At 41.8% G+C, this 72089-nt stretch overlaps 3 protein-coding genes and 1 long non-coding RNA gene across 6 annotated transcripts in view; 1 reads left to right on the forward strand and 3 right to left on the reverse strand.

The window, feature by feature from the left end:
- Positions 1-6385: 6385 nt before the first annotated feature.
- LOC106602384 (F-box only protein 8) lies at positions 6386-21490 on the reverse strand. 3 transcript variants are annotated; one of them, XM_045716614.1, is made up of 7 exons: positions 21203-21490; positions 20868-21031; positions 16977-17389; positions 16376-16502; positions 15630-15748; positions 15343-15539; positions 6386-9113 (listed from the first exon to the last, which is right to left on the reverse strand). In XM_045716614.1, exons 3-7 carry the CDS (start codon positions 17378-17380, stop codon positions 8926-8928), a joined length of 1035 nt encoding a protein of 344 aa, XP_045572570.1. In that variant the 5' UTR covers positions 17381-17389; positions 20868-21031; positions 21203-21490; the 3' UTR covers positions 6386-8925. The 3 variants fall into 3 exon arrangements, with proteins under 3 accessions (XP_045572570.1, XP_014050458.1, XP_014050460.1); XM_014194983.2 differs by lacking the exon at positions 20868-21031 and having other exon boundaries at positions 21203-21489; XM_014194985.2 differs by lacking the exon at positions 20868-21031 and having other exon boundaries at positions 16977-17424; positions 21203-21489.
- Positions 21491-21881: 391 nt separating this feature from the next.
- Positions 21882-35875, forward strand: LOC106602383 (centrosomal protein of 44 kDa). Its single transcript, XM_014194982.2, has 11 exons — positions 21882-22024; positions 22261-22359; positions 27378-27525; positions 33518-33664; positions 33856-33951; positions 34151-34291; positions 34411-34623; positions 34910-34976; positions 35116-35234; positions 35532-35569; positions 35697-35875. The coding sequence occupies exons 2-11, from the start codon at positions 22268-22270 to the stop codon at positions 35803-35805; spliced, it is 1170 nt and encodes a 389-aa protein (XP_014050457.2). The 5' UTR covers positions 21882-22024; positions 22261-22267; the 3' UTR covers positions 35806-35875.
- Positions 35876-57718: 21843 nt separating this feature from the next.
- Positions 57719-60177, reverse strand: LOC123742423 (uncharacterized). Its single transcript, XR_006769562.1, has 2 exons — positions 59594-60177; positions 57719-59337 (listed from the first exon to the last, which is right to left on the reverse strand). It is a non-coding gene; the product is annotated as an uncharacterized lncRNA (long non-coding RNA).
- A 3203-nt stretch (positions 60178-63380) lies between these two features.
- The window catches only part of LOC106602382 (15-hydroxyprostaglandin dehydrogenase [NAD(+)]), a 23548-nt gene continuing 14839 nt past the window's right edge, over positions 63381-72089 (reverse strand). Inside the window, exons 5-7 of the mRNA XM_014194981.2 lie at positions 68091-68167; positions 65210-65373; positions 63381-64061 (exon numbers count right to left, since the gene is read on the reverse strand). Coding sequence (XP_014050456.1) covers positions 63938-64061; positions 65210-65373; positions 68091-68167 — 365 coding nt within the window. The 3' untranslated portion in view covers positions 63381-63937. The remainder of the gene's footprint in view (positions 64062-65209; positions 65374-68090; positions 68168-72089) is intronic.

Below are 72089 nucleotides of genomic sequence, written 5' to 3' on the forward strand. Positions count from 1 at the left end.
TCCTGATACGTTTCTCTCAGCAATACTACCCTCAGAGATCAAACAGCTTGACATTGGCGAAATGTGCGCTGTTTAGAAGCCTATAGAAGCCCTGCCCTGATTGGTTGGCTGGCAGCGGCTGGGGTAATGTTATGACCAGGTAATTGCAGGCCTTGGACAGATGCATTAACCAGGCTCAGTGACTGGAGCCACTGGATATTGTTTTAGCCAGAGGGCCAAAGGAACCTGGAAGAACTGGGCCCTTAGAGAGGCTGAGGGCTGGACCTTCGAGGCCCCAGGAGGGCCCGGTACCCTGGCTCTGGTGCCCTTCATACCCACAGAGGGCTGCTCCCAACCGAGGTCTCGTTGGATCTCTGGGTCCTCCCTCCTGGTGCTTTGAAGCAGGGGGGCATTGGAGTTGATGAGCTCTTGTGGAGAGTGGGGACATTGGCACGCACCCTATTATAACTAACGCCATTCATAACAACTCTCACAACATGTGGTTGACCACTCTGTTGGTCTGTGTTTGTCTGTGCCACCCCATCTGTGTATTTGATGTACACACCTTACAGTAGCTTTCCCACCCTTGCTTTAATATGCCAGGGTACTCTGTCTTTATACTGCATACTTTGGACGATTCACTGAGTGATATCCCCCCTTTCCCCCCCAACCTATTGCCTCTTCATTCAGTACAGAAACTAGCCCCTCGCAAGGCCAGAAAACAGCTTTAACCGAAGATTGTGTTTCAGTGGTTTCCATCACATTTCCTGTCGGATCTTTTAGGAACCCCGAGCTGGAAACCAGCCCAGCAGATCCTGTTTAGATTGGACGCTTGATACAATGTAACTCTTATGGAATTCACTGGTGTGCGTCCCAAATGTCACCCTATTCCCTACACAGTGTGCTACTTTTATCCAGAGCCCTATGGGTAATGGTCCAAAGTAGTGCACTGTGTAGGAAATAGGATACGTTTTAAGACATAGACACTGAGGTGAGAAACAAGCGGGCTTTCTGTAAATGAAACCTTTATGGGTTATTATATAGATTACGCTCCTACGCCTTGTAGGCTTTTAATATTCAACAGCATAGCGAGTAAAGCCTGGGCCACACTTCCTGAGATGCACTCGGGATCTAAACAACACTGTCATAATGCTGCTGAATGGCCTGGTGTTGTACAGCAGTATGTCAGAAGAGAGCCTTTGAATAAGTTGACCCTCGCCATCCGGAAAGGAAATGCCTCCTTCCATAAAAGCTTATTGCCAAATTTACAGCACAGTTAATTTCCAAATGTTGGAAATGTACTCCAGTGTGTTATAATGTGTGGGCTATGTTTGACAAATGAGTGAATATTTTGGTGAATTATTTTCTATTCCATTCTATCCAATTCTATTCCATTTCATTCCATTCCAGCCCATTCTATTCTATTCTCCATCTCTCAGGGCCAATCTGGTAACAGTAGCAGCGCAGCGATTGCGATATGATGGGGATGTATAAGCAGATAGATTAAAGCAGTAGCTCCATCCAACAGCTCAACAGCCTATAGAGTGATCACTGATCTCCCCTCCTTGTAATCTGACAAGTGTCTGACACCCCAGCCTGTCACGTCGAGGCAGGGCGGCTCTCCCTAGTATATCTTTATGTAGCTTGGGGGAGGGGAGGCAGTAATGTAATGTAAGTTGTCAGAGAGATATGGTCTCATGAAAAAAACATCCCGTAAAACATATCCCCACCACTTACGTCACCTAACGGCTTATTCAGGACTCGCCTTAGAATCAGGAACTCACCTTTGAGTATTCGACTCAGAAAAGATTGTCATGGTGCTGAAAAGGATTGTCATGTCATATTCACAGCCATATTCCTTCCCAATCTGAATTCAAAATAAATCAAATACGAAATATTATAGCGTACCGTCGAGCGCCAGACCGAGGTTTTGAAAAGTACCCTTTTCCAATAGGATATGAAGTCTCCTTCCTTCCCTGTATAAAACAGAAGACAACTGTTCCCTAACTCCCCTTCATCAGAGCATAGTCATGACAGGACAGGTATAGAGAATCAGCCTATGGGCCGTGTCTGTGATGGGATGTCTATGATGGGTATAGAGACTTGGTCACTGATCGCTCCCCACAGCTGGACAACAGCTGGACAGAGCTGTTGGATGTCCAGAAGACTCTCTGTCCACTCCAGAAAATAAGGGACACTTTAGGCTGCAGGATAGGAGACTGTGACTGTGTGTGTGTGTGTGTGTGTGTGTGTGTGTGTGTGTGTGTGTGTGTGTGTGTGTGTGTGTGTGTGTGTGTGTGTGTGTGTGTGTGTGTGTGTGTGTGTGTGTGTGTGTGTGTGTGTGTGTGTGTGTGTGAGATATGGAGAGAATGACCCTGTTTGCAGATGGGGCTATGTTTAGGGTGTATATACTTATGGTATATACTGGACTTATATTATACAATTAGTTGCTTCACTGGCTTGGCTTCATAGCCAGTATAGTGTACAGAGGCTATACCTGGACATATTGTAATTCATTATGAGAACATACATTTACATTATCATTAGAAGATTTCAGATTTTTGCTAAGTTTTTATACCATTTTGTTTTTGGGATGGATTGTGACATTAGTATCAATTGCAACCAACTTGCTGCTGCTCTGTCAGGTCAGAAAAAAGGGTAGGATATTGTTTTAATCTTCCCCACCCAACAACAATATGTATCCATGAAACCCTATAGCAAATGTAGGATTCGTTCATTTATATAAATAAACATTCAGTGGGCTACAATACTCCTCCATCTTCCTTGAAAGGACTTCCCCATGAATGACATAACGGCCATAAAAATCAAGTCCTCTTGCGTCTTTCATTTGTTACCTTAAGTACAAAATAAGGCAGCCCATTTTCAATTAGAAGGCAATCTGGAGATTACAGTTCAATTAAAACTCTGACAGAACTAAAGTCCGTTATCTCTCGCACAGTTTCTTGATCAAATCAAGTGTGACATTTCAGCGGACTAACAAGCAATTATATCAGGTAATCATATTAGTATAACATTGTATCATGATTATGTATGATATGGCCAATAAGGCTACTTGATAAGTGTTAGGGGAAATATTGTTTGTGATAATGTTTCTGCTTTTAATTTATTTACGTGAGCTGACGTATTTCATAAGGATAATAGAATGTATTTCTGTAATATTTTCATCGTAGAAAATCATGTTGAAAGAATGATCATAAGGACATCTCGTTATATATAACGTAAATTGCTTTATTCCCTACAACCAATATACTTCGCTTAAGTATTGAGAACTTATTAGATACATCTTATAACGATGCTATTGCAAATAATTATATTATTATTAGGCCATGTAACTCCCTAAAATAATCCCAATTCGATGCTTTTTCGATAGGAAGTAGAGTTCTCAAGAACACTAAAGAAGACCTGGAGTCAGAGAGGGCAGCTACAAGCATCATTGCGGGACTGCCGATGGGTAATTCATTTCTTTCAAAGGACTAACCCTAGTTAACGTGTTTTCTTGAAATTATGTTAACCATCATTTTCAGTTTTATTAATACGTTTTTTAAAACCTTATTGACACATCCCCTTGTGCACAGGGGTGTTATGGGACCTAGTGGATCCAACCAAAACGTAGTCAGTGCACGTTTGCAATCAGAGTGAGTTATTGGCATGCTTTTGAAACAAACTGCAGACAATATAGGCCTATACTCACGGATCAAATCGGTAAACATAACAAACACTCAAAACTCCTGCCTTTCTATAACTGCTGTCTGCTGGCATCGACAATATTTCAATGTCACGTTGATTGAGATCTATTTTAGGACTTAAAAAAGAGCAGAACATCATTAAAAACACAATAATCCTAAACCATAAATTGTAAAATGACAGCAAAAAAATAATAAAGGCTATGGGAACCGAATTTCCAATTTCCAAGTGCGTTGGGTTTGGGCTTTGAATTGGGAGGTGCGGTTTCAGTTTGTTAAGAACATCCCCAACTTTGGCATCTGCTTGACATTTGGACCCGAGGAAGCCTTGCGTGAGAGTAACACCAATAAAGATGCCAAAGCACATTTAAAACCTTGGGCAGAAATCATTATTGGTGGTTCCATACCAAAATAATGAAAGGAGATGCATCCGGTGGCATTTCCCCCCTCTTGCCTCTTTTCAAACTGTGATGTCATGGATAGTATTGCAAAAATGCCGGTTGCTGTGTTTCGGATGAACATAATTAGCATGATCATGAATAACATGATCACGTTTCGAGTTTGATGGTCAGTTCGCCAAAGGATACGAGACCAGTGAAAGTAGGCCTATCATGCTGGCGTCAACTAGACGAAATAATAGATAAGAATATTTCGATCCTGGAAATAGGCCTATCTATCCATATTCTTCTTCTTTTCATTTTTTTTTTTTGGGGGGGCGCTATTTGACTATAATAATGACAATGATATTTGTATTACTTTTATTATACCTGTGCAGTATAGGCCTGGCTTCTTTCCGATTAGCATCTGTTTTTGATTTACATGACCAAAAGTCTGGTAAATGGAACTCAACATTCGCCGTAACCTATCCAGAAAGATATTATACGTTTGCTACAAAATTCGTAAACTTAGGTAGAGTTCATCTTGAACTCTCAAACTGTATTTTGTATATGGCCTATTTTGAGGGTTCATTTTAGCATAGGCCTACTGTTCCTCAATAATATACAATATGAATGTTGGTAAGTGTTATATTACAATTATTATTGTTGTTATTATTATTATTGTTATTATTAGTAAAAGTACAGCGTATAGTTTTATAGTTTTATAATATAGGCTAGGCTATGGGTTCGAAGCCTAGCCAAATTTCCCCTGCTTTCATCCAGAGACCGCGCGCCTCAGCAGCGACAGCGTGGCGTCCCGCTCCCTCAGCAGGTAGTTGTGTTGACAAACTGCAGAATATGGAGAACCGTAAGGACTTCATCAATCATTCCAAATTAAAGGCAACCTCGGTGTCAGCCACCCCGAAAAAAAAATGTTACCTGTATAAACAGCATCAACTGTCGGAAACCCTGATGAGTCTATGGGAACAGAGCAGAATCAAATATAGCCTATTCATTGGAAGGTAGAAAGAAAAAAAATCGAATTTCATCATACATTTCAGTTTCAGATGCACTTAGACTAAATTAAATGAACGGTATGGCCCAATAAATGAACATGTATGAGCTACGCTAATAAGTTATGTGTAATAAAAAAAAAAAGTGCTGAATAATAAACAATCACAATTTCCATTTAATACTGCAAATTAAAGAATAATACGCCCCCCCAAATGTAACTATATTAATGTTGCATGTACAATTTTATGGTCAGTGTGGTGAACTAACTGCAATCCTTATTTTGATGTGTTATGTCCCATCCTTCCTCCCTATGCGCACAAGTCGATTGTTTGGCACAACTCTTTATCGACTGATTTACAGGGTCAACTCGTGCGTAATCGCTTTACTCAAGTTAAGAATCTGCCTTATCAGAAAGTCATTTATGTCAGTCAATTAAACACGACGATTCCTATGAATTAATGTAACTTGCATGTAGGATTCTCTTAAATAGTATTGCTTTTATATAATAAGAGTAATGGAAGGCGCTTGGAGCTCCTTTTGGCACAGTTGTAGATATAAGTCCTCAATGTTGAATAACTCCATGGTTGTTGCAACAATGATAGGTAGGCTATTAATCATATCTTAATTAGTACGAACATGTGTTTGACTGAAAAAAGCTGGTAGTAAATGAATCATTAAGCCAATGGATCGTATCATCTCAAGTAGGTTACCAGCCATTCAATCATGCACCATTTCAGTTCTCCATCCAATTTAGCCTAGTATTTGGCATTGCTGTTTTTTTGTAGGCCCTGAAATGAGTCTTTGAGGAAGACAGATAAAGTTGAGTTATAGATTCTCCCTCCTTGACATGGTCCCTTGTGTCTCCCTGTGCTATGGAGAGCTAAAAAGGGTCAGGGCACACATTGCATCACCACTCTCTAAACTTTCTCAGATTGACCCCTCTCCCATGCAGCGCTAAGGGCCCTGTATCTCTCTGCTGACGGCCCCTGTGATGCTCGCTCTTTTCATTTACAGCACATAAAGCACACTCTGCTAAGAGGTCGAGGGTCATGTTGTGTCTGGAGTAGATTTACTCCTGTCCATCTATACACCGACAGGCTCAGAGGAAGTCTATGGTTAATGTATACACTATGGATCGGGGCTTTGAAATGGGGTTTGGTAGTTTTGAGAGCCGTGTTTGAGAGGTGTATATAGGGGACTTCATTCGTAAATATAGCGTTCATAGTCGAAGGGTGAATCAGTAATGGTCACGACCTTGAATATCAAAACATTATGATCACTGTAGAAATAGTCACAGCTCAACACAAGGGGAATATTTTCTCAGTTTTATTTGTATACAATCTAGACATGTTTCATTTCCAGTGTTGTCATTCAGCAACCTCTCTCAGATGTAAATGGTTTTGTTAGGCGGTTGAAACGGGAATTGTCTATAAAAATCTCAATCCGTAAATCCAGACCGGAAACTAAAATGTACATGGAATTGAAAAAAAATAAAAATAAAAAAAGTGTAATTAACATTTCATAAATATTACAATAATAATCTCAAATCACATAAATTGATCATGGTAGTGGAGAACATTAACTGTGCAAAGACTCAGTTTTCTGCATGCAGTCCAGTGCTCATACAAAATGTCAGTGCAAAAACAGGTCTACTTGTGAGGAAAAAGAATCTTTGTTAAAATACGTCAAAATAAAATGTTTCTTATATAAATCTCTATACTTAAATATATACATGTGCAAATAAAATAAAATCTGGGTTTTAATCAATTGTATGCAAACATTTACCACAGTTGTTATTCTGCTCATGTTCTCATGTCAGTTTGGTTGTCATTTTCAACATTTTGTTTATTGGCACTATAACTAATAATAAAGACTGCATGGCTAAGACAACAGAACACAAACAGTCCTTCAGATATGTGAGAACTAAATAGAGTGAGATATATATCTATATGAATCAGAAGACAGCAGTGTGGAGCGAAAACACCCCCTGGTTAAAGTGCTCACTAGTTAGTAATCATTTAAAGAAACAATCTTGTAGTCCTGGGACACGTGCAATCTACTGAACACTGCATATAGAAATGTCATGAATAGAGCGGACATGATACCTTATTCTACATGTCAGAGAGGTATGTCTGATCTAGATGACATTTCTGGACATTTGTAGCAAATACAATCAAGCCCTTTTAGAGTCACTGGGGAGAGAGAGTGAGGTTGCAGTCATAGAATAGATTAGAGATTGACAGGAGGATTTAAACATGATAGAAGTATCAGTCCAGAGTCACACACGTAAAACAAATCACAAGATAAATGTAGTCTGCAAAGGATGGTGGGAAAGATTAACTTTCATATCTGTGGTATCACTTAGGCTGTTTACACAGGCAGCCCAAATCTGATCTTTTTTTTCTTCACTAAATTGGTCTTTTGACCAATCAGATCTGGATGTGAAAAGATCGGATTTCATTGGTCAAAAGACCAATGAGTGGAAAAAAATATATAAATCAGAATTGGGCTGCCTGTGTAAACGCAGGCATCGGTGCTAGAGTCAGTGCCGGAATGTGTCCCAAATGCCACCCTATTCCCTATATAGTGCACTGCTTATGACCCGAGCCCTATGGGCCCTGTTCAACTGTAGTACAACACATAGGGAATAGGATGCCATTTGGGATACAGCCTGTTTTGACGGGGTAGAATGCTTGTCAACACAAAAGGATAAAGTAACATAGATACACGAACACATACCTTCATTTACCAACATTACCTATCCCAGCTTGGGCAGAGGTAAAAACTCACTGAACAATTGTCCTCAACTTTGACACTTATTTTTCCATCAACAATCAAGAGCTGTATTACCAGTGTTGTGTTCATTAGGCGCCAAATAGAAGAAAATAGATTGCAACATTACAACATTGAGAAACTAATTGGACTTGTCCAATAAGAAACATTTATTTTCATCTTCCTTAGGCGAAAAACGTTTTCAAATTTTGCACACTAATTAATACGACCCAGCTGAGATGCATGTAGATGAGAGTTCACATTACAAACTCAAAATTGGACACTCTGAGATTCCCATGGACATTCTAGTCATCCACACACATATCAATTCAGAGTATGACCCATGGCGATTACTTTACAACTCATAAAATACTTTGGAATGGACGCAAATAGTCCTTTGAAGTTCGCTGCTAAAATATAAAAGGATTTCATGTTGTAAATGTGGTTGGACTAATTATTGTTGTGCCTCTTGGAAATTCATATTAATTCCATCCAATTTAATCCAGCTCACAAAGTTAAGGACAAAAATGCAGTCATTCTTTTAAGTTCTTCTAATCGTAAAAAACATTCCAACAAAAACATTCATTTAAAAAAGAAAACCAGAATATTAAACTCAAAACTGAGTAATTCACAAAACAAAAACAGAGTATAATGTGAACCACAACTGCTAATTGTTGCTGTAATAATATTCAGTCCTTGTTCATAGCATATGTTTAACTTCGTTAACATACTGGAGCTACACTTCTGCGTGGTTAAGCTGGAAGTAGTTGGTTATATTGTCGTATGCTACTTGTGTGCCGGATATAAGTCTTGCCTGTCTGAGGCCTTGCACCTTAAAATGTCACTTCATGTGGGCGGGCCAAATCTCTAAGCTACTTGGTCTCCATTGGCTCTACAGCCATTTTTACAGCCGGAGAACAGATCGCCTCCCACCCAGTATGGAAACAAGCATCATTGCTAGCAGTACAGAACCCTATATTTAGAATGACCAGCAACAACTATTGTCCAAAGTAGTATCCTGCATCAGTGCAATAACTGGTTTGTGTATTCACCGACTTCCACTCCTCGTCACTTCCCGGTTAGGCCGCTACGTGGCCGATGAGATAGATGTTGTCGTAAAGATGGCCGACAAAGTCCTCGCTGATGTTCTGGGCAGCGTGGCGCGTGTTGCGGATAAACTCGCGTTTGGACATCTTGTTCTTGACGTGCGGGCTGGTCAAGTCTATAGAGAGCAGGATGAGCGAGTAGCAGAGCACATACACTGCATCTGGAGAGGAGAGATGGACAGAATGTGAGAGAGAGTGAGAGAGTGGTCAAACAAGTCCCAGCACCCAATGAAGATAAAGTTGTTAAGAGCGTTGGGCCAATAACCCAAAGGTTGCTGGTTCGAATCCTGGGCCGACAAGGTGAAACATCTGCCGATGTGACCTTGAGCAAGGCACCTCGTCGCCCTGGATAATAGCATCTGCTAAATTACTAATATATATATATAATAAAAGTGATGGTGTTTACCTAAAAAACTATTTTAGACTTAAGATCAATAAAGGAGATGGGGCACACACACCAAAAAAATACATATTTTATCTTGCTTAGTAATATACATGTATTCAATATATTAGCCAGCCCCAATGTTTAAGTTGATGTCTTTCTCAGTCCAGCAACACTTTCTCTGTTCATTGTGTGGTCATCACTTGGCTGAGAGGGTGTGTGGGAGTTTAAGAATAAACGACAGGGTGACAGAGTGAAGGGAAGACCAGAAAAGAGCATCAGAACAGAAGGGCAGATAAATAGTTTCATAATGACGCGTTTACAAATTAAAAAAAAAAAAAAAAAAAAATACACATTCTGAAGTGTGAATAATATTCCTTTAAGACAGGACACATAACAGGGAAGGAAAGAGACGTGTCTACTCATGTTCTCAGACCTTACAGTGTGGGTATCAGCCCTGGTTCTGGGCAGACTAAGAGGGGTTGAACAGGGGGTCTCTTTAGAGTGGGAGAGAGCGAGAGAAAGTGTGAGAGCGTACATCTCCGCTCCTCCTTTACTGCTCTGCCAATTCTATCGCCAGTAAGTTTATAATAAATCAGCCGACTTCTCCTCCAGGACGACGCAGAACGGCCGAGATACGGCCCAGATGTTATTACAACGCCGTCCTGTGATTGGCTGGAGCCCTGCCCTCACTCTCCAAACACTTTAAGCCCGTGGGATTATTGTGGCTTTAGGGACCAATGACAGTGTTAGTAGAAAGATTTCTCACACATTTGATTCATGCAACAAGGACAGGACACAACTTGGGTCAAGTGCAACATCAGAGCCCTTAGTAAATTACAGAGGCATTGTGGGGAGATCAACAGACGAGAGAAGACCTCAAGCCTGTGGGATTTGTTGAGCGTGGACCCCGAGTTAGGAGTTGTTCGACTGTGGCAGAAACTGGCAGGTGGTTGCAGGCGCTGTCAACAGAACAGAACAGAACAGGCCAGACAGACAGACGACGATGTCAGGTGTTTACAGTGACATCACCTATTCCTTTTAGCGCCTAGTGGAGTAAAGGGCCTTTTACAGTACTTGGGTCTTCTAGGGCTCGGTCCTCTTAAGCAGACCTACGTCTAGACTGGTTGAATCCATCTATTGCCAGTACTACAACATCCACTTACCATAGCCGCGGGAATTATCGGGTGGTGAAGCACCCCCTGAAAAATCTGAATTAATATATAGTACCAGTAAAAAGTTGACACCTTCTCATTCAAGGGTTTTTCTTTATTTTTTACTATTTTCTACATTGTAGAATGATAGTGAAGACATCAAAACTATGAAATAACACACATGGAATCATGTAGTAACCAAAAAAATTCTAAATATATTTTCGGTTCTTCAAAGTAGCCACCACTTGTCTTGATGACAACTTTGCATTCTCAAGCAGCTTCATGAGGTAGTCACCTGGAATGCTTTTCCAACAGTCTTGAAGGAGTTCCCACGTATGCTGAGCACTTGTTGGCTGCTTTTCCTTCACTCTGCGGTCCAACTCATCCCAAACCATCTCACTTGGGTTGAGGTCGGGTGATTGTGGAGGCCAGGTCATCTGATGCAGCACTCCATCCCTCTCCTTCTTGGTCAAATAGCCCTTACACAGCCTGGAGGTGTGTGTTGGGTCATTGTCCTGTTGAAAAACAAATGATAGTCCCACTAAGCCCAAACCAGATGGGATGGCGTATCGCTGCAGAATGCTGTGGTAGCCATGCTGGCTAAGTGTGCCTTGAATTGTAAATAAAAATCAGCAACAATGTCACCAGCAAAGCATGCCCACACCATCACACCACCTCCTCCATGCTTCACGGTGGGAACCACACATGCAGAGATCATCCGTTCACCTACTCTGCGTCTCACAAAGACACGGCGGTTGGAACCAAAATCTAAAATTTGGACTCAAATGTCCATTGCTCGTGTTTCTTGGCCCAAGCAAGATAATTCTTATTGGTGTCCTTTAGTAGTGGTTTGCAGCGATTCGACCATGAAGGCCTGATTGATGCAGTCTCCTCTGAACAGTTGATGTTGAGATGTGTCTGTTACTTGAACTCTGTGAAGCATTTATTTGGGCTACAATTTCTAAGGCTGGCAACTCTAATGCACTTATCCTCTGCAGCAGAGGTAATTCTGGGGCAGTCCTCATGAAAGCCAGTTTCATCATTGCGCTTGATGGTTTTTGCAACTGCACTTGAAGAAACTTTAAAAGTTCTTAACATTTTCTGGATTGACTGACCTTCAGGTCTTATAATTCTTGTCATAATATGGACTTGGTCTTTTACCAAATAGGGCAATCTTCTGTACACCACCCCTACCTTGTCACAACACAACTGATTGGCTCAAACGCATTAAGGAAAGAAATTCCACAAATTACCAAGGCACACATGTTCATTGAAATGCATTCCAGGTGACTACCTCATGAAGCTGGTTGAGAGAATGCCAAGCGTGTGCAAAGCTGTCATCAAGGCAAAGGGTGGCTACTTTGAAGAATTTCAAATACATTTTGATCTGTTTAACACTTTTTTGGTTACTACATGATTCCACATGCTATTTCATAGTTTTGATGTCTTCACTATTATTCTAATGTAGAAAATAGTAAAAAAAATATAAAAAAAAATATTAAAAAAAATCAAGATGTGCTTTAAGTGTAGATGTATCTTTAAATTTAACGGTTTTGTAAAAATTATTGTATGAACCATTTAGGAATTACAATCATTTTTATACATAATTGGACAAACAAACAATCAAATTAAAATAGTTAATACTTGGTTGCAAATCCTTTGCAGCCAATGACTGCCTGAAGTCTGGAACCCATAGACGTCAGATGTTGGGTTTCTTTCCTGGTGATGCTCTGCCAGGCCTTTACTGCAGCAGTCTTCAGTTCCTGCTTGTTCTTGGGGCATTTTGCCTTCAGCAAGCGAAATGCATTGCTCAAATTGGATTCAGGTCAGGTGATTGACTTGGTCATTGCAGAATATTCCACTTCTTTGCCTTAAAAAAGTATTGGGTTGCTTTCACAATATGCTTCGGGTCAATGTCCATCCACTGTGAAGCGCCGTCCAATGAGTTTTGAAGCATTTGGCTGAATCTGAGCAGATAATATAGCCCTAAACACTTCAGAATTCATCCTGCTGCTTTTGTCAGCAGTCACATCATCAATAAATACAAGGGAAGGAGCCATGCATGCCCACGCCATAACACGACCTCCACCATACTTCACAGATGAGACGGTTCTGACTTACAAATACCTAGGTGTCTGGTTAGACTGTAAACTCTCCTTCCAGACTCACATCAAACATCTCCAATCCAAAGTTAAATCTAGAATTGGCTTCCTATTTTGCAAAAAAGCATCTTTCACTCATGCTGCCAAACATACCCTCGTAAAACTGACCATCCTACCGATCCTCGACGATGTCATTTACAAAATAGCCTCCAATACCCTACTCAATAAATTGGATGCAGTCTATCACAGTGCCATCCGTTTTGTCACCAAAGCCCCATATACTACCCACCACTGCGACCTGTATGCTCTCGTTGGCTGGCCCTCGCTTCATACTCGTTGCCAATCCCACTGGCTCCAGGTCATCTACAAGACCCTGCTAGGTAAAGTTCCCCCTCATCTCAGCTCGCTGGTCACCATAGCAGCACCCACCTGTAGCACGCGCTCCAGCAGGTACATCTCTCTGGTCACCCCAAAGCCAATTCCTCCTTCGGCCGTCTCTCCTTCCAGTTCTCTGCTGCCAAGGACTGGAACGAACTACAAAAATCTCTGAAACTGGAAACACTTATCTCCCTCACTAGCTTTAAGCACCAGTTGTCAGAGCAGCTCACAGATCACTGCACCTGTACATAGCCCATTTATAATTTAGCCCAAACAACTACATCTTCCCCTACTGTATTTATTTATTTTGCTCCTTTGCACCCCATTATTTTTATTTCTACTTTGCACTTTCTTCCACTGCAAATCTACCATTCCAGTGTTTTACTTGCTATATTGTATTTGCTTCGCCACCATGGCCTTTTTTGCCTTTACCTCCCTTATCTCACCTCATTTGCTCACTTTGTATATAGACCTTTCTACTATATTATTGACTGTATGTTTGTTTTACTCCATGTGTAACTCTGTGTTGTTGTATGTGTCAAACTGCTTGCTTTATCTTGGCCAGGTCGCAATTGTAAATGAGAACTTGTTCTCAACTTGCCTACCTGGTTAAATAAAGGTGAAATAAATAAAAAATAAAATGAGGTGGTATACTTCTGATCATGAGCAGTTCCTTCCCTTCTCCATACGCTTCTAATCATTCTGGTAGAAGTTGATCTTTGTCTCATCTGTCCATAATGTACAGGCTTTTTTAGATGTTTTTTGGCAAACTCTAATATGGCAAACTCAAACTCTTCCTGTTTGAGGCTTACCTATGGTTTACATCTTGTGGTAAACCCTATGTATTTACTCTGGTAAAGTCTTCTCTTGATTGTTGACTTTGACACAGATACGCCTACCTCCTGGAGGGTGTTCTTGGTCTGGCCAACTGTTGTGAAGGGGTTTTCTTCACCAGGGAAAGAATTCTGTCATCCACCACAGCTGTTTTCAGTGATCTTCTTGGCCTTTTGGTGTTCCTGAGCTCACCAGTGCGTTCTTTCTTTTTAAGAATGTACCAAATAGTTGATTTGGCCACACCTAATGTTTCTCTCTGATGGGTTTGTTTTGATTTTTCAGCCTAATGAGGTCTTCCTTCACTGGCAGTGACAGCTCTTTGGACTTCATATTGAGGGTTAACGGTAACCGATTCCAAATGCCACACTTGAAATCAACTCTAGACCTTTTATCTGCTTACCTGTAAATGAACTAATGGGGGAACACACACCTTGCCATGGAACAGCTGAGCAGCCAATTGTCCAATTACTTTTGGTCCCTTAAAAATGGGGGGACCACATAAAAAGTGCTGTAATTCCTACACCGTTCACCCGATTTGGATGTAAATACCCTCAAATTAAAGCTCATATTCATTCTTTCATTTTAACTCCAATATGCTGTGGTAGACAGCTAAAATAATAATACCAACATGGTCAATGGCCAAATATTTATGGGCCTGACTGTATATATATCTTTTTGTATTTTACATCCTTTTTCTCCCCAATTACAATCTGGTATCGTCGCTGCAACTCCCCAATGGGCTCAGGGGGGGAGGTCGAGTCATGCGTCCTCCGAAACATGACCCACCTAACCGCACTTCTTAACACATGCCCCCTTAATAACCTGGAAGCCAGCCGCATCAATGTGTCAGAGGAAACACCGTTCAACTGACGACCGGGGTCAGCCTGCAGGCGCCTGGCCCACCACAAGGAGTAGCTAGAGTGCGATGAGCCAATTAAAGCCCCCCTCCCCAACCCTCCCCCGGCCAAACCCTCCCCTGGCCAAACCCTCCCCTGGCCAAACCCTCCCCTAACCCGGACGACACTAGGACAATTGTGTGACGCTCTATGGGACTCCCGATCACGGCCGGTTGTGATACAGCCCGGGATCGAACCCGCGTCTATAGTGACATCTCTAGCACTGCGATGCAGTGCCTTAGACCGCTGTGCCACTCAGGAGGCCCATATATTTTTATATAAAAATATACATTTCTCTTACAAAAGTAGTGCGCTGGGCCTTTACTAGTCCTGTATTAGCAGACCGATATAGCACTCTCTAGCTGTCTGCCCGCGCTACATCGGCAAAAAAAAGAAAAACAAACATTGCAACACCCACACACATCTTGCTTCTAACGCAACACCTGTCAGGACTACAATTCCCATGAATTAATTTATTACTACAATTCCCCCCAACTAAACTAAAAATCCTGTAGAACTACAACTCCCTCCGCTCACATAGGCTGAATTAACATAACGTTCACCAGAACTACAATCCCCTCCACTCATCCGACTTCTCTCAACACCCTGCAGATTAGAACTACAACTCCCTGCAGTGCACTGACCTGGGCTGAGTCCCACCTCCCGGACCAGGACGGGGTTGCAGGCGCAGAAGCGGTGGGAGAACTTGGTGATGAGCGTCTCCAGATATTCGCCCCTCTCCTCTGGGGCGTGGATGTGTCTGAAGAAGTCCCTCAGTGCGTTAGGCAGGAACTGGTTACTGAAGTTGTGCAGCGTGACCAGCTCGTCCAACACATCTCTCCTGCAATTAGAGACAAGCCAATAAGAATTTGAAAAAAGCCCAACGAGAATTAGAAAAAAGCCCAGTGAGAATTCAATGAAGAAAACCCACCTCTCATCTAGGTATACCCTCAGCATCTTCCAGTTGAGCATACGAGTGCAGAAGATGAACTTGGCCAGGTCCTTGGGGTGGTCCACCAGTATGCCTTTGGACATGAAGTAACTGATACCCTATTGGGGGGAGAGAGAGAGAGCGAGAGAGCGAGAGAGACAACATGAAACACACACAGAGAGAAAGAGGGATTAGAGGGGGAGAGTAGAGAGAAGAGACCCAGACAGCACCATCTCAGTCCATCACACAGCTATCACATGCCCTTTAAGTGGCGGGCCATAGTGAGCCTAATCCACTTAGCGATACAGACACACCAAATAACACCATTAGAATGTTCCACAGATTCTAGGGAACCAGGCTTTGACCTGCAGTGACCTCCAAGGTTGATGTCTTTCAGAATGTATGCATCAGCAGTAAACAAGTCATTTAGTTGGTAGTCATTTGTCTTCAGGGTGGGCTGAAGTGTGGTGGGTTTGATGTGTACTTACTATTTCTAAATCCTATTTCTTTTGTGGTTTTCATATAGCGAGGAAGGCTGATCTATGCAGAATCAATACCATATAGTGAAAAAAAGCTAATTGGCCTGTATACATCTAGCCAAATCTAATATATAAGGAATAATTTCCCGGAAACAGATTAAGCCGGCTTTATCTATGTCCGGGAAACCGGAGTGTTTCAGTAGGGAAGTGGTGCTTTAAAAAGGAGAACGAGGCATTGGGGATAAAGGTGAAAAAGAGATTACTTACCTCCTGATGGTTAGCGTTGAATGTCAGACTGCCTTCATCTAGCATCATGTAGAGTCTTCTATATGAGAAGCCATAGGGAAGCCTTCTATTGTAGATGGAACAGTGACCCCATGTGGACTTACATAAACTAGGGCACAGCAAGAGAGAGAGAGCGAGCAAGTCAGGGAACAAGCGAGCGACAGAGAAAAAGGGAGGACTGCAATTAGAAACATGATCACCCAATCAACTCTTTGAACCATTAAAAAAAAAAAGCACATTGTCACACAGAACCTGGTAAATGTTATACCAACTTGTGGCAAGCACCATTTGAATGATTTTTGGACAATTAAAAACATAGATGAATCTGTAATGGTATATCAGGTCCTGTCGTGCAGCACACTTCTCATTGGCTGCGTTCACACAGGGAGCCCAATTCTGATATTTTGTCCAATAATTGGTCTTTTGACCAATAACATAAGAACTTTTCAATTTTTTTTAAAGCTGATCTTATTTGGTCAAAATACCAATTAGTGATATTAGTTTTGAATAATTCATTCTGAACACCCTCTAACTTTACTCACTCCTGCCTCCCTTCCACAGACCCTGTCAGTCTACTACTCACCCCTGCCAGAGGTACTCATCGTGGCCCAGGTCCTGCCACACGCAGGATGCCAGACAGAGGTCTGTAGCGTTCAGGTAGGACAGGATGGTGATGCTGAGCTCTGGAGGAAGCATCTCCAGGTCTATGAAGCCTTGCTGCTCCTTCCCCCGGCGGGCACGCAGCAGCTGGTAGATGTCTGCCCCTTGGCAGTGCTGGGGGTGGCGCCGCGGGTGGGGGTGAGGTGGCAGGGGACCTCCACCCAGGTCACCCACCCCGGGGGAGGGGGGAGCCTGGCCTGGGTTAGCCCCCATCTCCATCCCCAAATCCTGGGGCTCTCCGTCAAGGCCAGGTCCAGCGTCCCAGTGCTCTCCGTACTCCTGCTGCAGCTGCTGGTTCCTGGCCACCCTCCACAGCCCCTGACCCATCTGCAGGATCTGGTGTATAGGCAAGACAACACAGGCAGCACAGCCTGCATGCATCACATAGGGAATAGGTTCCCTCAGGAGGAATATCAAACAGAAGTAGCTCAGTGGTCTAGTTACTGGGCATTAAATTGGGAATTTCCTGGCCATCCAATCTGGCCTTAAATAGCCATGTTCTGTTATAATCTCCACCCGGCACAGCCAGAAGACTGGCCACCCCACCCCTGATTCCTCTCTAGGTTTCTTCCTAGGTTCCTGCCTTTCTAGGGAGTTTTTCCTGTGCACCGTGCTTCTACATCTGCATTGCTTGCTGTTTGGGATTTGAGGCTGGGTTTCTGTATAGCCCTCTGTGACATCTGCTGATGTAAAAAGGGGTTTATAATTACATTTGATTGATCCAAAGTCCAATTTTAACAATCCAATATAAAAAACGGAGGCCATCGTGCTACCGTGTTTAAATGTTTGAGCAACTGGATTACTTCCTGGTTAATTTAGTCACTGGCATGGCAACAGCTGATGGTAGGCATATCTATCTTGGAGTTACCCTGCTATGCTGAGTCACTGAAGGGCTCAGCGGTTGTCATAAAATAGAGAATCATCCGTGACGGGTCAATTTAATCTGGATTCAGACCCTAGCTGTTTGTCCGCAGAAACATTTCAATGATTGCCTCTGCTTTCATGTGTCATCTCGCATACATTAGCCTAATCAAATCAAAGAAATTGCTTCCTGAAAGTGCACTCTGTAACAGTCTCTAAGGGTTCGAGGCACATTCTAATGTGATTTTGCACAACAAGCCATTTCAAAATATAGTGAACAAAAATATAAATGCAACATGCAACAATTAACGATTTTACTGAGTTACAGTTAATAATGAAATTAGTCAGATTTAAATAAATAAATAAATAAAGGCCCTAATCAATGGATTTCACATGATCGGGCAGTTGTGCAGCCATGGGTGGGCTTGGGAGGGCACAGGTCCACCCACTGGGGAGCCAGGCCAGGCGAATCAGAATATGTTTTTTCCCCACAAAAGGGCTTTATTACAGATAGAAATACTCTAAGTTTCGATCCCGCAGATGAAGAAGCCTGGATGTGGAGGTCCTGGGCTGGCGTGGTTACACGTGGTTTGAGGTTGTGAGGCCGGATGGACGTACTGCCAAATTCTCTAAAACGACATTGGAGGTGGCTTATGGTACAGAAATTAACATTAAATTCTCTGACAACAACTCTGGTGGATATTCCTGCAGTCAGCATGCCAGTTGCACGCTCCCTCAAAACTTGAGACATCTGTGTCATTGTGTTGTGACAAAAGTACACATTTTAGAATGGCCTTTTATTGTCCCAAGCACAAGGTGCACCTGTGTAATGATCATTCTGTTTAATCATCTTCTTGACATGCCACACCTGTCAGGTGGATGGATTATCTTGGCAAATGATAAATGCTCACTAACAGGGATATAAATTAATTTGTGAACAAAATTTAAGAGAAATAAGCTTTTTGTGCATATGGAAAATGTCTGGGATCTTTTATTTCAGCTCATGAAACATAGGACCAATATTTTACATGTTGCGTTTATATTTTGGTTTCGTGTAGTTACTATATGCATCAAGCCTGCCATCTCCATCTTTACCCTTATAATCCTTTGGCCAGGAACGACTATCTTACCCCTTCCATTTATAGCCATCTAAACCGTTACCCCATCAGACAGGAGACAGTGCAACTGAGGCAAGGCCTAAACCATTTAGCCTGCTATCATTTACCCTCTATCATGCTAGCTATGGCCCTGTTTATTCTCCATGAAAAAAAAAGCCATCCGCAACACAGATCGACGTGGTATTATATTATAAACCAGAAGTAGCCTCAGTTAACCCGCTAGGTGACATGCATTCAACTCTCTCCGACTCCCCTGTCAGTCAGTCTCAGTGAGTGGGTTTGTAGCTTAATTTCGAATTCTTGTGTTTTTGTCACACATTTGTTCCCCCCTTTTTTCTTATTTAACTTGCATTGTTTGGAAAGAGCTTGTGAGTAAGCATTTCACTGTAAGGTCTACACCTGTTGATGTTGGCACGTGACAAATAAAATGTCAGACAGTTTACACTACAGGCACTCTCTTCTCTCTTGTAATAGCATCTTAGAATGGTTCAGAGCTAAATCATAGCCTGGTCCCAGATTTGTTTGTGCCATCTTACCAACTCCTGTGGTTATTGTTAAGACAGCACAAACACATCTGGGATCAAGATAGAATCTTCCATCCCTGTCACTACAGTTGAATCTCAATTCCAGCCTATTTAGCCTACCCACTCCTCGGAATTCCTCACATGTTCTCAATTCTCTGTTTCCATGTGATGTGGGCATGCTCCTAGGCTGCTTGCCACTACATCGCTGCAATGCCATTGCACTTGTTATTCAGCATTCCCTGCTTTCTGCTGGAGCATTAAGACTGTAGGCTGCTCAAAAAACACACTGGGGAATGTCTTAAAGCGACAATATGTAACTTTTTGGGCAAGCTGACCAAATTCAAAGGAATGTGTGTTCTAGATATGTTAGTCTCATTGAAAGCAAGTCTAAAAAAATGGTAGTTATGTTCTTTCTAAGCTATGCCCATGATTCCCGCTATGTTTATTTTTTGCATCTTTTACTTTTGTACACAAGCTTCAAACGGCTGAAAATACACTATTTTTGGATATGGAAAACATATTCCACAGCGGTTTAGATGGTACAATGTTTCTCTACACTGACTGATTATTTTGTCAAACTATTAGAATTTTAGCAACCAGGAAAAGGCAGAGCTATTTCTGCATGTTGCATCTTTAAAGTTGACACGAGTCAACTGGTTATATGGTGAGAGGGTTACTGTAGGTCATAGATGTTTCTAGACATGTAGGCCTAGACTAGGTCTAGATACATAGCCTAAACTGTTTGGATTAGGTCAACTGACCTAAGGGTGTATTTGTTCAAATGTGGATTGATGTCTTACTGTCATACTTATGACGGCCTAGCTTGCTAGTAAATTATTTTAAGCATTTTCTCAACAAATAATTCAGTAGAAAAAGCTAACTTGCACTCATTTAAAAGGAGAGAAAGCACAGTGCATGGTGTGATCACATTGGCTGAACCGATGTATTGCGAATGCACAGGACAGGCATATGGTTGGTCTAAATTGGTAGTTGGTTCATGGGGTGGGGCATTCAAATTAGTTGGGTTTGGGGGTGTTTTAATTGAATCTGGTGGTTGCAAACATATAATTTGAGTTTAAAATGAGCAACAATCTACAGTGGGTTTTGACTTATTCGTGATGGAAAAACAGGTGGTAGCCTACCAGTACATGTGTGTACAGAGAATGTTGTACCCAATGGTTTGTGTACAGTCAATAAAGTGACGCAGCACACCGATTCTGAGAAATCATTCCGATCAGCTGCCTACTGAATGTACAATCTTTAACAAACTAATGCAAACGTTTTGCTAGTGAGAAGGACATTCATACATACCTGTAGTCATGTAATAAGAACTGTCTCTTGGTAAAAAGAGGGACCATACTCAAGCACTAGAGTTACGTGCCCCATCGTCTGTTGACGTTTGCCTAATTCAGTAATTGGATAAACTGTCATACAAAGTCAGACAGTAGTGGGCTGGAAACACATTCAGTGTCTTGCTGTAAACAACATCAAACATGAAGTTATGTTCAGCAACTGATAGATAATTTCACTATCAAGCTAGATTGACCTAAAGCCCTCGCCTTTCTTCAATTTAATTATACAAGCCAACCAGCCATTGGGGAGGCTCGTCTTGTCAATGACAGACCATCGTAACCAGCGCCACCTACCTGAATTGTATGGAAGATTTTACCGCCGCCGCGACGTATACACAGTCCAGAACGTAAACAACTTCGGTGGGAATAGTTTTGGGTCTTCTACCGGTAACCACATGCTCCCATCTCCGTTAAATGCTGGCCAAAAAGACCTACTCTCGTCGCTGTTGTAGAGAAAAACTGCTCACAAAGTGACAACAGGCCTAAGCTGCCCCTATCACTCAATATAGGGCTTCTTCAACTCCTCCTTTCGCCCTCCTCTTTTCACACGCACTGTTGTCTGGTTTGACGTTTCGCGTGTTATTGGTGGAAATGACGTAGCTCTAACTGAGTAAATCCATCTAACGATTGTGAATGGTACTTAACTGTGATATAAACAATATTTATTTTTTTGTTTAGAAAAATATTATTCTAGTAAAAAGGTCGGCCTACACAGAGTAGTCTAACGAATCTAATGAAATCCATTGGACTTTTTACAAAACAATCTGCAGTGCATTGCTTTGTTTCTTCTAACACATTAAAGGTAGCTAACCCGAATAATTATGTTTCCCTTTCAACTACAGACAGTAAAGACGACGTTTTACATGGATTTATTTAGTTCAGCTTGTTTCATAAGTCGTCGTCAGTTTACCATCTACATTAAAACCAGAAGTCCACAACAAAACCTTTAGCGCCATCTAGCTACGAATGTGCTCCTATGAATCTTCCTTCTAGTTTTTCTGATTCACTTATCATGGCAGCCAATCGCGGCAATTATGTTATTTACCCGGGCAAAACAAACTAAATACATGTCCAGCTAGCTCGCCAATTTGGCTAGCACTTCTACTCAAATATAAGGTAATTTATTATATTTTGTGTTATGGTATGTTTCAGTAGCTGCAACAACGTGTCACCTCAACAACATCTAACGTTAGCCTATAATATAGCAAGTAACTTGCTGGCAAGCTGTGTTGGTAGCTAGCCAACACGTACATAGCTATATTGTTTATGTTAGTTAGCTAGTTGGTGTTTTATCCATTCGTTGTAAAAGAGTTCATGGAAGAATTGTTGTGACTGTCATTTGCATCTTCAAGGTCCACAATGATGTCAACCGGTGATTTGAAAGGATGTCTTCGGAAACTGAATACTCAACTACGGGCATTGAATTACCCAAGAGAGGTCGACTATAATGGGTATGTTAGCTAGGTCATGGATAAAAATTGTGCCAGTGATAACTAAACAATTGTGCCACGTTCCCAAACTTTTTGAGGGAAGCAGCCAGCTTATACAATCTGTCGGCACCTGTGTTGTGGTTGTTCAGTTGGATGGCCACATGATGGCTCTACTATTCAGTCTCTTAGTTGCAGTGCAGGAGATGTGTGAACATTTGTGTCACTTTTACTTGCTTACATTGGAGAAATAAATCCCCCATATATTCATTCATTCTGATATATAGTGAGCTCCAAACGTATTGGGGCAGTGACCATTTTGTTGTTGTTTGGCTCTGTACTCCAGCACCTGATTTTGATCATCAGGTGTTCCAAGACTGGTGAACAGTGGGTTGACACTTTGGATTTGAAATGATACAATGATTGAGTTTAAAGTGCAGGCTGTCAGCTTTAATTTGAGGGTAAATGACAACACTTTTTGCACATAGTTCCCTCCATTTTTGCTATCATTATTAGATAGATCTGAATGAATCGTGAATAATAATAATGATGAGTGAGGAAGTTAGATGCACAAATATCATACACCCCCAAATGCTAATCTCCCCTGTTATTTTAATAGAGAGGTTAGTGTGTCTTGGTATATTTGTGAGTCTAACTTTCTCACTCATCATTATTTACGATTCATTCAGGACTATCTGTAATCATTGTAGCATCCACATGAATGTATGTGTTTAGAAGCATATTATATTCTTACTTACAATAAAAGTGACTCAAATGACAATACATTATTTACCATTCATTTCTATTGGGCACAAAATAATCTGAAACACAACCAAAACTAACAGCAAATGCATCCAACAAGTTTGTAGAGTCACACTCTTGACATAATCATTGCGTGCTAGGAATATGGGATCAAATACTAAACTTTTGACTACTTTAATACACACAAGTTAATTTGTCTCAATACTTTTGGTCCCCTAAAATGGGGGTCTATATGAAAATGTTAAAGTTGACAGTCTGCATTTTAACTTCATAGTCAAATCCTAAGTATTGGAGTACAGAGCCAAAGCAACAACAAATGTGTCACTGTCCCAATACCTTTGGAGCTCATTGTATGCAGCATACATGGAGTATACCAAACATTAAGAACGCCTTCCTAATATTGAGTTGCTCACTGAGCCTCAATTCATCGGGGCATGACTCTACAAGGTGTCAAGCGTTTCACAGGGATGCTGGCCCATGTTGACTCCAATGCTTCCCACCGTTTTTTCAAGTTGGCTGGATGGATGTCCTTTGGGTGGAGGACCTGTCTTGATACACCCAGGAAACTGTTGAGTGCGAGAAACCCAGCAGTGTTGCAGCCATTAACAAAAACTGGTGCGTCTGGCACCTACTAACATACCCCATTAAAAGGAACTGAAATATGTTGTCTTGCCCATTCACCTTCTGAATGGCACAAATACACAATCCATGACTCAATTGTCTCAAGGCTTAAAGATCCTTCTTTAACTTGTCTCCTCCCCTTCATCTACACAGATTGAAGTTGACTTAACAAGTGACATCAATAAGGGATCATAGCTTTCACCTGGATTCACCTGGTCAATCTGTCATGGAAAGAGCAGGTGTTCTGTTTTGTATACTCAGTGTGTCTATATATACATACAGTGCCTTCGGAAAGTATTCAGACCCCTTGACTTTTGCCACATTTTGTTACGTTACAGCCTTATTCTAAAATTGATAAATTGTCCCCCCCCCCCTAAAATCTATACACAATACCCCATAATGACAAAGCAAAAAACATTTTTGCTAATTTCTATATTTTTTTGAATTATGTTTACATAAGTATTCAGACCTTTTACTTTGTTGAAGCACCTTTGGCAGCAATTACAGCCTCAAGTCTTCTTGGCTATGACGCTACAAAACTTGGCACACCTGGATTTGGGGAGTTTCTCCCATTCTTCTCTGCAGATCCTCTCAAGCTCTGTCAGGTTGGATGGGGAGCTTCACTCCACAGCTATTTTCAGGTCTCTCCAGAGTTGTTTGATCGGGTTCAAGCCTGGGCTCTGGCTGGGCCATTCAAGGACATTCAGAGACTCGTCCCGAAGCCACTCTTGTGTTGTCTTGGCTGTGTGCTTAGGGTCATTTTCCTGTTGGAAGATGAACCCTCGCCCCAGTCTGAGGTCCTGAGTGCATTGGAGCAGGTTTTCATCAAGGATCTTTCTGTACTTTGCTTTGTTCATCTTTGCCTCAATCCTGACTAGTCTCCCAGTCCCTGCCGCTGAAAAACATCCCCACAGCATGATGCTGCCACCGCCATGCTTCACCGTAGGGATGGTGCCATGTTTCCTCCAGACGTGACGCTTGGCATTTAGGCCAAAGTGTTCAATCTTGGTTTCATCAGATCAGAGAATCTTGTTTCTCATGGTCTGAGAGTCTTTACTGTCTTTTACTGATGAGGGGCTTCCCTCTGGCCACTCTACCATAAATGCCTGATTGGTGGAGTGCTGCAGAGATGGTTGTCCTTCTGGAAGGTTCTCTCATCTCCACAGAGGAACTCTGGAGCTCTGTCAGTGACCATCGGGTTCTTGGTCACCTCCCTGACCAAGGCCCTTCTCCACAGATTGCTCAGTTTGGCTTGGTGGCCAGCTCTAGGGAGAGTCTTGGTGATTTCAAACTTCTTCCATTTAAGAATGATGGAGGCCATTGTGTTCTTGTGGACCTTAAATGCTGCAGACATTTTTTGGTACCCTTCCCCAGATCTGTGCCTCGACACAATATTGTCGATAAGGAAAATTCCTTCGACCTCATAGCTTCGTTTTTGCCTGACATGCACTGTCAACTGTGGGACCATAGATATAGATAGATGTGTGCCTTTCCAAATCATGTCCAATCAATTGAATTTACCACATGTGGACTCCAAGTTGTAGAAACATCAAGGATGATCAATGGAAACAGGATGCACCTGAGCTCAATTTCAAGTCTCATAGCAAAGGGTCTGAATACTTACAGTATGTAAATAAGGTATGTTTTTTATTTTGAATAAATTTGCAAACATTTCTACATTTTGCTTTGTCATTATGGGGTATTGTGTGTAGATTGCTGAGAAATGTTTTATTGACTCCCTTTTGGAATAAGGCTGTAACGTAACAAAATGTGAAAAAAAGTCAAGAGGTCTGAATACTTTCCGAAGGCACTGTACATACTCACTCACCAGACAGTTTATTAGCTACAACCTGTCTAGTACTGGGTCGGACCCCCCTTTGCCTCCAGAATACCAAGAATTCTTCGGGGCGTGGAATCTACAAGTCAGAAATGTTACACATTCATGTTGGTACATGCTGACGCGGTGGTGTCATGCAGTTGCTGCAGATTGGACGGCGGTACACCACTGCAACCAGCCTGTACTGTTGACCAGACAGTGTCCATAGACTGCCATCAGTATGACGCAACATCCCATCTGGTTTGGGCTTAGTCCCACTATCATTTGTTTTTCAACAGGACAATGACCCAAAATGCCTCCAGGCTGTGTAAGGGCTATTTGACCAAGAAGGAGAGTTATGGAGTACTGCATCAGATGACCTGGCTGCCGCAATCACCTGACCTCAACCCAATTGAGATGGTTTGGGATGAGTTGGACCGCAGAGTGAAGGAAAAGTAGCCAACAAGTGCTCAGCATATGTGGGAATTCCTTCAAGACTGTTGGAAAAGCATTCCAGGTGAAGCTGGTTGAGAGAATGCCAAGAGTGTGCAAAGTTGTCATCAAGGCAAAGGGTGGCTACTTTGAAGAATCTCAAACATAAAATATATTTGGATTTGTTTAATTTATTTATTTATTTTTTGGTTACTACATGATTCCATATGTGTTATGTCATAGTTTTGATGTCTTCACTATTATTCTACAAATATTAACCATCCATGCAGTATCTAAGAATATTTTGGGCAGACGACACCTTGAAGGAGAGGCAGGTGTGCATATGGTAGTATTTCTCATGATTTAACATTTTGTTCCACCATGGGCCTAATTTCCGATGATCCCATTGTTATGATGAGCATATCTGACCAGCTCTTTATCCAGGTTGTGGGGTCACTGATTTCTATGGCCTTTGCCCATTACACTCAGTATTTGGCTTGAAAGTGCCAACACATTGCAAGTGTGATGACATATGGAACTTGTGATGAATTAAGAATGACAATTTAGGCTAGAATGAATATTATCAACAGTCTGTATGATGTTCTTGCGTGCTATAGGCAAACCTGCTCTGTAGTGTAGGATAAAGTCACGAGATTGTGTCCCATATGGGACCCTATTCCTCAGATAGTGCACTACTCTTGCGTGCTATAGGCTCTGTTTAAAAAAAATTGTGCACTATATAGGGTGCTATTTGCGACAAAGACTAAATGATTTGGCTGGAAGACAGACTAAACATCTGTAGTCCTATAAACATCCAGATTGGGGCTGTAGCCACGGGTACAGTTCATGGTCTGAGTTTGTTTTGAAGTCTCCGGCAAGCGGCAGAGGGGGTTGTACAGAGCCCTGCCCGACTATAACTCGGTTTGTAAACATGCTTTACATTAACCAGCCGTGGGTACCCCTCTGACGAGGACCCCAGTCTGCACATCTGATGAGCAGGGAAGTAGGGATTCCTTTTGAAGTGAAGAGCATCAAACACAATATGCTTGTGGGGGATTTAAAAAAGGATATGGCTCAAATACAATTTTCTGTGGATGTGAGACAATTTAAATCGGGAGACAAAGGTTGGCCACTTTTTTTGAATGTGTTTTTTATCGAACTCGTTTGGGTTCCATTGTCAAAATGTGTGTTGCAGCTCAATTCTTCTATTTTTTTCCCCGCTAATTGGGCTTTTGACCAATCACATCAGCTCTGATAAAGATCTGATCTGATTGGTCAAAAAAAAAGTTGTTAAAATCGGTTTACCTGTCTGAACAGAGCATTGTCATATATTTTTAGGCCTAAATGATACTAATACATATGAAAACAGTCGTACACATTGTAAAACACAATCTATGCTTTATCTCCACAGCTTGGCCAAAGGGGATCCTTCTGCTTTTCTCCCCATAGTCAGTTATGCATTCATCTCCTATTCACCATACCTTGCTGAACACCTGGTGGTCTTCGGAGTGGAACTCGCTGGGAAGAATGACCTACGTTTTATCGAATGCATCTACAAGGTAAATCCACACATTGATTCTATTGTGTTCTTTAAAAAAAATAATCTATTAAGGGTAATAGTGTACAGTACCTGTCAAGTTTGGACATCTACTCATTCAAGGGTGTTTCTTTATTTTGACTATTTTCCACATTGTAGAATAATAGTGAAGACATCAAAACTATGAAATAACACACGTGGAATCATGAAGTAACCAAAAAGTGTTAGAAGAATCTAAAATATATTTGGATTTGTTTAAGTAGCCACCCTTAGCCTTGATGACAGCTTTGCACACTCTTGACGTTCTCTCAACCAGCTTCATGAGGAATGCTTTTCCAACAGTCTTGAAGGAGTTCCCACATATGATGAGCACTTGTTGGCTGCTTTTCCTTCACTCTGCGGTCCAACTCATCCCAAACCATCTCAATTGGGTTGAGGTCAGGTGATTGTGGCGGCCAGGTCATCTGATGCAGCACTCATCACTCTCCTTCTTGGTCAAATGGCGCTTACACAACCTGGTGGTATGTTTTGGGTCATTGTCCTGTTGAAAAACAAATGATAGTATCACTAAGCCCAAGCCAGATGGGATGGCATATTGCTGTAGAATGCTGTGGTAGCCATGCTGGTTAAGTGTGCCTTGAATTCTAAATAAATCACAGACCGTGTCACCAGCAAAGCACCATCACTCCTCCTCCATGCTTCACGGTGGGAACCACACATCCGGAGATTATCCGTTCACCTACTCTGCTTCTCACAAACACATGGTGGTTGGAACCAAAGGACAGATTTCCACCGGTCTAATGTCCATTGCTTGTGTTTCTTGGCCCAAGCAAGTCTCTTCTTATTATTGGTGTCCTTTAGTAATGTGTTTTTTTACACCCTTTTTTTCTCCCCAATTTCGTGGTATCCAATTGTCCCATTGCTGCAACTCCCGTACGGGAGAGGCGATGGTCGAGAGCTGTGCACCCTCCAAAACACAACCTAACCAAGCCGCACTGCTTCTTTAACGCAATGCCCACTTAACCCGGAAGCCAGCCGCTCTAATGTGTCGGAGGAAACACCGTACACCTGGTGTCAACGTGCACTGCGCCCGGCCCGCCACAGGAGTCGCTAGTGCGCGATGGGACAAGGACGTCCATGCTGGCCAAACCCTCCCCTAACCCGCCACCCCATGGGTCTCCCCGTCGCAGCCGGCTGCGACAGAGCCTGGACTCGAACCCAGAATCTCTAGTGGCCTTAGACCACTGCGCCACTCGGGAGGCCCATGGCTGGTAACTCTAATGAACTTATCCTCTGCAGCAGAGGTAATTCTGGGTCTTCCTTTCCTGTGGCGGTCCTCATGAGGGCCAGTTTCATCATAGTGCTTGATGGTTTTTGCGACTGCACTTGAAGAAACGTTCAAAGTTCTTCAAATTTTCCAGATTGACTGACCTTCATGTCTTAAAGTGATAATGGACTGTCATTTCTCTTTGCTTATTTGAGCTAGTCTTGCCATAATATGGACTTGGCCTTTTAACAAATAGGGCTATCTTCTGTATGCCAACCCTACCTTGTCACAACACTACTGATTGGCTCAAACACATGCCAAGAGTGTGCAAAGCTGTCATCAAGGCAAAGGGTAGCTACTTTGAATGTCAAATATAAAATATATTTTGATTTGTTTAAATCAAATGAAATTTATTTATATAGCCCTTCGTACATCAGCTGATATCTCAAAGTGCTGTACAGAAACCCAGCCTAAAACCCCAAACAGCAAGCAATGCATGTGAAAGAAGCACGGTGGCTAGGAAAAACTCCCTAGGAAAAACTCCCTAGAAAGGCCAAAAACCTAGGAAGAAACCTAGAGAGGAACCAGGCTATGAGGGGTGGCCAGTCCTCTTCTGGCTGTGCCGGGTGGATATTATAACAGAACATGGTCAAGATGTTAAAATGTTCATAAATGACCAGCATGGTCAAATAATAATCATAACAGGAAGCCAGTGTAGGGAGGCTAGCACTGGAGTAATAGGATCAGATTTTTTGGTTTGGTTAACACTTTGTTTTGGTTACGACATGATTCCATATGTGTTATTTCATAGCTTTGATGTCTTGACTATTATTCTACAATGTAGGAAAATATAAAAAAATACGAAAAACCCTTGAATGAGTCGGTGTCCAAACTTTTGACTGGTACTGTAGGTTAACATGTTTCTGTGACATAGTTAAATAGTAAGGCTATCATCATGCACAGTGGAGGGATTTTACTCCATCGGTCTCCATTAGTATGGTAGGAAGAAGACACAGAGCGTCTTCTTGACGCCGCCGCAACAATCCCACATCCAGACCAGTTCACTTATCTCCCAGCCTCGTTCCTTCATGCCCTCCCTATGATTTAATGCTCTGTTCATTCACCGCGTGCTGGGATCTTTCCTGGGTCCTACTTTTTTCCAGTAGGCTCCCCACCACCGCTCTCCCCATGTGGCCCCATGCAGTGTCTCTCTCTCTAACATGGAACAGTTTCTCCTAATAGCAGGGAGTCCCCTCTAGATCCCCTCTCTCATACATCACAGCTATCATCGTAATGGTTCAAAATGGCAGTGTTTCCAGTTGTTTCTTCACAGGCAACGGTCGCACACTGACTTCAGTTTATTCCTTGGGGTCTCCTGAGGCCAACGGCTGTCTACCCAGACGCTCTGCTGTGGTTTAACCTCTCCGAGCTTGAGCTGAACCGCAATATTTTCCCCTAATACACACACACGGAAGACATTGCTATTGCGTCGCTCACTACCAATAAAGTCCTTTTGAAACAGTGCAGGATTTCCCCTGTAGAAGTAAAGGGTAGGCTACATGTGGGATTCCTTTTCATTCCTGTGGTGCTCAAATGACATGAATGGAGTCTTAAGGTACTCTAGGAATTCCATTCATTCTTATCTATGGGAAATGGTATAGGCCTCCACTGTCGGAATTCCTTTTTCCATGATATTGTGCTTGGTCAAGGCTAAGCCATTTCCTTCATCGCACGTTTTAATATTACAGCTCCTCTCTCATCACAACCAACCGAGGACTTGGAAGGAATGACTTGTGTAAATGCATCAGGGTTTTTTTCAGTCTTTCTGTTGAGGCTGTACTGTAGCCTCTGTTAACCCTGCTATCAGAACCAGAAGGGTTTTCACTGAGCGGGCCCTGATCTGCAGCATCTGTATTTAACACACTCTCTGGTGTTTCCTTCCAGCTGGCAACCGGTGGTCGGCAGCACAGTGTCCTTGAGCAATTGTGTTTTATGAAGGATCACATGAAATCCTGATTCCTGCGGTGAACACAGGAACTCCATGTTGGTCCAAGTTCTCATCTCGGATCAGAATCCCCTCTTCTGTTCCCTTAGTGCTGAGGCCGCAGGCGAGCTATCTGCCTCTCACAGCATTGGTTCATTTTGGCGAGAGAGGAGAGGGAGACCGAGAAGGAAGAGCGAGAACCTCTGTGCGATGGCTGGCGCCCAGTCACTGCTTCGCCTGGCTGGTGCGCACACACACACACACACACACACACACACACACACACACACACACACACACACACACACACAAATAAATATGGGAAACAGATTGGGCCGACACCAGCAGCATTTCATACAGAAGACAGTGCAGAGAGGAGACAAGCCATTTGCTCTGCGATTTGCTCAGTGTAACAGGAAAGCACTCATTTAGCCCTCCTGTCATACGTACTGCCATCTTTCCTTAACTCATGTTAACTATAGTGAGTTTTACAATTATCAATAGAATGTTTGGATTTGTCATGTGATCCAGCTCCTATTATTCCCTTTTCACATGAATTAAGTGTATCGAGGCAAGGATACATGTCATTTTTTGGAAGGGAAAACGAACTCCATATACTTTTAAAGTGATTAAAACCAAATGGAAACTGTAGAAAATATAATGGACCTACATTTATACTGTTTCTTGACTGTGTCCAGCTCACTAATAATCATTCAAATGAAACCTACAGTGAAGGAAAGAAGTATTTGATCCCCTGCTGATTTTCTACGTTTGTCCACTGACAAAGAAATGATCAGTCTATAATTTTAATGGTAGGTGTATTTGAACAGTGAGAGGGAGAATAACAACAAAAAAATCCAGAAAAACGCATGTCAAAAATGTTATGAATTGATTTGCATTTTAATGAGGGAAATAAGTATTTGACCCCTCTGCAAAACATGACTTAGTACTTGGTGGCAAAACCGTTGTTGGCAATCAGAGGTCAGGCGTTTCTTGTAGTTGGCCACCAGGTTTGCACACATCTGAGGAGGGATTTTGTCCCACTCCTCTTTGCAGATCTTGTCCAAGTCATTAAGGTTTCGAGGCTGACGTTTGGCAACTCGAACTTTCAGCTCCCTCCACAGATTTTCTATGGGATTAAGGTCTGGAGACTGGCTAGGCCACTCCAGGACCTTAATGTGCTTCTTCTTGAGCCACTCCTTTGTTGCCTTGGCCGTGTGTTTTGGGTTATTGTCGTGCTGGAATACCCATCCACGACCCATTTTCAATGCCCTGGCTGAGGCAAGGAGGTTCTCACCCAAGATTTGACGGTACATGGCCCCGTCCATCGTCCCTTTGATGCGGTGAAGTTGTCCTGTCCCCTTAGCAGAAAAACACCCCCAAAGCATAATGTTTCCACCTCCATGTTTGACGGTGGGGATGGTGTTCTTGGGGTCATAGGCAGCATTCCTCCTCCTCCAAACACGTTGAGTTGATGCCAAAAGCTCCATTTTGGTCTCATCTGACCACAACACTTTCACCCAGTTGTCCTCTGAATCGTTCATTGGCAAACTTCAGACGGGCATGTATATGTGCTTTCTTGAGCAGGGGGACCTTGCGGGCGCTGTGGGATTTCAGTCCTTCACGGCGTAGTGTGTTACCTATTGTTTTCTTGGTGACTATGGTCCCAGCTGCCTTGATCATTGGCAATATCCTCCCGTGTAGTTCTGGGCTGATTCCTCACCGTTCTCATGATCATTGCAACTCCACGAGGTGAGATCTTGCATGGAGCCCCAGGCCGAGGGAGATTGACAGTTCTTTTGTGTTTCTTCCATTTGCAAATAATCGCACCAACTGTTGTCACCTTCTCACCAAGCTGCTTGACGATGGTCTTGTAGCCCATTCCAGCCTTGTGTAGGTCTACAATCTTGTCCCTGACATCCATGGAGAGCTCTTTGGTCTTGGCCATGGTGGAGAGTTTGAAATCTGATTGATTGCTTCTGTGGACAGGTGTCTTTTATACAGGTAACACGCTGAGATTAGGAGCACTCCCTTTAAGAGTGTGCTCCTAATCTCAGCTCGTTACCTGTATAAAAGACACCTGGGAGGCAGAAATCTTTCTGATTGAGAGGGGGTCAAATACTTATTTCCCTCATTTAAAATACAAATCCATTTATAATATTTTTGACATGCATTTTTCTGGATTTGTTGTTATTCTGTCTCTCACAGTTCAAATAAACCTACCATTAAAATTATAGACTGATCATTTCTTTGTCAGTGGGCAAACGTACAAAATCAGCAGGGTATCAAATACTTTTTCCCCCTCACTGTAGACATTTACATTTACATTTAAGTCATTTAGCAGACGCTCTTATCCAGAGCGACTTCGAGTTCAGACTCCAAAGTGAGGCTCTCCCATTTCAGGCTGAAACAATGAATCCCATGGCCACCACAGTAAGTATTAGACAGTCGGGTAGCATTGAACATTTCTAAAGCATTGGATACAGGACAATTTCTTTGCACGTTTTGATGGTGAAGAAGTGAACACATTTTCAATGCGACCCTCTGGACCTTCTTGAAGACCGAATGTGGCCCCCAGTGCAAAATGAGTTAAACCCCTGTACGAGATACTTTGCAATGTGATCTTCAATGAATGTTGTTTTGATCTTTGCATTTTTTACTGTTTGAATGAAACAACCTTGTGTATTTTTGATTTGAAAGAATTTTTCAGCAGGGAGAATTCAGCCGTGTGTGTCATACTGTCTATTGTTCACCCACATCTAGGTACTGCGGGATCTCTTCCACTACAAACCCGTCCTGACCAAGCAGCAGTTCCTCCAGTTTGGCTTTGCAGAAAGAAAGACCTGCATCCTCTGTGACGTCATCGCCTTCGCCCTGCAGAAACACAAAGAGCTCAGCAAAGGCAACAAGGTCAGTCTGTCTCCCTCAGCTTTGACGAGCCTAGAGCAAAGAGTATCATCAACGACATGATAATGATGACGCGGTATTCACGGTTCAATTAACTATTGCACCCTCTTGATTAGACCATGTCTGTATTGTAATTCTCAATAGCCTACCTGGTAAAAGAAAAGGTTCATGTATTGCATCTGTGTGTGTTGCAGCCAAAGCCGAGAGCTCATTTTCAGGCCTCGAGTTCAGACTCCAAAAGTGAGGCTCTCCCATTTCAGGCTGAAACAATGAATCCCATGGCCACCACAGTAAGTCTTTGCCAAGGACATGACAGTGTAGACCAACAGACCTGTTCAACTCTCTACACTTTATCAAAGAGGCCTGAGCTAGCCTAGTTAAATAAAGGTTAAATAAAACATTTTAAAATAATAACATAGTCCGTTGTAATGCTGCATGAGTACATGGCCCGGCCTTAACATGATTAGGTGAGATGGTTCTTTCCCACAGTTGTCCCTAAGCAGGCCACTAGTGGAGAGACACATTGGTGGTGACTCCTGGGTCTCCTCTAGTAGAACCTCAGATAATGAAGAGGAAGAGGGGCTGGGAATGGATGAGGTCCAGAACCAAGCACCTACAGTCCCTCAAACAGTGAGTACCAGCATACTTCTCCACAATATAAGCACAGACACACAGAGCCCTTCTCTCTGTAACACACAGCACCAAAGTGACACACACACACACAGACTGCATTGTGACCACCCTTCCAGGACCTGGTGGAGGGGAGGCTGGCAGCGCTGGAGGCCCAGCTGCTGCAGGTCCAGACCAGGCTGGGGAGGCTCTCGGCCCTGGAGCAGAGGCTGGAGCTTCTAGAGAAGGCCTCGGCCGGGAGGATCACTATAGACAAGCACCAGTGGGAGAACCTGGAGAGCAGAGTGCTACTGCTGGAGACCAGACTGACCCTCTCCACAGCCACGGCCCAGGTAGGCTCTGTGTGTGTGTCCCTAGCCACTGCAAATTGATTATTGGATACTGTGTGTCTGCATGTGTGTCAGCCATGGCCCAGGTAGGAAGGGATCTCTACACCACATCTGTCCGATCTGAAGACGCTTCTAAAGAACTCTCCGTACCTCTATCCAATGACAAGTGGAAGCAGATGTTGAACTAATGATGTCAGTCCATTCCAGAATGTCTGCTGTATCTCTGTTTGCTGGTTAAAGATGGAAAAATGTACAGCTTTCAAGGTTTTTGGGGTTTTTTTCCCTCTAGGAGTCGTCATCACTTATCAATGGAGGTTGGAGTCATCACATGGCGGATAATGCAACAGAAGTCACGGGTTGGAACTGATTTTGACAGTGAAAGTATCTTAGTAGAGCATTAATGAGGCCATTGTATACAACAACTGAAATACAGTAATAGAAAGATCAAATTCCCAGTGTGATATAAAAGTTCAACTGATGCTCACATACCCTTAGAGTCAAGACCCAGTCCTCCAGAGAGCCTCCTACACAACTCTGGCTGTGAGCGTCCTCAGTCCTCCACCCTTTCCGCTAGCTATCCCATCAGCCCCTGTGTGACAACGGCACCCCCAGAGGTAATGGCAGATATTACAAGTGTGTGTGTGTGTGTGTGTATGTATGTATGTATGTATCTGTTTCCATGACAGACATACAGACTATTTGGGCTGGATTCAATCTGTAGTATCGTGAAAGATCCACGTTATAGGTCAATTTAAATTTTAAAGGCAATGTTTGAGGAGATTTCATTCACGGTAAACTCTGCATATGAGGAGTCAACTGGACATTACCTTAGAATTTTTACGCAGATCTTCTGCAATACGGATGAAATCAAGCCCTTTGTTTTTCATTTATTCTTGACTCATTTTCTATAGGAGAATATGAAAGAGAGATTGGAAAGGATAGCCAACATGTAAGTACTGTAGATCTGTTGTATTCCCTCAAATGTTAACCAAGGCTAATACACCATCTACTGTATATAAAATAATACTGCATTTATGTTTAACTTCATTACGATTTGTTATTCTCCTTTGTTTTAGGATGAAAGACACTTCCAGCCTTTTAAGAAGTCTAGCTCCCGCCTATACTTTCTTTGGATTGGTGAATAAATGTCATTATTGTAACCCTCAATGTAAATTGAAACTTTAAAAAAAAATGTATTTTTGTAATTGCTCTCTGGATTAGTATGTTAGTGATGAATAAAGGTATCATAGATAAATATCGACTTGTGTTCACAATCCATTATAAACAGTACTAGTCAAAAGTTTGGACACCTACTCATTCAAGGGTTTTTCTTCATTTTTACTATTTTTTACATTGTGGAATAATAGTGAAGACATCAAAACTATGAAATAATACATATGGAATCATGTAGTAACCAAAAAAAGTGTTAAACAAATCAAAATATATTTTAGATTCTTCAAAGTAGCCACCCTTTTCCTTGATGACAGCTTTGCACACTCTTGGCATTCTTTCAACCAGCTTCACCTGGAATGCTTTTCCAATAGTCTTGAAGGAATTCCCACATATGATGAGCACTTGTTGGCTGCTTTTCCTTCACTCTGCGGTCCAACTCATCCCAAACCATCTCAATTGGGTTGAGGTCGAGTGATTGTGGGGGCCAAGTCATCTGATGCAGCACTCCATCACTCTCCTGCTTGGTCAAATAGCCCTTACACAGCCTGGATGTGTGTTTTGGGTCATTGTCCTGTTGAAAACAAATGATAGTCCCACTAAGCGCAAACCAGATGGGATGGCTTATCGCTGCAGAATGCTGTGGTACCCATGCTGGTTAAGTGTGCCTTGAATTCTAAATAAATCACTGACAGTGTCACCAGCAGAGCACCCCCACACCGTTTGTTTTTAACCTTTTTATTTAATTAACTAGGTAAGTCAATCAAGAACAAATTCTTATTTGCAATGATGGCCTACCGGGGAACAGTGGGTTAACTACCTTGTTCAGGGACGGAACAGACTTTTACCATGTCGGGTCTGGGATTGGATCCAGCAACCTTTCGGTTACTGGCGCAATGCTCTAACCACGAGGCTACCTGTCACACCATCACACCTCCTCCATGCTTCACGGTGGGAACGACACATTCGGAGATCATCTGTATCTAACAAAAACATGGCGGTTAGAACCAAAAATCTCACATTTTGACTCATCAGACCAAAGGACAGATTTCCACCGGTTTAATGTCCATTGGTTGTGTTTCTTGGCCCAAGCAAGTCTCTTATTGGTGTGGTTTCTTTGCACCAATTCAACCATGAAGGCCTGATTCACAGTTTCCTCTGAACAGTTGATGTTGAGATATCTGTTACTTGAACACTGAAGCATTTATTTGGGCTGCAATTTCTGAGGCTGGTAACTCTAATGAACTTCCCTGCAGCAAAGGTAACTCTGGGTCTTCCTTTCCTGTGGAGGTCCACATGAGAGCCAGTTTCAGCGTAGCGCTTGATGGTTTTTACGACTGCACTTTTCTGGATTGACTGAAGTAATGATGGACTGTCATTTCTCTTTGCTTATTTGAGCTGTTATTGCCATAATATGGACTTGGTCTTTTACCAAATAGGGCAATCTTCTGTATACCACCCCTACCTTGTCACAACACAGCTGATTGGCTCAAACACATTAACCTCTCTGGGCTAGGTGGCACCAAATCGTCCCACCTACGCAACAGCCAGTGTAATCCCGTGGCGCGTTATTCAAATTCCTCAAATGCAAAAACTTCAATTTTTCAAACATATGACTATTTTACACCATTTTAAAGACAAGACTCTCGTTAATCTAACCACACTGTCCGATTTCAAAAAGGCTTTACAACGAAAGCAAAACATTAGATTATGTCAGACTACCCAGACAGAAATAATCAGACACCCATTTTTTCAAGCTAGCATATAATGTCACATAAACCCAAACCACAGCTAAATGCAGCACTAACCTTTGTGGATCTTCATCAGATGACAACCCTAGGACATTATGTTATACAATACATGCATGTTTTGTTCAATCAAGTTCATATTTGTATCAAAAACCAGCTTTTTACATTAGCATGTGACTAGCATTCCCACCGAACACTGCCGGTGAATTTACTAAATTACTCACGATAAACGTTCACAAAAAGCATAACAATGATTTTAATAATTATAGATACAGAACTCCTCTATGCACTCAATATGTCCGATTTTTAAAATAGCTTTTTGGTGAAAGCACATTTTGCAATATTCTCAGTAGATAGCCCGGCATCACAGGGCTAGCTATTTAGACACCCAGCAAGTTTAGCACTCAAAGTCAGCTTTACTATAAGAAAAATGTTATTACCTTTGCTGTCTTCGTCAGAATGCACTCCCAGGACTTCTACTTCAATAACAAATGTTGGTTTGGTTCAAAATAATCCATAGTTGTATCCAAACAGCAGCGTTTTGTTTGTGTGCGTTCAAGACACTATCCGAAAGGGTAAATAAGGGTGACGAGCATGGCGCAATTCGTGACAAAATTCGAAATATTCCATTACCGTACTTCGAAGCATGTCAACCGCTGTTTAAAATCAATTTTTATGCCATTTTTCTCATAAAAAAAGCGATAATATTCTGACCGGGAATCTGCGTTTAGGTAAACAGAAGAAAGAAAATAAAGCATGGGGTCGACTCGGGCACGCGCCTAAGCCCATAGTACTCTGATCGGCCACTTGCCAAAAGCGATAATGTGTTTCAGCCAGAGGCTGCCTCGATATCGTTCAGCTTTTTCCCGGGCTCTGAGAGCCTATGGGAGCCGTAGGAAGTGTCACGTTAGAGCAAAGATCCTCAGTCTTCAATAAAAAGAGCCAAGATGAAACACAACTTCTCAGACAGGCCACTTCCTGCATGGAATCTTCTCAGGTTTTGGCCTGCCATTTGAGTTCTGTTATACACAGACACCATTCAAACAGTTTTAGAAACTTTAGGGTGTTTTCTATCCAAAGCCAATAATTATATGCATATTCTAGTTACTGGGCAGGAGTAGTAAGCAGATTAAATCGGGTACGTTTTTTATCCGGCCGTGTCAATACTGCCCCCTAGCCCTAACAGGTTAATAAGGAAAGAAATTCCACAAATGAACTTTTAACAAGGCACACCTGTTAATTGAAATGCATTCCAGGTAACTACCTCATGAAGCTGGTTGAGAGAATGCCAAGAGTGCAAGCCGTCAAGACAAACGGTGGCTACTTTGAAGAATATCAAATAAAAAACATATTTTGATTTGTTAAACTTTTTTGGTTACTACATGATTCCATATGTTATTTCATAGTTTTGATGTCTTCATTATTATTCTACAATGTAGAAATTAGTACATTTTAAAGAACCCTTGAATGAGTAAGTGTGTCCAAACTTTAGACTGGTACTGTAATTCTGTATTTTATTTGCACAAACAATTTTACGTACAATGCCCGGTCTTGTGTAACCTTACTTTCAATCAGGGTGGCGTGTCGGAATACCCGTCAACTGAGGGCTCTATTCAATCCGTATAGCGGAAGTTCAGCATGTGAAATTTATAAGCAACGTTTCCGCGTAGGCGGACTCTACATTCACGGTAAACGCTGGATGTCAGTTTAATTGGAAATAACCTTTTACATTTGTCACGCAATCTGTAATTCTTCAGCGATGCAAATTGAATAAAGCCTCACGGTGTGTTGTCTACTTTGCAGTTGCGCCTAAACTGACACCAGTAGAGGTCACTAACAGACCTCTGAGACGTCTTCTCTGGCTATACTGGACTGTACTCCAGCTCCCGTTCAATCATCCTTCCTCCTCATAGTAGAGCTCCCCTAGGCCCAGTACGGACTGCATTGTATGAAGAAGATCAATTGCGTTTTGAAAAAAAGGCTAGGAGAAAGGACACAAGGAATTAATAATTTGAGAAAGTCTAATTCTGCTCAAAGTTTCTCATTCAGGCCGAGATTCAATTCAAGGCATGTTATAAAGCAGTGGTTTCTCAAACCTCTCATTGAGATCCCCAGACCTTTCATGTACTTGATCTATTCTAGAGCTAGCAAACCTTATTCAATTTGTTAACTATACTGAACAAAAATATCAATGCAACAATTTCAGTGATTTACAAAAAATAATAAAAGTTTTTACAGTTCATACAAGGAAATCAGTCAATTGAAATAAATTCATTATGCCCTAATCTGGATTTCAAATGAGTGGGCAGGAGCGCAGACATGGGAGGGAATAGGCCCACCCACTGGGGAGCCAGGCCCAGCCAATCAGAATGAGTTTTTCCCTCACAAAAGGGCTTTATTATAGACAGAAATACTCCTCAGTTTCATCAGCTGTTCGGGTGACAGGTCTCAGATGATCCCGCAGGTGAAGGAGCCAGATGTGGAGGTCCTGGGCTGGCATGGTAACACATGGTCTGCGGTAGTGAGGCTGGTTGGGCGTACTGCCAAATTCTCTAAAATTACGTTGGAGGCGGCTTATGGTAGAGAAATTAACATTAAAATATCTGGCAACAGCTCTTTTGGGCATTCCTGCAGTCAGAACTGCACATTTTAGAGTGGCATTTTCTTGTCCCCAGCGCAAGGTGCACCTGTGTAACAATCATGCTATTTAATCAGCTTCTTGATATGCTTATTTCTATATGCAGCGTTGTACCGTGAATGTGGACTTTGCTGACAAAGTGCTCTTTAATTGAATCCTGACCTAAATATTATAAAAATGCGTAATAAAACCAAAAACGATGACCAAGGAGTTGTGGATCCAAAGAAATGGACAACCCAGTGTGCTGGAGCATGGTGCTTGCAACACCAGAGATTTGGCTTTGATTCCTATAAGTGCCACATAAGCTGTGGTGTAATTGAGGATTGGCCACAGTACAAACACTCAAGAGGCAGGTTTAAGGCAAAATATAGACTTTTAATGACAAACTTAGCTGGGGACGGATCAAAAGCCAGGAGCTCCCCGGGGCTGAACAACTACCAAATCGGTCGCCGAAGGGATGGTCACCTTCTGAGGCTTAGAACCATGGTTCTGAGGGGCCCACAACATGATCAAACTCTAATTCAAAAGGCCTAGCTCTGTCAGAGCATAACTTACTCAATCAAACTGAACCAAAGACCTCTTCATTCAAACAAAGGTCCATGGAGCTTGGACAGTCTTCAGCAGCTCCTGCTGCTCTCTCTAAGTGGCAAACCCCCAATCAGTGGTGTAAAATACTTAAGTAAAAATAGTTTTTTGGGGCATCTGTACTTTACATTACTTTTTATATTTTTGACAACTTTTACTTTTAGTTCACTACGTTCCAAAAGAAAATAATGTACTTTTTACTCTATACATTTTGTCTGACACCCAAAAGTGCTAGTTACATTTATAATGCTTAGCAGGACAGGAAGATGGTCAAATTCACGCACTTATCAAGAGAACATCCCTGGCATCTCTACTGCCTCTGATCTGACAGACTCCATAAACACAAACTTCGTTTGTAAATTAAATTAATACATGTAATGGTGCCTTCTGGTTTGCTTAATATAAGTCATTTGAAATGATTTATAACTTTACTTTTGATACTTAACTATATTTAAAACCAAATACCTTTAGACTTTTACTCAATTAGTATTTTACTGGATGACTTTCACTTGAGTCATTTTCTATTAAGGTGTCTTTACAATTGGGTACTTTTTCCACCACTGTCCCCAATGCATCTTCTTCAATGAAGGCATCCAATAAATGTTGCATTACCAAATGTATTAACGGAGTCCAAAAACAAATGTGTTCAAATGCCTCTTGATTTTCATGCTTGTATATTTCACATACAAAATCTTTATATTTCACCAACATACAAAAATGCAGCGCTTTTGCTGATCCTTTATTTCCCTGACCACAGTGTGATGCATGGATTTGACCACTAGAGTTCACTAACAGACAGCTATACAGTATATTCCAGCTGACATGATTAATTCATGCTTCATTGTTGCCCTCTAGTGGTCATTCTATCTATAAGAGAACAATACATCCGTCTTATCCTTCACTGCTACTTTGAATATTTGCAAAGTGCTCTGTGAGATGGAATGTTTTCAGAGCAAATTGCCACTAAATCTGAATGGTCATTCCTAGAGGGTGCATTCATTGACCCCTTGTTCTAGAGACAGCAAGTTAGAACAGAGCTAGCCTAACCTCTCAGACCTTTCTCCCCCCGTCTCTCCTTCCCTCTTACCTGTTGTTTAGCTCAGCTCCCAGGCCTCTAGCTGGCTGAAGCTGTTGGAGAGGCGAAACATCCAGATCATGTGGGGACCTGTCTGGAAGGATGTACACATTAGTATTCTGGAACAGAGCCTGCTATTGCAAATCCAAGGTACTGTTCCTGAACATTTGTTATTGACTTTCAGTGTGAGTCAGGAGTAAGTATGTGATGCAGCTCAGCAAAAACATGGGTAGATCAGAGGTGAGCCCTGAGTGGAGGTGGTGTGTGTGTCTGTCTCTAGTTGTTTGTGTGTGTGTGTGTGTGTGGAGCAGCTTACCGTGATGCTGGGAGCTCAGCAGGGGCTGCCAGCTGGCAGAGTGAGACCACACAGTCTCTGTAGTAAAGTCTGATCATAGACCTACAGAGCGAGAACCAAAAGTAGCAGATCCACACATTCCTCCTTTTAGACTCAACAAACGGCATGTAACTCCTTTCAAAAAAACACCCCCACGTCCCTCCTTTCCTCCCCCAAATCCAACAGGAGACCCTGGACCACCCCCAACCCTCCCCCATACTGAAACACCCAGTCTGGGTTACTACAGGACTGCTGCGGCCTGACGGTGAGACCTGCCCTACCCAGATGTGGCTAAGCCGGGGGAGAAGTCCTTAATCACTTCTTCTCCACTGCTATGTTTCCTCAAGATTGTTCCCTAAACCCTGCTTGTTTTTACTGGCTGTGTGTGAGGGTTTTAATGTTATGTTCTGTACTGTGCATCCTGTGTTTTCTGTGTGTGTTGACTGTTGTTGGGATTATGCGGTTGTGTCTTGCTGTATGTAGTCTATCAAGAGAAACTCCTCTCCCAAGAAAAAGAATGTTCTATGAATTGAATACAACACGACTGAAGAGTACAATGAAGCACTGTTGTGATCTCCTGCCTGAACAAACACATCTCTTGCATTGTGTGGAGTTGAAGAGAGACGCTCCATTTCAGCTTAAAGTAATTACCCGGAGCTGTAGGGCTTTTGGAAGGGGAGGAAGTGTATTCACCAGAAACATACTCTCCCTCCCTAATGTCGATATTTTTTGAATAAAGGGAAGTGCTCCAAGGCTAAATCATGTTGAATGAAGCCCATTGATTCCATCAATCTTTTTCTTTGCAATTGTCTTCTCAGTCATCAGTTTAGTTCAATATGAATTGCAGTAAAATGGTCAATCCTCCAAGGCATTAGATTGGATTATTCGATTTTTTTTGTTGTTGCTGTCATTTGAATGTTTTCTTGTTTTATGGACTTGACTGTGAACCGATATGCTTCTTCAACCCTAAAGGAATGTATCTTTTACAGCAGAAAGGCCTACTACTGTCCAACAAGGAATAAACAAACTATGGCATCTGTTCACTCCAAAGTGTATTTCTGATAAAAGGCTGTAATATTACGTCTGTGTTGTCTTATTGCTAAAACATACCTACTATACCGTAAGTCAAACACCATCTGCTCAAGTAGCTGTTTCAAAAGCAAATCCCTTCCCTCCATATAGACAAAAATATATATATATATAAAACAATTTCAATGATTTTCCTGAGTTGCAGTTCACATAAGGAAATCAGTCAATTGAAATAAATTCATTAGGCCCTAATCTATGGATTTCACATGACTTGGAATACAGATATGCATCTGTTGGTCACAGAGACTACCTTAAAAAAAGGTAGGGTGTGGATCAGAAAACCAGTCAGAATCTGGTGTGATAACCATTTGCCTCATGCAGTGCGACACATTTCCTTCACATAGAGTTGATCAGGCTGTTGATTGTGGCCTGTGGAATGTTGTCCCACTCCTCTTCAACGGCTTTGCGAAATTGCTGGTTACTGGCGGGAACTGGAACACGCTGTCTTACATGTTGATCCAGAGCATCCCAAACATGCTCAATGGGTGACATGTCTGGTAAGTCGGCAGGCCATGGAAGAACTGGGACATTTTCAGCTTCCAGGAATTGTGCATAGATCCTTGAGATGTGGGGGTGTGCATTATCACGCTGAAACATGTGATGGTGGTGGATGAATGGCACAAAAATGGGCCTCAGGATCTATCGTCACAGTATCTCTGCATTCAAATTGTCATTGATAAAATTCGAATGTGTTCGTTGTCTGTAGCTTCGTCAGTTGTGCAAACCCACAGTTTCATCAGCACTGGTGGACATTCCTGCAGTCAGCATGCCTATTGCACACGCCCTCAAAGCTTGAGACGTCTGTGGCATTGTGTTGTGTGACAAAACTGCACATTTTAGAGTGGCCTTTTATTGTCCCCAGCACAAGGTGCACCTGTACATTGATAATGCTGTTTAATCAGTTTCTTGATATGCCACCTGTCAGGTGGATGGATTATCTTGGCAAAGGTGAAATGCTCACAAACAGGGATGTAAACAAATTTGAGAGAAAGAAGCTTTTTGTACGTATTAAACATTTCTTGGATCTTTTATTTCAGCTCAAGAAACACGGGACCAACACTTTACATGTTGCGTTTATATTTTTGTTCAGTATCTATGCCATTCAGCATATCCAAAGCAACTTACAGTCATACATTTTATATATGGGTGGTCCTGGGAATCAAACCCACTATCCTGGTGTTGTTAGCATCATGCTCTACCAATTGAGCTACAGTTTTTAACTGAAAGCCAGATACCATCAGAATCCCAATTCACTCTGCTCTAAAATAAATACGCTATCCACAGCAATGATTCATGATGTAATCACAATGTGTCTCAAGACTAAGAGCCCCAGTGGCTGATATTAAGACAGACAGAGTGAGAGAGAGGAAAAGAAGCTCATAGTGAATGGGTCATTATCTTTTGTTGATTAGCCTTGGCTGGAACACATGGCTCTGTCTGTCGCTCCCCACATCTACCTTCATCTGCACCTCCACTCCAGCCTTCATCAGTCACAGCAGTACTGAGAAAACAGACAGAACGAGAGAAAGAAAGAGAGAGGGAAGAAAGAGGGATAATCTAAGAGGGAGCTGGCACTCAGTACATTCCTTCAGGGTCCTGAGTGTATGTGTGTGCTATATGTATCTGTGTGCGCCCCACCACTCCTCCCTCCTCTCACACCAGTCCACATTCAATTTCACCACCCCCCCAATTAGCTGGATCTCAAGCATGCCCATGAAATCTTTACCTTTCTGATTGGTTAGCCCCATAGCAGACAGACATGGCAGGCACCGCCGCTGCTTGGGCCATGCTAGGCTAATTGGAATAATCAGTCATTGTAATGACTGCTGCGGGTATAGATGACTGAAATGTACAGGCCCAAGCTGAGCAGTGAAGACTGAAATGTATGGGCCCAAACCGGGCAGTGAAGTGCCTTAGACACACGCCTGCGATCAAATGTGACACTTAGCTTATAGCGGATTCTCCCCATGACTGTCCACAGTAAGTGGTAGTTATTGTTTGTCAGCTCTTTCCTGAGCTCATGAGTAAAGGGACTTTGATGTTTTTGTTATCTGCCTATATGCAGACTATGCGCTGCAGGTAGGGCCCCGCGGCTGCTAGGGGGACTATTTGGGGGAGGGGGGGGGGGGACCTCAGTTGGGGGTTCTCAACTTACTGTTGAAAGATAGCATAGAAGAATATACCACGTGCAATTTTGAAATTTGGTAGCTAGTGCATCAGCAGTTTTTCTTGTGTTATGTCAGTCACTGAAAGTCAATCATGTCGATAAGGTTGCTAGGTAAGTTAGTCTAGCCAGCTATTTAAACCTTCATGGCTGAACCATATCCCGCTTCGGGCCCCTGTGTAAGAACATCTAGTCATTGTTGATTTGATTCACATTAAGATTCCGTTATTATCTTACCTAACATTTGTCTCGGTTCCAAGCCGGTCATCCTGCGGACAATTTACCTACTTGACGCTGAGGATTGTTTTTCTAACACTCCAATTTAACTCCACTATTTCTCCTCATTGTTTTGTTCCGAAAAGAATTTCCTCCGCTCGATCTAATGATTGATTGCAAATTTAGTCTTATTTCTCACTCTCTCGGCCAATAGAAGCCAAGTTGTTATAGTTGGACCCGGGCCAAAAGCCCTCTGGGTTGCCAATCAAAACAGTTTCCACAGGGCTATGGGAAGTCCTACAATAACATCTTATCATTGTGAGCGAGCACACTAGGCGAGCTGTGGAGGTCACTCGGACATGGAGTTGAAAAATAAACACTGCGGCTCTATCTCACACTGTCAATGTGCTGCTGAGGTCACCGCCCGAGCAGACGCTAACAAACGACAGTGGACTGTTGGCAGGACCTGCATCAGAGTCTGGGTAAAGAAGGCTATAGAAAGAAAAGAAGCACATTGGCCCACTACACACCACAAATCAGTGGTGGAAACATACAGTTGAAGTCGGAAGTTTACATACACCTTAGCCAAATACATTTAAACTCCGTTTTTCACAATTCCTGACATTTAATCCTAGTAAAAATGCCCTGTTTTAGGATCACCACTTTATTTTAAGAATGTGAAATTTCCGAATAATAGTAGAGAGAATGATTTATTTCAGCTTATTTTTCTTTCATTACAATCCCAGTTGGTCAGAAGTTTACATACACTCAATTAGTATTTGGTAGCATTGCCTTCAAATTGTTTAACTTGGCTCAAACATTTCAGGTAGCCTTCCACAAGCTTCCCACAATAAGTTGGGTGACTTTTGGCCAATTCCTCCTGACAGAGCTGGTGTAACTGAGTCAGGTTTGTAGGCCTCCTTGCTTGCACACGCTTTTTCAGTTCTATGGGATTGAGGTCAGGGCTTTTGTGATGGCAACTCCAATACCTTGACTTTGTTGTCTTTAAGCCATTTTGCCACAACTTTGGAAGTATGCTTGGGGTCATTGTCCATTTGGAAGACCCATTTGCGACCAAGCTTTAACTTCCTGACTGATGTCTTGAGATGTTGCTTCAATATATCCACATCATTTTCTATCCTCATGATGCCATCTATTTTGTGAAGTGCAGCAAAGCACCCCCACAACATGATGCTGCCACCCCCATGCTTCACGGTTGGGATGGTGTTCTACGGCTTGCAAGTCTCCCCCTTTTCCCTCCAAACATAACAATGGTCATTATGGCCAAACAGTTCTATTTTTGTTTCATCAGACCAGAGGACATTTCTCCAAAAAGTATGATCTTTGTCCCCATGTGCAGTTGCAAACCGTAGTCTGGCTTTTTTATGACGGTTTTGAAGCAGTGGCTTCTTCCTTGCTGTCGATATAGGACTCGTTTTACTATGGATATAGATACTTTTGTAAATGTTTCCTCCAGCATCTTCACAATGTCCTTTGCTGTTGTTCTGGGATTGATTTGCACTTTTCGCAGCAAAGTACATTCATCTTTAGGAGACAGACTGCGTCTCCTTCCTGAGCGGTATGACGGCTATGTGGTCCCATGGTGTTTATACGTGCGTACTATTGTTTGTACAGATGAACGTGGTACCTTCAGGTGTTTGGAAATTGCTCCTAAGGATGAACCAGACTTGTGGAGGTCCACAATTTTTTTAATGAAGTCTTGGCTGATTTCTTTTGATTTTCCCATGTCAAGCAAAGAGGCACTGAGTGTGAAGGTAGGCCTTGAAATACATCCACAGGTACACCTCCAATTGACTTAAATGTTGTCAATTAGCCTATCAGAAGCTTCTAAAGCCATGACAATTTTCTGGAATTTTCCAAGCTGTTTAAAGGCACAGTCAACTTAGTGTATGTAAACTTCTGACCCACTGGAATTGTGATACAGTGAATGATAAGTGAAATTATCTGTCTGTAAACAATTGTTGGAAAAATTACTTGTGTCATGCACAAAGTAGATGTCCTAACCGACTTGCCAAAACTATAGTTTGTTAACAAGAAATGTATGGAGTGGTTGAAAAACGAATTTTAATCACTCCAACCTAAGTGTATGTAAACTTCCGACTTCAACTGTATTTGTCCAGGAAAAATTTATCAAATATATCTGTTCTATCATGACCGTTGTGAAACAGAAACAGCATCTGCTGCAAAGGCCAGCCGGATTGTCAGACCTTGTGGCAACAGGCCAGGCATCATGGTTGAAAAACATGGCTGGGATAAAGGCTGTTTAGAGAATAAATAACACAAGACTATCTCGCCGAGCAAAGGGTTTGCAGAGTTTTTATAGAATGCTGAACCAATGTAAGCCCTTCTGCCTCTGTTTACATTGAAGATATCTCAACCCCGAGCAACGCTGGGAGTTGGCAGGGAGTTCTACTCTCTCTTTCGTTCCCACCATAGTTTGTAAAGAACATATTAAATAACCTCTTGTAGTTCTTATCTTAAAAATCAGTTCCAAACCCCTCCAAAACAATAACTACATCCTGTGGTAGATAACCAATCAACCACAGCAGAGGATAGGACGAGGTCACACACGTTTCCGTAAACATCTAGACATTTCTGAAGCAAGGCGTCATGTAATGCAGTTTAAATGATAAACAGAGGGTAAAGGAGTAAACTTCCATGAACGAATGAGAATGTCTCTCACACTTTTTGTAAGGGGTAGCCAATAATTAGAGCATAAGGGTATTTTCAATGGATGCGTGTCCTTTTAAATTGGGCCATTCTTTTTGAGTGACTAATTTTATCCCTGGCTGTCAATCATCATTGCTAAATATGCTCCATGTTGTCATATCATTCTTGCGAAAGCAACAATGCCGGGAAAGTTGACGGCTCGACTTACAGACATATATACTCATATTGTTTCTCTACGACCTTTGGGTTGCTTTTCAGTTCTCTAAAGCAGAGGCACTGATACCACACCATCCTTAGAGTCAACTTAATTGCTATGCAACAGGAATTTGATCATTTTCTGCTTTACATGCTCCATAGGAATACTGACAAAATATTGTGTTGGCTTATATGGGTTAAAGGGGCGTTTTATTCAGACTGTCAAGGGAGTTTGTTGACTGACTGTCAATCAGATTAAATGGCAGCCAGTCAGCGACCTTCTAGTCTGGTAGGTACTGTCTGTGTTTGCAGCCTAACCTTCTCACACAGGCACCATCCCTCCACCACCAATTAGCAGCCTATCTTACACACCACAAGGCAACAGTGTGCTTCATGAGTTTGGTGAAGTCCTGCTGAAATCGATAACTTATGTGTAAATCACTTTTTATTTTTGAACGCATGCTGCCAGAACATGCTGCTTTGACCTTACAGTAATTGGTTGAAATGAAGAGAATCATCATAGTCAAAAATAGAATAGGGAAATCAATTTTGGCAGCGGTGACTCAACTGTAAGTCATTTCCACTGTGCCATTTTCTCCTCAGACAACATAAGCAATGAGTTCACGAGAACCTTACAGGAGAGAAACTCCCCATGTTGTTGTGTGCTAGTTCTATGTGTCCAGAAGAGCGGGATCCAACTGGGCACACACTGGTTGAATCAACGTTGTTTTCACGTCATTTAAATTAAATACCGTTGAACCAACGTGAATAGATGTTGAATTGACATCTGTGCCCAGTGGGATACCACTTTTCCTTCGTGGTGGAAAAAGTACCCGATTTTCATACTTGAATGAAAGTAAATATACCTTCATAGAAAAGTAAAGTAAAAGTAAGTCACCCAATAAAATACTACTTGAGTAAAAGTCTAAAAGTATTTGATTTTAAATATACTTAAGTATCAAACGTAAATGTAATTTCTCATACTTAAGTACAAAAGTAAACATATAAATTATTCCACATTTCTTGTATTAAGCAAACCAGACGGCACCATTTTAGCCAGGGGCACACTGCAGACATAATTTACAAACGAAGCATGTGTGTTTAGTGACTTTGCCAGATCAGAGGCAGTAGGAATGACCAGGGATGTTCTCTTGATAAATGTGTGAATTGGACAAATTTCCTGTCATGCTAAGCATTCAAAATGTAACAATTACTTTTGGGTGTCAGGGAAAATGAATGGAGTAAAAAGTACATTTTCTTTTTGAGGATTGTACTGAAGTAAATGTAAAAGTTGTCAAAAATATTAAAAGTAAAATACAGACTCCCCCCCCCCCCCAAAACGACTTAAGTAGTACTTTAAAGTATTTTTACTTAAGTACTTTACACCACTGATTTTCCTGGTGTGTTCTACCCATCTGTCTCCTCTTTCGACTGCACCACACATTAAGGCTAGTCACAGAACTTTACACAAGGTCAAGCTGATGCACCTATTTCCCAGTAATACAACAAAGACATGCACACACACCACACACACACTGCATTACAAAGCCCAGTCATTAAAAGAGCATCACTAAATGACGGAGGGAAATCTCAAAATAATGTGCAGACAAAATGTTTTAATAAATCACGTGTTGAACTGCCAGTGACACTACTGTAAAGTAATCATCATAGTGCTTACACAAGTCTAACATAATGCTAAAGTTGACATAAACATTATGCATTTTGTTTATGCAGACATTGTGTTGCGTGACACAATATTGAAAGAAACACTATGGCTAAATGTATGAAGGGTGGTTGAAAGGTTTCTGGTCTTTCTTACTGCCTGTTATCAAATGTATCAATTACTGTATTCTCTGGCTTGTTGTGGGGGTTACCCTACAAGATGGCAGTCATTGTGTCACTGGTTTTCACCAGGATTCCCTAGATGAAACTAGACGTCTGATCCTCAAGGGGTTTACCCATAGAGAATGATAGAGGCCTCTAGTGGCCAAAAGGCCAGTTTAGCATGGGGGCTTCCACCATGCTTTTTTGTTGTTGCTGTTTTAAGTAGTCAATGTAGTCAACTGGGTGGTGATTCCTATGGATTGTAGCCTCAATGGCGCTGTCCATGCTGTCACAGATTCTATAATGGCGCAGACATAAAGAGGAGTCCTCTATCTAGCTCTATAGGTTTACCCTTCACATGAGTTTCTTCATAGACAGTAGTCATCTTGTTGCTCAATATTTGTTGATGAACCAGATCTAATAAAAGCATTTCCAGAGTATAAAAAGTCAACACGAATCACTGTAAGAATAACAAAGAGTCTATGGGTAAACAAGAACTTAAAACTCACCTTTGACTCAGGTAAAGAGGCTTGGTTCTTCATGTGATGACAAGTCTTCGCTGTGGATCCATGCAGGTGCAGGTGTACAGCCTAGTGAAGATCACTAGAGGGCTCTGTATCCTACTTCCTACAATGGGCGCGTTCCTCTGCCCAGGCGTTGTCGACGCATGCCAGATCTTACAAAGCCTGGATAGGTATTTTATGTATCAGCTAAACACATGTGTTATAGCAATCTGGTGCCCGACTGCACAGTTGATTACATGGCACTCGGCCATCGGAGGATGCATTCAACGTCTGAGCAGGGGAACGCGACCAGTATCACTGTGAGGCTTTAGCTCTTTCTGCATGGACTAAAAGGCCTGTTCTCTCTCCTCATTCATTTCACTGATCTGAAAAAACCGACCAGAGGGGTATACTACAAAGCTGGATCAATGAGTTAGCCAGCTAACCTTGATAAACAACCAGAAATAACTATTTATTTTCTGGTTCATTTAAGAAATCTGAACTTGGATATGTGTTATTGGTTGTCGAGTCAATTAGACCATGCCAATTTCAAGTTTTATTTTAAAATTAAAATAATTTTCCAGAAGATTTAGGCAAATTAGCTAGCTGGCTAACTCATTGATGCTGCTTTATAGCATATCCCTCTGGTGAAAGCCAGTCTAACGATGGGCTTCCACCATTTTGTTCACACCTGTCAAGGCTTTTCCAATCAGTGTATCTGAGTAAACTGAGGTGGAGCGTTTGCTTTCGTCTGTCCAATTGTCTTGCCAACCTTAAAAAAGGTCCCATCTGGTTCAATGGGTAAGAGTGTGGAGCTACCACCAACAACATCTTTGTGAGTTCAATTCCCACTGGTGCATGTTGAAAGGGCCGTATTCCCATCAAGGGCTGCTCTGTGGAAAGAAACTTCTCTCTAAATATCTAATTAATCATTGAGCCATACTTCTCAAAAGCCCTGTTTATACCTGGTTCTAACCTTTGTCCTGATCTTGTCCACATTCTGACTGTGCCCACAGTTGTAGACGATTAAAAGATTGTGATCAGATCTTCCGACCTCCTCCAGAGGTAGTCAGGGACCCATTGTGTCTGGATATCTTACAAGTGTAGACGGATCTGCACAGTGAAATCATCATTATATCGGCCTCGAAAATCATTGACAGGTGGCACCATTGACTTATGGCGTCAATGTGTTTCTTAAAATAGATAATTAAATATTATTTTGAAAGAATATCTGTCAAATAATGTGCATACAGGCAGAGACCAGGAAATCTGCGGACACAGTAGACGGATAAAAGACACATTTGTCTTTTATCAGAATGTGGATAAGTTCAGGACAAAGGACGCATGTTTGTACCTGGGACAGAGTGAGGCAATGGTATTTGAACAAATCCTTTCACCAGGAGCATTCTTTAAACACCTGGAGGTGTATGCATTTCTCAAAGCAGGTTGGGGAATTCAGTTTTTACACTTTTGACTTTGAGCCAACATTTAATGACATTTCTAATAAATCACTGTGCTTATTTAATGAACATAAACTCCAAAATATATTTTGAATAATTTACTTCCCTGAGCCTCTGACACTCAAAATGCTCAGTCGGAAATGCTCAGTCCTTCTTTAGACTAGTTGAGTATCTGGAGCATCAGCATTTACGAGTTCGATTCAGGCTCAAAATGGCCAGAAACAAATACATTTCTTCTGAAACTCGTCAGTCTATTCGTGTTCTGAGAAATGAAGGCTATTCCATGCGAGAAATTGCCAAGAAACTGAATATCTCGTACAACGCTGTGTACTACTCCCTTCACAGAACAGCGCAAACTGGCTCTAACCAGAATAGAAAGAGGAGTGGGAGGCCCCGGTGCACAACTGAGCAAGAGGACAAGTCCATCAGTTTGTGTCTAGTGTGAGAAACAGAAGCCTCACAAGTCCTCAACTGGCAGCTTCATTAAATAGTACCCGCAAAACACCAGTCTCAACGTCAACAGTGAAGAGGTGACTCCGGGATGCTGGCCTTCTAGGCAGAGTTCCTCTGTCCAGTGTCTGTGTTCTTTTGCCCATCTTTAATTTTTATTGGCCAGTCTGAGGTATGGCTTTTTCTTTGCAACTCTGCCTAAATATTGTAATCTAATTGGTGAAACTATTGACTCTTCTATAGCATGGCAAGGAACAGAAGCCTCTGGGTTTAATCAGGTCTTCAGGAAAATAATTTGGAATGATCGGTGATAAAATGTTTGATTTGGAACTGCAAGTCCACCTGATTCTTCTGTTCTCTGTAGTGTTGCATATTTAATCTGTGGTCTCTTTCTCCCCCAAATTAACTTCTTTATGACAGAGTCAAGTTTAGACCAATAGTCTATAGGAGGCAGTGGTAACATGGAACTCATAAAATTGATACGAGGGAGGACATTGATTTTAATAATTGAGATTCTAGCATGCAAAGAAGTGGCCATAGCGGACCGTCTTTTTATGTATTTTTTATATTTTGAAAGGTCTCTAAGTAGTTCTTCCTGCAAGTAGTGTGAATAGAGGGGGAATACGGTGATGCCTAGGTAGGTGGTTTGTTTCTTCACTGGGATCATGGGTGGTAGTTGCACGCTTCCCATAGCTGAGTTAAGAGGTAGTAGAGCTGATTTAGACCAATGGATCTTGTAACCAGACCATGAGCTGAATGCTGTGAAAATAGACATTATTGGCTGGAGGGATTTCTGAGCGTTTGCGACGTAGAACATTGTCATCTGCATACAGAGAAATTGCTTGTTCAGTTTGTTTGATTTTGATATGTGAGGAAGCCAATTTTTGATGTATGTTTTGTACCAGCGGTTCAAGAGAGAGAGAGCAAATAGCATGGGGAGGTGGGACAACCCTTTTTACTTTTACCCATTTTTTCTCCCCAATTGGTAGTTACAGTCTTGTCCCATCGCTGCAACTCGGGAGAGGCAAAGGTCGAAATCCATGCCTCCTCCGAAACACGACCCTGCCAAGCCACACTGCTTCTTGACACACTGCTCGCTTAACCCGGAAGCCAGCTGGACCAATGTGTCAGAGGAAACACCATCCAGCTGACGACAGAAATCAGATTGCAGGCGGCCGGCCCGCCACAAGGAGTCCCTAGAGCACAATGGGACAAGGAACTACCGGCCGGCCGAACTCTCCCCTAACCTGGACAACGCTGAGCCAATTGTGCGCCGCCTCGTGGGTCTGGGATTAAACCCGGGACTGTAGTGATGCCTCAAGCACTGTGATGCAGTGCCTTAGACCGCTGCGCCACTCAAGAGGCCTCTCCTTCGGTATTTTGGGTTATTTTATTAGGATCCCCATTAGCTGTTGCGACAGCAGCAGCTACTCTTTCTAGGGCCACAGAAAACATAAAAACAGATTTTTATTCATTAGGATCCCCATTAGTCGACGACAATGGCGACAGCTAGTCTTACTGGGGTCCGACATATAACGAAAAATACATTACAGACAAAATACTTTACAATTTACATACATTTAAAAACATGAACATATAGTGTGTTTATCAGTTACACATACTGTACATATCAGTACATACACACATAAAGTAGGTCACATGGGGGAGAGGGGCTGTGCCGTGAGGTGTTGCTTTATTCATTTTTTTTTAAACCAGGTGTGTTGTTTACTTGCGCTATATAAGATGGAAGGGAGTTCCATGCACTCATGGCTGTGTATAATACTATATGTTTCCTTTAATTTGTTCTGGACCTGGGGATTGTGAAAAGACCCCTGGTGGCATGTCTGGTGATGTAAGTGTGTGTGTCAGTGCTGTGTGTAAGTTGACAATGCAAACAATTTGGAATTTTCAACACAATGTTTATTATGAAAAGAAGTGATGCAGTCAGTCTCTCCTCAACTCTTAACCAAGAGAGACTGACATGCATAGTATTTATATTAGCCCCCTGATTACAATGAAGAGCAAGATGTGCCGCTCCGTTCTGGGCCAGCTGCACCTTAACTAGGTCTTTCTTTGCAGCACTTGACCACATGGCTGAACAATAATCAAGATCAGACAAAACTAGAGCCTGCAGGACTTGCTTTTTGAAATGTGGTGTCAAAAAATCTGAGCATCTCTTTATTATGGACAGACCTCTCCCCATTGTAACAACCATTGAATCTATATGTTTTGACCATGACAGTTTACAATCTAATGTAACACCAAGTAATTTAGTCTCCTCAACTTGTTCAACAGCTACACCATTGATTACCAGATTCATCTGAGGTCTAGAGCTTATATTATTTGATACTAGTAGAATTGCTTAGAGAAAGAGATTTTGGTTTCTCTAATCTCATAATTTTTTTTTGAAAAAGACCCATTCCTGTTACCCTCTTAAGGGGAGGGTACTGAAAACATGGGTGCCAATTATTTTGACCCCTATATTTTTTGGTTGATTTTTTTAAAGAATACTTGTTAAACAAAATCTCTTTCTCTGAGCAATTGTATTAGTATCAAATAATATAATTTCCCAATTTGTATGGAGCAAACAATATAGCTCAGTAGTTGTATTATTTATTTTATGCAGTCTTTTTTGCTCATTTTTATCAAAGGTGCCAACAATTCTGGGTATGAAGATTCCCGGAAGCAGGACAGAATAACCAGGAAATGGGTGTGTTGTATCTTATCTGCGGTAGCAGAGAAAACAGTCTATGACTTGGGTGACTGGAGTCTCTGACAGTTTTATGGGCTTTCCTCTGACACCGCCTATTATATAGGTCCTGGATGGCAGGAAGCTTGGGCTCAGTGATGTCCTGGGCCGTACGCACTACCCTCTGTAGCACCTTACGGTGAGATGCCGAGCAGTTGCCATACCATGCGGTGATGCAATCGGTCAGGATGCTCTCGATGGTGCAGCTGTATAACTTTTTGAGGATCTGGGGACCCATGACAAATTTTTTCAGTCTCCTGAGGGGGAAAAGGTTTTGTCATGCCCTCTTCACGACTGTCTTGGTGTGTTTGGACTATGATAGTTCGTTGGTGATGTGGACACCAAGGAACTTGAAACTCTCGACCCGCTCCACTACAGCCCCGTCGATGTTAATGGGGGCCTGTTCGGCCAGCCTTTTCCTGTAGTCCACGATCAGCTCCTTTGTCTTGCTCACATTGAGGGAGAGGTTGTTGTCCTGGTACCACACTGCCAGTTCTCAGACCTCCTCCCTATAGGCTGTCTCATCGTTGTCAGTGATCAGTCCTACCACTGTTGTTTCATCAGCAAACTTAATGATGGTGTTGGAGTCGTGTTTGGCGTACAGGAGGGGACTAAGTACACACCCCTGAGGGGCCCCAGTGTTCAGGATCAGCGTGGCAGACGTGTTGTTGCCTACCCTTACCACCTGGGGGCGGCCCGTCAGGAAGTACAGGATCCAGTTGCAGAGGGAGGTGTTTAGTCCCAGGTTCCTTAGCATAGTGATGAGCTTCGTGGACACTATGGTGTTGAATGCTGAGTTGTAGTCAATGAACAGCATTCAAGGGCTGCTCTGTGGAAAGAAACCTCTCTCTAAATATCTAATCAATCATTGAGCCATACTTCTCAAAAGCCCTGTTTATACCCGTTTCTTACCTTTGTCCTGATCCTGTCCACATTCTGACATTGCCCACAGTTGTAGATGATTAAAAGATTGTGATCAGATCTTCCGACCACCTCCAGAGGTATTCAGGGACCCTGACGCATTGTGACCAGGAAATCTTGTCACAATGCGAACACAATAGACGGATAAAAGACATTTGTCTTTTATCACAATATGGATAAGATCAGGACAAAGGACGCATGTTTGTACCTGGGACAGAGTGAGGCAATTGTATTTGAACAAACCCTTTCACCAGGAGCATTCTTTAAACACCTGGTGGTGTATGCGTTTCTCAACGCAGGTTGGGGAATTCAGTTTTTACACCTTTGACTCTGAGCCAACATTTAATGACATGTGTTTAAAGCCCCCATGCAGTCTTTGTTTAATGTTGTTTTTAAATAATCACTGAGTGTCTAATAAATGAATGTGTGTGTTTATTTAGTGAAAATAACTATTTATTTCCCTGAATCAACTTTGACACTTGAAATGCTCAGTCTCATCGTGTGGGCATCAGGAAACAAATAAAAATCTATTTACATACATAGCATTGATTGGCTGATAGGATGGTCTAGAACCCACCCGTTTAACCAGATGAACAGTCATTGGTCTATTATAATCATGCTATGGGCCAAAAGTTAGATCTCACCTGAGATACATACACAAAAATGGCATTAATCATTATGTTCACAATTTCAGAGTGTTATTTTTACCTCATAGTGTGGACATATCATACAAAAACATGAAAATATGTTTTTACTGAACTGCCCCTATAAGGCGTGGTTGCTGTGCGTGACATTGCACCCCATCACAAAAGGAAACATCAGGGACCATATTAGGATATGTAACCTTCTTCTTGTACAAATTAATTCAACACCCTGATACACGGAAATACCATATTATCACATGCACAATAGACATTGTATAGTTTGCGCTCAACAGTGTGATGAATACATCATGCGTACACGCCATTCTGAGTAAACAGCTACGTGCGTCATTTGAGCACAATGTGAGTTTTGAACAGGAGAGAGAACATCCTGTCTAATTCACAGCGTTTGGGAGGTAGATGTAAATATAGGTTTATGACCGGTGGTGTTAACTTAATGATATGATTTCAACTATAAAGTTCACACCCAGCTCCTAGTCAATGTAGCCGCCCTATCATTACATATGGCCTAGAAGCCCGACAACAGCAGAGAGAACACACACTCACACATTCCATCACTATACCATTCCACCCATCTCTCCATTTAATAAGGACCTGTGACATAATTAGGCAGACACATTATCGTACTTAGCATGGGTGTGTTGTATTGTATCACATTGTATAAGTAGTCTTGCACGAGCCTTGGCTTGTGCAAGCCAAAACGGCTCATAGGAGCAGGAGTCTCTCTTCTGTTCCGTGAGGCAGGTTGATGTACAAGTACACCCCCTGGACAGGACTGTAGTCTATCGCAGGGCCTTACCATCAATCTATCCCTTTAAAACTGCAATATGTCACTTTTTTTTTTAGAACCCGACCAAATTCACATCTAAGAAGCGTTAGATCTGTTCTATGTGTGTTATTTCTATGCTTCCCTTAAGTTTTGTTTTTGTGTATTTTACTTGAAAATACAATAGTTTTGGTTATTGAAAAGACATTTCAAATCAGGCAAACTATTACATATTTAGCAGCCAGGAAATGATGGAGCGAGCAGAGAAACATCTGGTCCCATACATTCTTTGGTATGACTCGGCCAGGGATCAATCTCCCACAAGGTCCCTGAGTTGGTCTCTATCACATGTAGGGTTGCAATATTCTGGTTACTTTCCAAAAATGACCAGGTCTTCCCAGAAATCTTGGTTGGAGGATTCCAGATTTCTGGCCCATTTCCTTCTGATTTCTGTAAAACCTGGGAATTTAGGAAAAGTTCAAAAATTTGGCAGCCCTGGTGTCAGGGACAATGTTTAAATAATTATAGAATTTCATTCCATTACTGCTAGATGATATATTATTGCCATTCAGAGCTAATAGGTTGAAATGCTACATGTAGCTTCTTTAAGGACGATCTCCTCAGGGACTCCTGATACAGGGCAGTTTCTCAGCTCTGTGGATGTAGAGAAGGGGCTGCACAAACCCAGAGACCACTAGGATAGTGAAACAAATGGACATACCAAATGTATACTCCACTTGTTTTATAAAACGATAAATGATCAACTGAAGAACCAGTGGGAGGTACGTGACAACCATAGACACCAGGATCATTGAAATGATTTTGAAGGCCCTCAGTTTCATGTTGTTCATCCCTTCCTCTTCCCCTGGCCCAGGACATTTCAGGGCCCTGAGAACAGCCAGGCAGCAGAACAACATCACAGAACACATAACCAGGGTGAAACCCAAAGTAAAGTCATTCATTATACATTTTGATTCACCAAGCATATAAGCAAAGCAGGACCCAAGCACCATCAGCCAGACGACAGCACAACACCCCACCCTGTACCTAGGGGGTTTGTACTTCAGGAAGGTTACTGGGTAGACCACCGCCAGGTAGCGCTCCACACAGATACAACACTGGAACAGAGGACGACCAGTAAGGATGAAACCCTTAAAGAAAATCGCAACGCTCCATAAAACACCATCCTCTTGCAGGTAATGCAGGATGTGATTATGGAGTATAAACATCAGACTGGACAAGCAGGTGAGTATATCAGTCACGGCCAGGTTGAGAGAGAAAAAGTCTGAGGCCATCATCCCCCCCGCTCCGCTCACTATCAGCCACAGGACGTAGGCATTGGTGGGAAGACTCAGGATGAGGTTTATTGAGTCGCCAGCAGTGTATAATAGATACTGGACATAAAGTAGGGTTTTGGTGGAGAGGAGAGTAGAATTGCCGTCTACGGAATTGTTCATCTTTTCACAGTTGTTGGGGTCTGTGAATATACGGGACAAAAATGGCCTCAGAGTGATATTGTAACAATTATAAACATCAACAGGTTATTATACGGCAACTTGAATCCTAAAGAAATAGAAGAGTATATGCTGAAATATGTAAAGTCTATGTTAATAGCAGACTACAATAAAGAACAGTCAAGTATACTGTATGCAACACAATGACCTTACTACACAACACAATTACAGACCACTCAGTGATATTAGAAAATGTCCAGCTTAATTTAAACTTCTAACCTGTGTAGTTGGAGAGGTCTTCTCTCTGGTAAGGTTGTAATGGCAGTGGAGAGTGTTTGAATTTTGCATGAATACAGAAGGTAAAGTCTGTCTGAATTATGCATATTAGTAGGTAAAGTTAGCGGTCGATGTTCCTTCCTTGGTCATATGTGGGCTCAATCCCAAAGTGGCACACCCTATTCCCTATATAGTGCAGTACTTTTGACCAAGGTCCATAGGTTAATGCTTTATATAGGGAATAGGGTGCCATTTGGGACTCATCCTTATAATGCATGTCTGAATTTGCATGATCAGCTATATTTGCTTTTGGGAGTTATATGTTTCAGAACCATGATGTAGCTAGAAAATTCTGGGGGGGGTTATATGAAGGAACATTGTTGAACACTGTTGAAACACAATTCAGCAGGAGGAAGGAGCATTTCACATACCTGGGTTTGACATGTCAGGTCTGAGATTCACGTTTTGAAGATGCTATATATAATCCATGTATGCCAGTGGAGGCTGCTGAGGGGAGGACGGCTTATAATAATGGCTGGAATGGAGACAACGGAATGGTATCAATCACATGGAAACCACGTGTTAGATGTGTTTGATACCATTCCATTGACTTCAATGACTCCACTCCATTCCATTGACTCCAATGACTCCACTCCATTCCATTGACTCCATATACTACCGTTCAATTAGTTTGGGGTCACTTAGAAATGCCCTTGTTTTGAAAGAAAAGCACATTTTTTTGTGCATTTAAAATAACATCAAATTGATCAAAAATACATTGTAGACATTGTTCATGTTGTAAATGACTATTGTAGCAGGAAAAAGACGATTTTTAATGGAATATCTACATAGGTGTACAGAGGCCCATTATCAGCAACCATCACTCCTGTGTTCCAATGGCACGTTGTGTTAGCTAATCCAAGTTTATAATTTTAAACGGCTAATTGATCATTAGAAAACCCTTTTGCAATTCTCACCTACTCATTCAAGGGTTTTCTTAATTTTTTTAATTGTAAAATAATAGTGAAGACATCAAAACTATGAGATAACACATATGGAATCATGTATTAACCAAAAAAGTGTTAACCTCTATGGGCTAGGTGGGACGCTAGCTGCACTCCATCAACAGCAGGTGCATTTCAAGAGCGGCAAATTTGAATCCAAATAAATGTCAAAATTCAAATTTTTCAAACATACAACTATTTTACACCCTTTGAAAGATAAACATCTCCTTAATCTAACCACGTTTTACGATTTCAAAAAGGTTTTACGGCGAAAGCATAAATTTAGAGTATGTTAGGACAGTACATTTACAAGAGTTGTGTGTAATGTTTTGTCAAGTCAAAGACAGGGTCACCAAAACCATAAAACCAGCTAAAATGATGCACTAACCTTTTACAATCTCCATCAGATGACACTCCTAGGACATTATGTTAGACAATGCATGCATTTTTAGTTCTATCAAGTTCATATTTATATCCAAAAACAGCGTTTTACTATGGCATTGATGTTGAGGAAATCGTATCCCTCCAATAACCGGCAGTCAAGTCAGCGTCACAAATTAAATAATTAAAATTAGAAAACATTGGTAAAATATTATATTGTCATTTAAAGAATTATAGATTTACATCTCTTGAACGCAATCAACTTGCCAGATTTAAAAATAACCTTACTGGGAAATCACACTTTGCAATAATCTGAGCACTGCGCCCAGAAAAATACGCGTTGCGATACAGACTAGACGTCATGTTGGGGAGATCTAAAATCGAAAATACTATGTAAATAATCCATTACCTTTGATTCTCTTCATCAGATGTCACTTCCAGGTATCACAGGTCCATAACGAATGTAGTTTTGTTCAAAAAAGCTCATCATTTATGTCCAAAAATCTCCGTCTTGTTAGCACATGATCTAAGCCAGCCGGACTTCTCGTCATGAACGAGGGGAAAAATATATTTACGTTCGTTCAAACATGTCAAACGTTGTATAGCATAAATCATTAGGGCCTTTTTAACCAGAACATGAATAATATTCAAGGTGGACGAATGCATACTCTTTTATAACGTATTGGAACGAGGGTACCCAACATGAACTCGCGCGCCAGGTGTCTAATGGGACATCATCGTTCCATGGCTCTTGTTCGGTCAGATCTCCCTCCAGAAGACTCAAAACACTTTGTAAAGGCTGGTGACATCTAGTGGAAGCAATAGGAAGTGCCAAAATATTCCTCAGCCCCTGTGTTTTTCAATGGGATAGGTTTAAAGTCAATACAACACATCAGGTATCCACTTCCTGTCAGAAAATGTCTCAGGGTTTTGCCTGCCAAATGAGTTCTGTTATACTCACAGACACCATTCAAACAGTTTTAGAAACTTTAGAGTGTTTTCTATCCATATATAATAAGTATATGCATATTCTAGTTACTGGGTAGGATTAGTAACCAGATTAAATCGGGTACATTTTTTTCATCCAGACGTGCAAATGCTGCCCCCTAGCCCTAACAGGTTAAACAAATCAAAATAGCCTTAGCCTTGATTTGATTTTGATTTGAAAATATATTTTATATTTCAGAGTAGCCAGCCTTTGCCTTGATGACAGCTTTGCACACTCTTGGCATTCTCTCAACCAGCTTCATGTGGTACTCACCTGGAATGCATTTAAATTAACAGGTGTGTCTTGTTAAACGTTAATTTGTGGAATTTATTTCCTTCTTAATGCATTTGAGCCAATCAGTTGTGTTGTGACAAGGTAGGGTTGGTATACAAAGGCTGGCTACATTGAAGAATCTAAAAAAAAATGTGTTTAACACTTTTTTGGTTACTACATGATTCCATATGTTACTTCATAGTTTTGGAGAAAACATTAAGAACGCCTTCCTAATATTGAGTTGCCCTCATAACAGCATCAATTCATCGGGTTATGGACTCTACAAGGTGTCGAAAGTATTCCACAGGGATGCTGGCCCATGTTGACTCCAATGCTTCCCACAGTTGTGTCTAGTTGGCTGGATGTCCTTTGGGTGGTGGCCCATTCTTGATACACATGGGAAACTGTTGAGCGGGAAAAACCCAGCAGCGTTGCATTTCTCGACAACTCAAACCGGTGCGCCTGGCACCTATTAACATACCCTGTTCAAAGGCACTTGAATCTTTGGTCATGCCCATTCACCCGCTGAATGGCACACCTGCACAATCAATGTCTCAGTTTGAATGAGGTAACCTGTTCTGAGGAATTGTTATTTTCTCCAATGCTCCTCCTTCGATGAGGTTTGTATCAGGCATCTTCCTTCACCTCCTGTGACCCATATCAAATGTGTGCCGCTCGCTCTCTCCACCCCTCTCTTTTCCTGGTCGTAGAATCTCTCGGAAAGCCTGTTTGGTAAACAAGTTAACACAGACCGCAGCTGATAGCGGGAGGGCGGGCCGGGGGAGAGGGATGGCAGGAGAAGGGGGGTATATCCAGATGTTAAGTCCTGTCACGCATACATCCTGGAATGAACTAAAAGCAGCAAAGGATTGAACATTTTTTTAATAAATGTCTGTCTGTCTACATGCGTGATTTACATAGTTCCTTGTCACAGTTTCTCCTCTCGTCAAAGCCTGTTTTACTGCATGGTAGTGGAGGTGAGGTGGACACTCCCAACGGCAACATACTTAGCCCAACGGCAACATGCTCAGCTAGGTAGCGTGCTGACAACTCCCCAGCCCTCAGGAGTCCTCTTTCTGCCAGCTAAACCTGCATTACTGTGTTACAGATACTGCGTTACGTACATAGTCATGTAACAAGGGAATGAGAAGAGGAAAGGAGCCAAAGTTTATTGTCTGACAGACAACAAAAATACAAATTTTCACATATTCTATGATAATAAAGTATGCTATTGTATCATAAATAAACTACAGTTATTTGGTAGAATTGTAAACACATATTGTGCTTTGTGATAAAATGTCCATTTCATAATTGGGTAATAAGAATTTTTTCTTAACTGACTTGCCTAGTTAAATAAATAAAATAAAATAAATACAGCAGTCAATGTGTACCAAGTCTCTCATACTAGTCAAATCAACTGGAGGATTTTATGATGAGGGAAACCCGAAAACTAAACCCTCTTTGTCTACCTTTGTTCACACCTATTAAGTAAGACTACTGGAATTTGGTTACATCCAACGTGGGCATACAAATAGAGGTCCCATTAAATTACTATTCTAATTCCTAATTCAATGGGCCTACATTTCTACCAATTCCATAGACACATGGGTCTACTTTCTGAATGACTCCATACTCCGACCACTTTAAGTTCCTTTGTCTGGGTGGGTGACAGAAGTCCGACGGTATTCCGTGTTGATCCTCTCAAGCGGACAGGGGCTCGTAGGTGTGGAAGTGGATCCCTTTAGAGCAGGTGATCTTCATCACTGCGCCGTTTAGACCGGTATCAGTTATCAGGCGCAACACTCCCTCTGCGATCAGCGACGGTCTGGGGATAGAGATCGAGAGATAGAGATAACAGGGTCGTGTTAGGTAGGGAACACAGTGTCCAGATTGAACCAAGGAGGAACTTTCGGTTGTATTCCGCCTGGTGTTTAATGAACACAACCCAGGAAAGAGAGAGGCCATGATCATACATTCTCTTTCAATTCCTGAAGGTTTTTTGGATTGAATTGGACTAGCTAACAATTTAGGTTGCAAAATGCCCTCATGATTACATCATAGAATTCCTGAAATATGATGTAACTTAATTCAACAATTTCCTGGCTGAAAGAGATACAAGATCAACATTTAAAAAGGCCTATTTTTGACGCTGTAGCCAACAGATTTATCAAATCGCCTTGCCCCAGGCCAAACAGCTTGGACAAGGTATTGCGAAATACTGTACTTTAAAGCAGCTGAGCTGGTAAATGTAAGCATTCAAGACTGAAGTACATTCTGATATAAATAACAAAACCTGGCCTGCATATGATTTTAAGTGCATCTTATCTCAAACATACTGTATTTCTCAATATTTGTCTTTGCATGTTTCGGATGCATATTGTAGCAAACTTAATCATTTCAAATAATGTTGACAAAGTTAGTTAAGTCTTTCCTCAGAATACCCCTCAACGTTTGTATCTGTATATTTCTACCGCCGTTTGCTTCTGAAGTAGAAAACCTTATCTGATGTCGTCCAAAGCACACAAAACACAGTGACATAGAGAGGGGACAAGACACAAACACACCAGGAAGCTTCCAAGGCCCCCTCTCTCCTCTCTCCAGATAAGACAGGGAAACTGAGGAGGGATAACAACCTCCATGGCCTCCCACACATGCTATGTGGAGGGAGGATTTAAGGAGGAAATGGACACTGATTAGGGAGGCTTTGCTACTCCAGATACTGTATTACCTGATGTTGTAGAATGGAGTTAGTATTTGGGTGGTTTCGCGGGGCCATGTGGGGAGGGTGAGTTGATTCTAGGTCTGTGCTGACTTGTTTAGGTATAAACAACACTTGTGTACATTAATCTGAAGCAGTATCCTATACACACCACATAGGTTTACTGTAAATCTGAGTTATAAAGAACGTGATAGGTAATGAGTGAAAAAGGAGGGAAATGAGGCAACTTCTACACAACATGTATACGAACTCACTGAAGCACCCCGAACTTGTGCACGCTCCTCTTTAAGTCGTCCTTGAACTTGTCAAACTTGCCCATGTTGTCCTCGTGTTCCACGGAGCGCAGGAGAGGGGTGTCCACGAAGGCAGGGCACAGCGTGTTGATCCTCACACCATAGTTCTCCACCTCGGCTGCATCCTGCGTGGGGAGAGGAAAGGAACACAGACGTGTCAGGGTGTGTGTGTATGGTTGTGAAAGGAGCAACGTGCCAGTGTGTATGTGTGTGTTATGTGTGCATATGTGTGTGTGTGGTATGTGTGTGTGTGTGTCTGTGTGTGTGAGAAAGAGGAGCACAAACATGTCCGAACATGGTCAAGCATAATCACCCAGGGAAAAGGAATGTGTCTAGGCCAGTGTTCTCCATGCCTTTCCTGGAGTACCCCCAGCCATTCCACATATCACGTATTCTAGTACAACATCTGATTCAACTGGTCAACTAATCATCAAGCCCTTCATTACTTAAATCAGGTGTACTGGTTTTGGATTACATACTGTATGTCTATTAAGGTGGTCCAAAGTTTAGTCTTTGTTCCCATATTAATTGCTCACAATGAGTACATCTTATGACTACATTTTATTTACTAACTCTATTTTATCAATGTATCAATCGGGCTTCAGGAAGAAGCATAGCACAATTACAGCAGCCATGAAGGTTTTAAATGATATCACTGAAGCCCTTGACAAAAAACAGCACTGTGTCTCACTTTTTATTGATCTCTCTCGAGTGTAGGTCTTTCGTAGCATGCAGTTGCATGGTTTGCTAACTATCTGTCTGATAGAACTCAGTGCACTCAATTTGATGGGCTCATGTCTGTTAAATTCTCTGTCTGTAATGGTGTGCCCCAAGGCTCTGTACTTGGTCCTCTCTTATTCACTATTTATATAAATAATTTAGACAAACATTTCCAAAATGCGCAACTTCATTTTTATGCTGATTATACTGTTATTTACTGTTGTGCCTCGTCTCTTACAAAAGCTTTCCAGAACTTGCAAAATGCTTTTTATACTGTTCAACATACCTTGTGTCAATTGAAGCTTATCCTCAATACTGACAAAACTAAACTAATGGTGTTTTCTAAAGCAAGAAATAGACCTCTGAACTTTTCACCTATTATTACCTGTCAGGGCACTGAGATTGAGACTGTAACCTCATATAAATATCTTGGAATTTTAATTGATGACGGCCTCTCTTTTAAATTGTATATTCAACAACTTACAAAAAAATTGGGCTGAAATTGGGATTTTATTTTAGGAATAAGGCCTGTTTTCTTTTGAAGCCAGAAGGAGGCTAGTATCAGCTACATTTATGCCTTTACTAGACAATGGGGATATTTTATATATGAATGCTTCCGCTCAGTGTTTGAGATCAATTGACACCTTTTACCATGGCACTTTGAAATGTATTTTAAACTGCAAAACCCTTACGCACCACTGTACTTTGTATACCAGGGTTGGCTGGCCTTCTCTAGTCACCTGTAGGCTCAGTCACTGGTATACTTTTATTTACAAAGCCATTTTGGGTTTACTACCGTTTTATTTGGGCATTTTTATTGTTCAGAAATGTGGTGGTTACTCTCTTCGTTCGCTGGACTTTATCCTGCTAACTGTTCCAAATGTCCGAACTGAATTTGGTAAAAGGGCTTTTATGTACTCTGCGCCATCGTCTTGGAACGCCTTACAAAATACTTTTAAACTGGAAGAACTTGTCCCGATTGGTATTTTTAAATCACTGATGAATGATCTTGAGACTAATTCCCTGACCTGTCAATGTTTTTAATTTTCTGTTTTTGATTTTGTTATACTCTTGTGAATTCTATGGTTTTTACTAGATTATTTGTAGGTTTTTGTTTTTTTGTCTGTAATTTTTGTAATGACTTGGTGCTGCCTATCTTGGCCAGGATGCTCTTGAAAAAGAGATTTTAAATCTCAATGAGCCCTTCCTGGTTAAATAAAGGTTTAATAATAATAAAAATCAACGATTATCCGTAATCATGGTAATCATGGTAGCAGCCACGTTAATGTAGAAGTGTTTAGAAACATATTCTATTCTTATTTACAATAAAAGTGACTCCAAAATTATTGGGCACAAAATAATCTGAAACACAACCCAACCAAAACAGCAAATGCATCCAGCAAGTTTTTTTGAGTCACAAGCTTGATGTAGTCATTGCGTGCTAGAAATATGGGACCAAATACTAAACTTATGTATTTTTTGTACTTTTACCCCTTTTTCTACCCAATTTCATGATATCTAATTGGTAGTTACAGTCTTGTCCCATTGCTACAACTCCCGTATGTACTCGGGAGAGGCGAATGTCGAGAGCCATGCCTCCTCCAAAACACGACCCTGCCAAGCCGCACTGCTTCTTGACACACAGCTCGCTTAACCCGGAAGCCAGCCGCACCATTATGTCAGAGGAAACACCATACAAATGGCGACCGTGCATGCACCCGACCCACCACAAGGAGTCGCTAGAGCACGATGGGACAAGGACATTCCTGGCCGGCCAAATCCTCCCCTAACCCAGACGACGCTGGGCAAATTTGCGCCGCCTCATTGGTATCCCGGTCACGGCCGGCTGTGACACAGCCTGGGATCAAACCCAGGTCTGTAGTGACGCCTCAAGCACTGCGACAAGGCAATTGGTAGGCTATACTTTTTACTGCTTTAATACACATAAGTGAATTTGACAGTCTGCACTTTAACCTCATAGTCATTGATTTAAAATCCAAACTTGGAGTGTAGAGCCAAAAGAAGAATAAAGTGTTTCACTGTCCCAATAATTACGGAGGGCACTGTATGTGGAATGGCTAGGTGTACTCGAGGAGAGGTTTGGGGGTGTGTTAGAACTCACCGCTATGGCTCTGGAGAAGCCTATCACCCCGTGCTTTGTGGCCGTGTACACTGGCTGGTAGGGGGAATGAAGGAAAGCTGAAAAAGAATGAAAGAAAGAAGAATAAACAAAGTTTACAGTCATGGTAACTCACCAACATACTCCACATGGTACCCATTTAAATCTCAGGCGTTTTTCATTGACGGCGCTTATCAACAATGCAATCACTCTAAAGGCATTGTTACACAGGTTACTTGTCCTCTGTGTGTGTGTGTATGTGTTTGTGTAAGCACGCTATAGTGGAATCTACCGGTTTTTACTGAGATCTCATACCGCTCACTAGAAATGAATGAGTACTGTAACTTATTCTATATGCCTTTCCCGTCATGGAAAAACAGGATCCTCCAAGGCAAAATATTTCTCCCTATTTCGACTTAATTCAAACATGAAAAAGCTGTGTGTTTGTATGTGTTGGGCCGGCCGCCAAGTTTTGTTTAAACCAGAACAATCTCCAGAACATTACATTTCACGAGAACTCGCTTCCCCCTCCAAATAATGGGCTCAACTTCCTTTTATGGACACATAAAACCTTCACCTTGTGAAGATCAATCATTAGTTTTCCCCTTCAAAAAGGATAGAGCCAGGGCAAACCTTAAGAGAAACCTGTTGTATGGAGTACTGCAAGGCACTTTGTTTCTGAAACCTCTCAACACCTTTGTATAAGAGAACAGAGGTGAAATTAGATGGAAAAATCCCTCTGGGAACATAGTCAAATCAAAGGGAATTGAGCTCAAAGAGAATGTTTACATGCATTCTTAAAAAAATGTGTGCTAAGTAGAACCATATAGTGTTCTTCAGTTTTTCTGAACCCTTTTTGGTGCTAGGTAGAACCCTTTTCAGAGGGTCTACCATGTAGGGTTCTTCATAGAACACCTTGTATATGGTTCTACCAAGAACCATTTTATTATATAAAGGTTATTCTTAGAAACCACCATGAATGGTTCCACCAGCCTTTAAAATCAAATTATTTATGAAGAGATCTGTCTATCGTAAGGTCACTTGTTGACGGGCTTAGTTAGACCCTAACACAGTGGTGTTAGAAAACCCTTGGTTTACAGGCCACGTCAGGCCTGCAAGTCACATTATTCTGGCTCGCAAAGTGATGTGTAATTGCCATTGGAATCTAGCCAGAGTTACGATATCCAACAATTAGAATTGTTTAAATCAACCGCAACCTGCATTCAAAAAGATTGCCAGGGTAGGGAAGATTATATCCTTGACGTAGTCTCAGTATTCAAACTGGAGCAACTATCTCAGCAACGAGTGCAATAAGTCCAACTACTAACAGATTGGTTTAGTTAAAAAAAAAAAAATGTTATTTATCTTTGTGTAGCATAAAATGTATCAACCAATCAATGTACTGTACAGTTGAAGTCGGAAGTTTACATACACTTAGGTTGGAGTCTGTCACGTCCTGACCAGTATAGGGGTTATTTGTATTTGTAGGTTGGTCAGGACGTGGCAGAGGGTATTTGTTTTATGTGGTTCGGGGGTTATGTGTATTGTAGAGGGGTGTTTTATTTATGTATTACGGGGTTTTGGTGTATGTTCTGGGTTTTGTATTCTAGGTTGTATTTTCTACGTTCTGTCTAGTTTAGTTTTTCTATGTTTAGGTTTGGGTGTGGACTCAATTGGAGGCAGGTGTTTCTATTTTCCTCTGATTGAGAGTCCTATATATAGGTATGTGTTTGGGGTTGTTAATTGTGGGTAGTTGTATTTCGCACTGCTGTTATTTATTTAGCCTGTGAAACTGTCGGTCTGTCGTTCTTTGTTTTCCGTGTTCACGTTTATTTAATAAATTATAATGATGAGCACGCAACCCGCTGCGCCTTGGTCCTCTCTCTCCTACGACAGCCGTGACAGAGTCATTAAAACTCATTTTTCAACCACTCCACAAATTTGTTGTTAACAAACTATAGTTTTGGCAAGTCGGTTAGGACATCTACTTTGTGCATGACACAAGTAATTTTTCCAACAATTGTTTTCAGACAGATTATTTCACTTATCATTCACTGTATCACAATTCCAGTGGGTCAGAAGTTTACATACACTAAGTTGACTGTGCCTTTAAACAGCTTGGAAAATTCCAGAAAATGATGTCATGGCTTTAGAAGCTTCTGATAGGCTAATTGATAACATTTGAGTCAATTGGAGGTGTACCTATGGATGTATTTCAAGGCCTACCTTCAAACTCAGTGCCCCTTTGCTTGACATTATGGGAAAATCAAAAGAAATCAGCCAAGACCTCAAAAAAAGAATTGTAGACCTCCACAAGTCTGGTTCATCCTTGGGAGCAATTTTCAAACGCCTGAAGGTACCATGTTCATCTGTACAAACAATAGTACGCAAGTATAAACACCATGGGACCACGCAGCCGTCATACCGCTCAGGAAGGAGACGCGTTCTGCCTCCTAGAGATGAATGTACTTTGGTGTGAAAAGTGCAAATCAATCCCAGAACAACAGCAAAGGACCTTGTGAAGATGCTGGAGGAAACATTTACAAAAGTATCTATATCCACAATAAAACGAGTCCTATATCGACATAACCTGAAAGGCCCCTCAGTAAGGAAGAAGCCACTGCTCCAAAACTGCCATAAAAAAGCCAGACTACAGTTTGCAACTGCACATGGGGACAAAGAACGTACTTTTTGGAGAAATGTCCTCTGGTCTGATGAAACAAAAATAGAACTGTTTGGCCATAATGACCATCGTTATGTTTGGAGGAAAAATGGGGAGGCTTGCAAGCCGAAGAACACCATCCCAACCGTGAAGCACGGGGGTGGCAGCATCATATTTTGGGGGTGCTTTGCTACAGGAGGGACTGGTGCACTTCACAAAATAAATGGCATCATGAGGAAAGAAAATTATGTGGATATATTGAAGCAACATCTCAAGACATCAGTCAGGAAGTTAAAGCTTGGTCGCAAATGGGTCTTCCAAATGGACAATGACCCCAAGCAAACTTCCAAAGTTGTGGCAAAATGGTTTAATGACAACAAAGTCAAGGTATTGGAGTGGCCATCACAAAGCCCTGAACTCAATCCTATAGAAAATGTGTGGGCAGAACTGAAAAAGCATGTGTGAGCAAGGAGGCCAACAAACCTGACTCAGTTACACCAGCTCTGTCAGGAGGAATGGGCCAAAATCCACCCAACTTATTGTGGGAAGCTTGTGGAAGGCTACCTAAAACGTTGTCCTAAGTTAAACAATTTGAAGGCAATGCTACCAAATACTAATTGAGTGTATGTAAACTTCTGACCCACTGGGAATGTGATGAAAGAAATAAAAGCTGAAATGAATCATTCTCTCTACTATTATTTGGAAATTTCACATTCTTAAAATAAAGTGGGGATCCTAACTGACCTAAAACAGGGATGTTTTTACTGGGATTAAATGTCAGGAATTGTGAAAAACTGAGTTTAAATGTATTTGGCTGTATGTAAACTTCCGACCTCTACTGTATATGCAAAAACACTTTAAAACAAACAATTCTGAAAATCACCCTGCATTAGAGCATGCTGGGAAATATGATATATGGTTGTACATAGAACCCTTCTGTTAAAATGAGTTTAACTATGAGAACTCCCAAACCACCCATGTGTTCCCGCTGAATTTCAGTCCTGTAGGAGAGGGCATAAATATGGTAGCTGGAATTGTATAGGAAACATTGTATAAAGTCTTGACTTCAAATCTTATTGCCACTTCAGCTAAAAACAGTCACACAAGTGACAAGGAGGAAAGGGATCTATAGGAGCCACAGGTTTGCTGCTGGGACACACAGGAAGCAAAGTATGTGCAATTACATGACAATATGGGGTAATTTATCATAAAACACAACAAACCATTATCTTGCAGTTTCAGGCATACCTGTACTTCCCCTTATGCCTAAGCACCTTGAACGGAGTGCTGATAACATAAATCGTCAGACTGCTCTTCCCTTATTTGGAACTACAGTGAAC

The sequence above is a fragment of the Salmo salar genome, chromosome ssa04, assembly GCF_905237065.1.
Source record: "Salmo salar chromosome ssa04, Ssal_v3.1, whole genome shotgun sequence".
In the NCBI taxonomy this organism is placed as follows: Eukaryota; Metazoa; Chordata; class Actinopteri; order Salmoniformes; family Salmonidae; genus Salmo; species Salmo salar.

Bases quoted from the DNA above. Each gene is read 5' to 3' on its own strand.
- LOC106602384 (XM_045716614.1), bottom strand. From the start codon at position 17,380: ATGGGTCAGGGGCTGTGGAGGGTGGCCAGGAACCAGCAGCTGCAGCAG. The intron at 16,503-16,976 runs GTGAGTAGTAGA...GCTGTGCCCTAG, and splicing joins GATGAGTACCTCTGGCAGGG to TTTATGTAAGTCCACATGGG. The intron at 15,540-15,629 runs GTGGGTTTTCTT...CTCTAATTGCAG, and splicing joins AGGGTATACCTAGATGAGAG to GAGAGATGTGTTGGACGAGC.
- LOC106602383 (XM_014194982.2), top strand. From the start codon at position 22,268: ATGATGTCAACCGGTGATTTGAAAGGATGTCTTCGGAAACTGAATACT. The intron at 34,977-35,115 runs GTTGGAACTGAT...ACATACCCTTAG, and splicing joins TAATGCAACAGAAGTCACGG to AGTCAAGACCCAGTCCTCCA. The intron at 35,235-35,531 runs GTAATGGCAGAT...CATTTTCTATAG, and splicing joins TGACAACGGCACCCCCAGAG to GAGAATATGAAAGAGAGATT.